This window comes from Ostrinia furnacalis, unplaced genomic scaffold (assembly GCF_004193835.3).
Source record: "Ostrinia furnacalis isolate ACB-3 unplaced genomic scaffold, ASM419383v2 OfSCF6274, whole genome shotgun sequence".
NCBI lineage: Eukaryota > Metazoa > Arthropoda > Insecta > Lepidoptera > Crambidae > Ostrinia > Ostrinia furnacalis.
The window spans coordinates 50,983-113,363 of record NW_021136513.1 but is presented as its reverse complement, the minus strand read 5'-3'; the positions used below and the strand labels follow the sequence as shown (position 1 = coordinate 113,363).

Below are 62,381 nucleotides of genomic sequence, written 5' to 3'. Positions count from 1 at the left end.
TGAATATTTTTGATGCAAGAGTAAAAACGAACCTTTATTTTCCGTGTCTAAACAGCGCATTTACGAAAAAGTTATTGTGAATGTGAACCTCCTCCTTTTTGAAGTCGGTTAAAATGATACTAAATAAAAAATACTAAACACAAACACGGCAAAAAAAGACACTGGACGCCTGTCGTATTAACAACTTAATACACAAAAAGTTTGATTCACCAGTGAATTAATTTGGCATTATTGAAGAAAATGGCAATAAATCAGTAATATCAGTAACGTTTTTCAATTATCTATAGTTGTTTAGCGAAAATATATTTATGCAACACTTATCTACATATAAATTAATTACAGCTGCCATTAATGAAAACCATTACAAACTAAAATTTCCAACGAAAGTTAGTCAGATAATGGATCCATAATTAAATTAATCTGAAGAACATCAGGAATCCGAAGCCAAGCTAAGACTTCCCTCCACTCCATTGTAAAGGGAACCATAGGTGATAATAAAAAATGTAATAAACATATTTATACAGACAGTAAACATAACTGTGAGCCCTATCAAGCTGTTTGCCGATGATATTTTTTGCCAAATCTTCATAAATTTTTCCTTGTCGTGACAAGGTCGGTACAATAAATTGCATAAACAGAACAGACAGACGTTTGTATCGTATTATGTAATCATCAAATCACGTTTGCGTTTCCAGAGATTATAGGTACTCCCACAAGAAATGTCAGGTAAACTGTTAGGCTTCAGTAGTAGGGTAGTAGTGTATTAAGTAAATCAATATGAATACGTATTTTCCGGGTTATTGTGACTAACCACCTGTGGATAATGCCCTCGAACAAAACGGTCTGTAGTCTACAAATCACGTAATGAAGGCCTACACCATGCGTAATGTAGTACACCCCGTACTTAAGTGCAGGTTGCGTTGTTGCTTGGTTGAGTCCCCACTACCAGCGAGCGTAGTGACCTAAGGTAATTAAAATAAATCAAGATATGAAATAGAACATCAGTTCTCTTGTGCTTGGCGACTACGAGGAACCTATACAAGTCTTATGAACCATACTTACTCGTATAAGCTAAACTGTGATCACGGCGGGTATCGTTTCATCCACGAAGACGCGCCCCACCAATTTTTGCTCGAGGGAAGCGAGGGGTGCGGGGAGTTTGATCCGAGCAATCCGAGCTTCATTGTGCGTGTGCACTCATGGATAATTTAGCGTGTACCGATAGCATTCAAACATTAGCGGAAGAATGATGGGGCGCGTCTTCGTGGATGAAACGATCTACACTGTTATAGTGTCACTAATTTAAGTAATTCTTTGAACTTATCGATGGAAATACTGATCTTATGTTAGGCCTGATTTAGTTTCGTTTTAGACTTTCTGTAGGAGAAAAAACGCGCAGTTGGTTAACTCACTAGGTTTGTGTCTCCCGCTCAAAGTCAGCACACGCCAGTATGCACTCCTTATCGGCTAACGTGCACTTATAATTATTTCTCACGCCCTCATACTATAGTCCAAGGGAATAGAGCGCATAATTAAATCTGTAGCTTCATAGCTTCACATTACACCCAACATGGATAATGCTTGCGTCAATACTTTTACACTTTAGTGTGATTAGATACGATATTGAAATTGCGCGCGCAGTTCTCGAAAATGTTTAGCAAGCTATCGATTGTCAATTGTTTATAATGTCCAAAGAAACTACAAAAACTCATAATATGATTGAACTGTTTCCATCTGCTCCGCATGTTATCGTGATTCGTTCTGCGCCCTATAATGTTCGTGAGAAGCATTACTCAAACATTTTCTGTGTTTCGATATTGAATCTTCGGGGTATTGAAAGAGAGTTGTTTTCAGCGAACAGCACCGGTAGCAGCCGGCTGTCGCGGCCGATGCAGCGCAAGCTGGTGACGCTGCTGCAATGCGCGATGACGGACGACGAGGGCCGGGGCCGGGCGGCGCGCGCTGCGCGGTCGTTGGGCGAGAGGACCGTCACCGAGCTCATACTACAGCACCAGGTTAGTTCAACCTTCTGTCTTCTCCCCGAGCTCATACTACAGCACCAGGTTAGTTCTACCTTCTGTCTTCTTCCCGAGCTCATACTACAGCACCAGGTTAGTTCAACCTTCTGTCTTCTCCCCGAGCTCATACTACAGCACCAGGTTAGTTCTACCTTCTGTCTTCTTCCCGAGCTCATACTACAGCACCAGGTTAGTTCTACCTTCTGTCTTCTCCCCGAGCTCATACTACAGCACCAGGTTAGTTCTACCTTCTGTCTTCTTCCCGAGCTCATACTACAGCACCAGGTTAGTTCTACCTTCTGTCTTCTTCCCGAGCTCATACTACAGCACCAGGTTAGTTCTACCTTCTGTCTTCTTCCCGAGCTCATACTACAGCACCAGGTTAGTTCTACCTTCTGTCTTCTTCCCGAGCTCATACTACAGCACCAGGTTAGTTCTACCTTCTGTCTTCTTCCCGAGCTCATACTACAGCACCAGGTTAGTTCTACCTTCTGTCTTCTTCCCGAGCTCATACTACAGCACCAGGTTAGTTCTACCTTCTGTCTTCTTCCCGAGCTCATACTACAGCACCAGGTTAGTTCTACCTTCTGTCTTCTTCCCGAGCTCATACTACAGCACCAGGTTAGTTCTACCTTCTGTCTTCTTCCCGAGCTCATACTACAGCACCAGGTTAGTTCTACCTTCTGTCTTCTTCCCGAGCTCATACTACAGCACCAGGTTAGTTCTACCTTCTGTCTTCTTCCCGAGCTCATACTACAGCACCAGGTTAGTTCTACCTTCTGTCTTCTTCCCGAGCTCATACTACAGCACCAGGTTAGTTCTACCTTCTGTCTTCTTCCCGAGCTCATACTACAGCACCAGGTTAGTTCTACCTTCTGTCTTCTTCCCGAGCTCATACTACAGCACCAGGTTAGTTCTACCTTCTGTCTTCTTCCCGAGCTCATACTACAGCACCAGGTTAGTTCTACCTTCTGTCTTCTTCCCGAGCTCATACTACAGCACCAGGTTAGTTCTACCTTCTGTCTTCTTCCCGAGCTCATACTACAGCACCAGGTTAGTTTTACCTTCTGTTTTCTTGCCGAGTTCATACTACAGCACCAGGTTAGTTCTACCTTCTGTCTTCTTCTTACTCATTCGCAAAAGCTTAAGATTGCTTACACATTTAGGCGATTTAGCAGCGCGACAGACGTACTGTCGAAAATTTCATACTATGTGACAGCGGATGCATGCCTTCACATTATGGTGCGTCCACACTGGGCGAACGTGCTCGCGCGGCACGCTGGTCATCCTGCACACTCGACTGCTCTTGAATGAGCAGGATGTTGAGTTTGCCGCGCGAGCCCATTCACCCAGTCTGGACGCACCATTATAAAAACGCCGCTGCCGCGCTGCAGTCGCGCTACTAACGCCCTAACGTGAAAGCACTCTAAGGCCTAAGGCCTCAGCCTCGAGTTTAGCGGGCAGCGGGGTGGGAGCGGCGGCGGCGCGGAAGCGGGGCGGGCAACGCAGACCCGTTCTCGTAACAAGCGGGCAGCTCGCGCGGCTCTTTAGCGGCGATGTGTTGTATTCGGGGTTGTGTTGTCGAGATATTTGTTTTTATTCGCAAACGAAATGTCTGAACAACGGCGACAATTTTATTTCGATACAAATTTATTCCTAACGCCCGATTTATTGTGGGCAAAAGAAGTAATGCGCTGCCCGCTCGTTGCCCGCTCCCGCGCCGCTGTTTTCGAGAACCGGTCTATTTGATTTTACGCATAAGATCCTGCCGCTCCCGCGCCGCTACCGCCGCCGCTCCGCTGCCCGCTAAATTCGAGGCTGAGGCCTAAGACAGCTTGCACATTAGGGCGTTAGAAGCGGAATAGCAGCGCGGCTGCGGCGTTTATACAGGGTGTGGTTTTGTTAAACAACGCCCATCTCAGGGATTGTAGTACATGAAAGTAATTAGATACAAAAAAATATAAATAAAATTTTAACTATTATTTTATTACTAAAAACCTTGTTCAAATGTCTTCTAAAACTTCTGAGACAGCGCTTGTTACCACCGGCACCACCCCCGCGTACCCCGCTACACCACCGAGCACATGCGGCCGCCGCCCCGGGAGAGCAGGGGGACTGTCCGATAGCTCGCCCGCGTAATAATAGCCATTTTCCTGATTTCATGGATTTTTCCATGAGGGTAATTTTTTTTTGGCATCGCGTCGTGTATACTACCACCCCTGAGATGGGCATTGTTTAAAAAACCACACCCTGTATGTGAAGCCGGTCATAATAATGCTGTCATCGAAGTATTCGGTAGCAAATAAATAAATAGACACAGTAGGCATTAGGCATAATTTACTGTTGGTGAACCAAATAAATAATATAAAAATAAGAAATTTAATGATAACAGTCATCAAAAGCAAAGAAAAAACCCTAGTTCGGTTATGCGTTGAGGTAGGGACTATGATGGAAAATCCAACTAAGTATGATACAATAATGTTAAGATGATAAATATTCTGAAAAATCTGCCGTGATGACGCAAGAGTGGGCATCGTATATCTCCGTACGGCCAGTAAATAGCCGAATCCTTATAAATTCACTTACGTGTCTTTCTGTCCGATATGATGTCTCGAATGTATTATATTAAATTATAGGCTTTAAGTTATTCTGAGTTATAAACAATAATACTGTAGTGTAAAGTTTCATCAAAATACGTTCAGTAGTTTTTGCGTGAAAGAAAAAAGAAAGTATCCAGACATCTCCAGAACTCAATTTTAATAATCCAAAATGACATCTTTAAGAGAGCTGTACGAGTAAATAAACCATTTTGTTAAGTCAAACATGTCCAGGATTTTTAGCTTCGCGCGATCACGAGCTAGCTCAGTAGCTAGCCTTCCACCTAATGAACTGGTGACCTAGTTGGGGTGGCCACTGGATACACACGGCCCACGGCCACACCCGTGTTGCTAGTTCGTTCGTCGTTCATACGTTCTATAGGGGATGCCTATGTCAAGCAGTTCTTTATTCCAGAAGTTGAAATAAACAGTGAGGATCTTCTTTACTATTGTTTTTCATTTTGTAGGCAGTAACTGTGAATGCAAAAGTTGGTTTGACGTTGACCGTCTCATTCGCAAAATGGTCACGGATAAAGCCTACCATTTTTGAAACAATAGTTTAACTTATAGGTTGAAAATGTTAAACTTAAACAACTTTTATCTGAATGTGATTATTTTGCGAATGAAACAAAATGAATGACCATTTTTGAATTCGTGACGAAATGCGAATGGCCGTCCCAAGCCGTCCCCTGCATCAAACCCTGCGAAGCGTAGTAGTGACTAGGTATGTCTCGTTAATTTGTGATATTTTCAAGTCTGAACCACACAATATTGGCATGGAATTAGATTACGATGTTACTTTCTATCATCAACATAGAGGGGCCTATACCCATAAAGCATTTTCAAACTCATCATTTTTCAACATAGGGTAGATAAAAGAGTGCTTTAACGTGTTTTGGGAAGCCATCCCTCAATCAGCAACAATGCTAATTACGAACAACCTTGACATGATAGATCGATGTTATCTACGCTATAGCAAGGCAGTTAGATATTACCGTGCTCTGTGGTCTCAGTACCTTTGCAGAATAATCTGGTAGAATGACTTTTTACCTCTATAAGTTTTTGGAGTATTGTAATAAATAAGCATAGAAAACTGCGACGTACAGTCAGCGGCGAATAGTTCGTGACACCCAAAGTAGCCAAAAAGTTGACAACACATATTCCACTAGTAACAAAGACGTGTTGCGAACTTTTTGTCTACTTTGCGTAATAATTTGATGCTGACTGTACTTGTAGCGATGCAGTTGAGTTGCAATCGTGCGCCGCTCTAGTTCGCTTGGACCTTAACCTGTCTAGTACCAGTAAGGCCGGCAATACATGCGACTGCACAGTGAATTGCAGAGTTCTGTGGACGCACATACACGAACCGCTCGAGCAGTTGCAACTGATTCGGGCGGTCGACAGCACGGTGAATTTTCATCGTGCGGTCAAGCAGTCGCCAGCCATACACTGACTGCTCGAGCTGTCGACAGCTCTCGCGCAGTTACCTCCGCCCACTTTCTTCATTCCACGGCGCGCGCGCTTGTGATTTGTTGAGCAGTTAATACCAACTGCTCGAGCAGTTATCGCTGGCAGCTTCAAGCTGTTGACTCTTGACTGCAAGAGCGGTCCGTGTATGTTGATCACTGACTAACTGCTCGAGCTGTCCGTGTATGGCGGGCCTTAACATCACAATAAGACAACAATCATTTGGTGACGCACCAATAACTAAAATAGGTCGCCGGGATCGGTTTCTCTATTGTACAACAGTGAAAAGGTAAATGGGCATTTTGTTCAGACCTGTGACCCACCAAAACCAGACAAGTTTCCCTTTGGATCAAATAAAAACATTTCGTAAAATATAAAAAATGCTTAATGACCTTTGGCTCTTATAGACTAAGAGCTGGTGAACGCCAGACCTACCTATTTCATTATATGTATAAAAGCTGAAAGTTTGTCAGCCTATGCTCACAATATAGGATAGAATGTTAGAATGCCAATATAGGATAGGATAGAATGTTAGTTGTGGTTGGGACTGTCAAAACTGTCTGGCTGATGTGGAAACAACTTCTAATCATTGCCCAAATATTATACATCAAAATCAGATTTTATGGTATAACGTAAGTAGAATTTTACATTCTATTGAATATACAGAAAAAGCCACCGTTAAAATTTCAAAAATTAGGCTACCGTTATACCATAAAAGCTGATTTTATATAAAATATTTGGGCAATAATTAGAAGTAGTTTTCTCATCAGCCAGACAGTTTTGACAGTTCCACCTCCTTGCCAGACAGTTTTTTTAGGATAGCTGCCAAAGCCACGATGACCCAAACTTCATGATTCATCAACATTCTATCCTATATTGGGAGCATACGCTGACAAAGTTTCAGCTTTTATAAAATGACGCAGGTCTGGAGTTCACTAGCTCTTCGTCTATTACCTTGATTTACGTATTTTAATTCACTTACCTCTCATAGTAAAATAGTCGATTGACATTCTGACTGTTGTTATACACTAAACATATCTATGGTAGGTACATCGTATTTAATTAAATGGACATCGTTTATATAATTAAATACAGTTCAAAATCAAAATCAAAATTATCTTTATTTGTATAGACTGATTAAATCAGTTAATTCCATGTCATCATTTTTATTTGTGCATCGTTTGTAAAGTTGCATTTTTAAGAAGACATTTCATTGGTCGAATTAGTCACGCTGCTGCGTTTGCGAATCTCACTGGATGCGATATTTGAGATGTTATCATTCCAAACAGATACCTAACTAAAATTAAACCGAAAACCTTGTGTTCAAATAATGATTTCTTTATAATACCACTAGCTGTGCCCGCGACTTCATTCGCGTGAAAATATTTTCATAATATTTCCTGTTTTTGCAACATTTTTCTTTACTGCTCCGTCCCTATTGGCTGTAGGGTGAAGTTATACCCTAAAGCCTCACTCGATAAATGAGCTATTCAACACAAAAATATTTTTTCAAATCGGACCAGTATTTTCTGAGATTACCAAGTTCAAGCAAACAAACTAACAAACTCTTCAGCTTTATTATCTATATATATAAAAATGAAACCCGTTTCGCGTTGTCACGGCATCACGTGTGAACGGCTGAACCGATTTCGATAATTCTTTTTTTTTAATGTTTGTGGAAGTCCAAGGATGGTTCTTACGGAAAAAAATATTAAGAAAATCTCTACGCTAAGGCGGTACGAAGTTCGCCGGGTCAGCTAGTATTAGTATAAATTAAAGACAAGCACAACGTTTAAAGCAAAATAATATGTATACAGTATGCCGCAGTAAATTATTATGAAATAATACATTAGCTTAGAATTATAAGTGTTTCATGAAACGTTTTAAACATGTAGCATTACATTAATTACTATAATAGATTAATTAAGTACTTATAATATGATTATCATTATTGTTAAAAGTAATTTTACATCGTTTAACGCCAATTGCAATTACCGCAAAAACCTTTATAAACATAGATTTGTAATTTTGACTTAATAATAATATCTAACGTCCAATATCTAAAGTGATTGATACATTTATAATTCATATAGGTATATGATGCAAAATTAAAATATCGTCGCCTACATAGATTCACTCTGACGCCAATGAATCTATAATACGTGCTCCTTTTGTTTTCCGGAAATTTTAGGGGTATATTGAGCTATAAATAAAAACTAGTTAAAGGAGTCTTAGGAACATGTGTTTCTAAAAGCATATTTTGAAGATATTGTGGATTCTAGATTTAGAAGATACCTAGTTGATTTAGATTATAGTATCATCAATCTAGTTATTTTTTTCAAAATTGTCACCTATTCTTTTTGTGCAGACTTTTTATTGATAAGTGTATGTAAATTATGAATTATTTCAGTGAAAAATAAAGTTTTTAAATAATTTCGTATGAAAAAATAAGTCGAAAAAAATTGTTGAATTTAACAAAAAATTTAATGCCATTCCATTCTGTGAAGTGGTCTTATTAATACCCTAGAGTTCCAGGGAATCAAAAAGAGCACGTTGTATAAGATAAAACATTTATTCCGTGAATTTCTATGCTTATAAATAAGAATCTACCGTCGTTTTCAGAATCCGCAACAGCTGAGCGCCAACTTGTGGGCGGCGGTGCGAGCGCGCGGCTGCCAGTTCCTCGGGCCCGCCATGCAGGAGGAGGTCCTCAAACTGGTCCTCTTGGCCTTGGAAGACGGCTCCGCGTTGTCTAGAAAGGTGCGACTTCTTCTTCTTCTTATCGTGTCACAACAAATCTACACAGTGTCAGCCCAAACTCCGCTACAAGAGTGGCGTTGTCAGCAGCATTCATTAAATCCTCCTGAGTGCAGTTGCTCGGGCACTCAGGGCACGACATGTGCTTCATCGACTGCGAAGGAAAGTGCGACTTATTAGGCTAGTTAAAAAAAAGTCTGTCCATTATCAAAAAATATTGGACAAGGTATGACTAGTTACGATTTTGCCAATAATGAAAATTAACCTTTTGTATGCCTTAGGAGCACTGATCAGGACGAGACATAACTGTCTACAATCTCGGTATTTAATTGGTTAATAATCGACCTTTTTATTCACAAATTATATCGCCACCACAAAATATGCTATATAGAATACGTTACTTATAAAATTGTGCATTAAAACTTGATTTGTCTTTCCACAGGTTTTAGTGATGTTTGTAGTCCAAAGATTGGAGCCCCACTTCCCGCAGGCTTCCAAAACTAGTATAGGGCACGTTGTGCAGTTGTTGTACAGAGCGTCTTGTTTTAAGGTGAGCAGATCTTCAATATTGTTGTATTTATTAATATTGAACCCTATTTACCGATTCAGCAGATGTATTCACTAGTATGTAGTTACGTCTCTAGTTAATAGACAAATCGCTCTATGTCGCCATCTTGTTGTCTGTGGTAATCTCTCTGCAATAAAACTGCGTCTGCTAAATTTAAACTATTTTTATTCAAATAAATAGTAATATCATATAGGGCGCACAACGAGAGTTGAGGCAAACATTTGCATCTGTATACGCTGACAGCGCTGACGTTTGGCGTAGTAGACTAACAAGTGCTTTTAGTCTCGCTTGCACATATTTAGCAAGAGCGAGGTAGCTATAGTATTCTATATTTGAACTTGAATGTGTTGTGTGTGGTCTGTATTAAAATATTACATCAGTTTGAGTACTATAGTATGGACGCCTCAACTTTCGTTGTGTGACCTATACTAAGCTCGCGAACCAAATCAAAGATTTTGCCTAAAAATTTACAAGAACCATGTTACAGTGATAATGTATGTAGATACTGTGTCATTTAAGGTGGAAAAGAACTCGTATCTCATGTACTTAGGTAGCGCCCTTTCACATTCTGCGTTAGCAATGTGACCAGAAAGCGCTTGCGCTATATTAGACAAAGTAGAAACTGTTTTCGCACAACACTATTTTGCAAGCGTGTGGTAGGATACCGATTACTGATTTTAGCTACCCCACCATCGATACATTAGGGGAGACCGAGGTGAGTTGTAACAGAGGATAGTTGTGACATTGTCGTTTTTTGGAAACTGTCAGCGAGCTCTCAACAGCGCGCATTTGTTAGCTCGAGACTTGAACTAAAAACGGCCACTGTTATAGATCGTTTCATCCACGAAGACGCGCCCCACCACTTTTTGGTCGAGGGAAGCGCGGGGTGCGGGGAGTTTCGTAACGTAATCTCTTCGTCGGAGATTTCAGTCACTGTACTTACCATATTCTGTGTTCGTGTAAAGCTGCCCTTCAGGGCTGCTCTAATTCGTTTTAATTTATTTATTTCCATGTCCAACGATGCCAAGTATTAAATAATACAGCATTCCGCTAATCCATCATATTTATTAGTGAACAACGTGTTTTTATGGAGACGTCATCCATAGACATGATAGTTTCCATGACTGCACACGCACACTACAATATGACCAAAAAGTGGTGGGGCGCGTCTTCGTGGATAAAACGATCTATACGAGCTCGCTAGTAGTTAATAGGTTCTAAGAAATGTCACAATTCTCCTCTGTTACAACTCACCACGGTCTCCCCTATAGATACTAAAGCCTGGTCTGTGAGCACGTAGAATTTTGTCCAATGACCCCAAGCTACCCATATCCTTATCGCTCGCGCGTAATTATATTGCTGTCGCGACTGTGCAACAAACTGTGACTGTGAGACAAAATTCTACGTGCTCACGGACCAGGCTTTAGTTGTGCTGACGTTTTTCCCAGTTCGTTGACGCCTGAATAAGTTATAAATGAGCTACTCATATCAACTCCTTTTGAATGTAAAACATATACCGCTATTTATGAATTGAACATGTTAAGGAAATTCAAAGCTTAAATAAAACATGAGGCTAGTTCCTTGGCATTGTAAAGTTGAAAAATGAGGTCTTTATCATTAATCCATATGGATTAAGATGGTTAATTTATGATTTGGATTCGTTTCAAACATGCGTGCATTCAAACGTGGGTTATCGCAATTTTTTTTTTTTATTTTTTTTATTTAACAACTTAAAGAAAGTTACATTGAGACAATTACATTTAGATAGCTTTAAAAACCACTAGGGTTTGATGTAAAGCTAACGAGTTTGCAGTGGGTACATTCACAATTTCACATACAATTACATAAATACAGCATAAAAACATTTTAATATTGTTACAATAGCTTGCAATTGCGAGATGTGAATCATCACAGAAGCATTTTTGCATATTGAAAAATCTAAAAGTGTAAATACAATGCAATTTGCAATAGTTGTCCAACACGGTTCATTCATGGCCGCACACTTTACATCGAATAAAAAGTAATAAAAATTGATACTAGATAGCATTATAAAGGTAAATCAGGCTGTTATGCCTTTACATATGATGCTATACAAAAAACAATTTAAACTGCCTACATCCGAAACTATCCGAAACCTCTGAACCGGTGACGGTTACGGTTTCGATTTTTTTATTTCGGATATCCGAAAGTTTCGGTTACGGTTACGGATATCCATAAGATTCCTGGTGCACACGCACACTACAATAATGACGCTCGGATTGCTCGAATCAAACTCCCCGCACCCCGCGCTTCCCTCGACCAAAAATTGATGGGGCGCGTCTTCGTGGACGAAACGATCTATAGCACATTAAAAAAACACAATTTTCGGCAAATGCAAAGTGACCTAAAGCTAAAAAGGATTATATTTGCGATTATTCTCAAAACAAATTCTCTGCTCACGCTACGTCTTCCAGCTCGTGGTCGCCACTCAAGAACTTTCCTGCCCCAGCGGCCGTCAGCTCTTCGAGCTATGTGCCCCGCCCACTGCCACTTGATTTTAGCGATTCTGCGGGCTATGTCAGTCACTCTGGTTCTCCTACGGATCTCCTCATTTCTGATTCGATCACGCAGGGAAACTCCGAGCATAGCACGCTCCATCGCTCTTTGGGTGACCTTGAGCCTTCTTATGAGGCTCATAGTAAGCGACCACGATTATTCTCAAAACAAATTCTCTCTTCCAGGTATCAAAACGTGAATGCGATTCGTCGTTAATGCAATTAAAAGAGGAGTTCAGATCGTACGAGTCGTTGCGTAGAGAGCACGACGCGCAGATAGTCCAGATAGCGACGGAGGCCGGTCTGAGGATCGCGCCTGACCAGTGGAGTGCCTTGCTGTATGGCGACACAGCTCATAAGAGCCACATGCAAAGTATTATTGGTAAGTCTATCGTAGTTTTGGTGAAAAGGAGATTTTTTAAATATTATATGAGTGAGCTGCACCACCTAACTTTGGCTGTAACTTTAACGATAACCGGTGTTTTTGTATTAAAAAAAATTAAAAATAGTATTTCTATTTCAACAACTAAGATGATTCCGACTGATGGAGTTAAAAAAGGGCATTAAGAACCACAACAAATCATAACTAAATCCCAACCAATCGTCACATTCATAGCCCTCATCAACTCAATAGTCCATCAACTCAAGGGGATCAACAAAACATAGCTTTTAAGCTACGTATTGTTGGATCTCTCTGTTTTCACGTTTGGTAGCAGACTGTATCCATTAGCAGACTGCAAATAAACGCCCTTGGAGCTCAGAACTTTCGAAGTTCAATAAAAACTGTGAGCACATTATTAGGTACTTTAGCCAAAATCGCAAAAGTGCCAAAGATATAAAAAAGAGCGTTAAGTTAAATTTGCATTTAAAGGAATAAGAGTATTCATTAATTTTATGGACATTCAAAGGGCGTTTTGTCCAATGATTGGCAGCGCCCAATAACTGTCGGTTTACCCTATGACGTAACAGAGCATACAATGAGGGCTATCGTTTTTATACTTAACAGTTGGCACCCCTGGCGATTGACAGGACCCTACTCTACAGTGGCGCCATCTTGATGAGTGCAAATACGATAGTCCTCCTACCACTTTCGCGCTCATCAGTTGGCGCCACTGTCTTCGCTACTAGCAAGTGACAGGACCTTACTCTACAGTGGCGCCAACTGGTGAGCGCTAAAACGATAGCCCTCATTTTGAAGGAGATGTGAAGTCTCGCTGACGTTTGATCGTCACAAAAAAATCCTCCCGTGCCGCTTTGATACCTCAGGCACTGACTCAGTTAACCCTATAGTCACACCACAAGTCAATGAGGTTCCACGCGCAAAAGTTTTTTTTACAGATGGCGCTAGCGAAGGTCCGCACTTGTCAAAGAATTGAAACTTTTTTATTCGGGTTGCAATGGTTATTTCATGGGCTTTTTAGTCAACTGGAAGCTTATGGAAATCAGTAATATTTCCCACTTTTATTTCATCAAGGAATTGGGGATTGATGATGTACGATTAGAACTGCCTGGTATCAAACAGTGGCTTAATGGTGCTTAATGGAAGTCAGTACGAGAAACACCAATAACACTAGTTCTCGTCGCGTTATCCTACTACTTGCTTGTTGTACAGTGCTTAACTGTTTTCCACTTTGTTCTATAGACAAGCTGCAAACGCCGCAGTCCTTCGCGCAGTCAGTCCAGGAGCTGTTTATAGCGCTGCAGCGAACCGGGGACCCGGCGCAGCTGGTGCTCATGAGCGGACACCTCGACCGACTGGCCGGCATCGACGCTAGTCCAGGTAATGTGAGCCCTGCTCCCTTTCCCTTCCCTCTAATATGGTCGAGTGAAGCGATGGCTGGTTCACTCGTCATGTCTGTGAACAGGCGCTGCTTTCGGGGACTGGTCAATCCAAGTTATTCAAATTTATGTATGCGAGTCATTTCTACTAGTATCTTAATATGTAAGTCTAGATATTAGCACGACACTACCTTGTTTAATATACCACGCAATCTTGTATACCCATTCTTATAAGATACACCATACAAGAATGCATGGTAAATTCAGTGAACTGCTCCTGAATCGAATGTACCTACTACTACTATTTATATTTATTTATATTAACCGGCAGACAGTGGTGACTGAGTTTGTTGCGGCGCTTCTTCTCAGCACTTGCCAAATGTTGGTCTCGAAGCGCTGGTAGGGTAAAAAGATTATGAGACATGTAGAGGCTCCTTAACAGCAAAATGACGATTTGTAAGAACTATTTATTAGTCTAAACAAATAAAGAAATTTTGACTTTGACTTTGACTTGACAACCGAAAACAACAGAAAAAAGCAGACGTTAAGACCCGTGTCTTACTATTTTAATTGAAATGGAACGCGAAAGTTTAAAATCTTATATGAGGCAATAAAGTTCAAAATAATGTGGCAACTATAATACCATCTCCTGAGACAACTGAGTAACACTTCAGGAATTAACCAAGTATTAACTAATGTCTGTGCATCTTCTTGACTCGCCTCACCGGGCATCCCACATCACTAAGCGCAACCTGAAGCAGCCTACGTCACTACATCGCGCACCTCTGGTTACATTTTTTACTAACGACCAGTAATCTTAATAATATCTTGTGGGAGTGTGATCTTTGGAAACATGAACGTGACATAATACTTAACTCAATACAACATACATCTGTTTCTGCAATTTATTACACAGATTTTGTCGTGACAAGGATGAATTTCCGTGCTTTTAAGCGATCTTGTGAAAAATGTTATTGGCAGGTAGCTAATAGCTCATAAGATAGGCCCCTTTAATTGATGTTTATTGACCGTGGTGCATATCTTTTCATAAAGGTTACTCCGCTTTGCAACGGAGGGAAGTCGAACCTTAACTTTGAAATCCTCCTATGTTCTTCTGAAACTCAAACTCAAACTTGACCTTCACTGGCTGGGTTTTTATTGGCGGTCAAGCTGTAGATCCTGGCTACACAGGAGTTGCAGCTGTGGAAAAGAGAGGTGGGAATAGTCCCGTTTAGAGTAGGCGCACACCGTTGATTTTTCGTCGGCCGATAGTTTAGTCGGGCAGTTGATCAGTATGGGCATGTATGGGAGTGCGCACACTACGCCGATTCGATTTGGCCGATTCTTCATACAATTTAAAATCGGGCACAACTATCGGCCAACTAAAAATCAACGGTGTGCGCCTACTCTTAACGACCAGTAAACCACATAAACACAGTTTAATTAAACAAGCATTAACAAGCAATAACATTAACCTCATATTCCATTGTTGCAGACGCCAGAAGCCCCTCGTGGCAGCAGCTGGCCGACATAATGACGTCACTCAAAGAGGTCGTGTCGGGCCTCATCCACTACCTTCAGAATGCAACGAGCCGCGACGCCAATCACAACCCCCGGCCGGCCACTCAAGAGAGATTGCCTGAACCGACGTCAAGTGAGTATGTTTCGCAAAGTGATAAACTGATATTTACAGATACTTCACTATGCTGGAATTTTATATTCAAATCCTAATCAAAAACCGTCCGTCAACTGTCAAATTTCAATATGTTTTTGGTCAAAATATCTGCGGTTTTCGATGTTTTTACATTTTCATATTGTTTATTATCTATTCATATTGGATATTATTTGATCTAAAACTGAATTTGACAGATGAAATCTGGATTTGGACAAGGATTGAATATTGGAAACGGGCGTAAGAGCACATTTTTCAATCGTCAGATATCTTTTGACTGAAGAATAAACTTGTCATTTTGACATATTTCCCATACGGAAGCTGTCAATGTGCCAAACTTATTCTTCAGTTAAAAGTTATCCAACTATTGAAAATACCAGCTCTAAAAGGGATTGTCTCGGTTTTCGAACGACTCCAGAACATGGGGTTCATCTTAGTTCTGATCTTGAGGACGTGAGTTTAACCTTAGGTCTCCCACCCTAGAGAGATTGTCTGAACCCTTGTCAAGTGAGTATGATAATGTTTCGTACAGCGATAAAACTGATACTTCGCATAGAAACAAAATTTCTTCTAAAAGGGATCTTAGTTCTCATCAGGCTTCAGAACGTAAGTTTCAAATTTAATCTTAGGCCTGCCAAGTTAGAGAGATTGCCTGAACCTTCGCCAAGTATGTTTCGTATAGTGATAGAGCTGATACTTCTTACAGAAACAAAATTCCTTCTCCTAAAGTACGGCCAACGAGAAGCGATACCAAATAATAATAATAACACAAAATGGGAAGAGACAGAATATATTGTCAACTCGACAGTCGTATCGACCTTTTGTATCGCTGCTAGTTGGCCGTACTTTACGTCAATTCAGGCTTCAGATCCTGAGTTTCAATGTTAGGTCTGCCACGCTAGACTACAAACTTTAAGTCGGTACCAAATCGGTGTAATGTGCGCACGTCCATACATGTTCATATTGATAACAGCTCGACCAAACTATCGGCCGACAAAAAGTCCGTTGTCTGCGGGGTATCTAAACCGTCTACAAGTGAAAGGTGTTTTGCATAGGTATTGAACTTCTTCCAGAATCAACATTTTTCCTTCTATTTTACTAAAAGGCATCATTTCAGTTCTCAAAATGTTTCCGAGGGCTTAGTGTGAGTTTACTTAGTTTCCGCTAGGGGCGCTGAACAATCCGTCATACATTTAATGTCATTTTTTACGCGCTGACTAGTGAGCTCAGCCCTCTGAACGTGAATAGCTTCAATCTTAGGCCTACCACGCTAGATATTATGTGAACCGTGTGCGTTCGTTTCGCATACTGATATTTGTAACAGAATCAACATTTCTCTGACTTCTTCATTAACCCTTCAAGCCTCGCGAATCGAGACGCAATAGAAATCAGTTGTTTGTTACGCGGTCTTATGCGATTGCTTGGGTTTGATAGGTTAAGAGAAGTCATCCATTTTAATCTACCTAATGTGTTTAGAACAAGATAGTTTATAAGGCCGGCCACCAGACAAGTATGAACTCTGAAAACAACACTTTAGTATGTTTCGAATACTAACAAAGCAGATTTCTTGCAATTCTGCGTTAAGTTGCGTAAGTTCGACAGGATCTTTATTTTTCGGTCATTAATATACACAATTTAAATTGTTATTGCATTCTTTCACTTGGAGCATCATTTTGGCAGATGTTAAAAAGATAAAGCTTTATGAAGCTCGTGTCATTGTATTTCAGGAAAAAATACATAGACATACAAATTAGCTTTAAGGTAGGATGCGTTGAAAAAAAAACATTAAGTATTTCATGGAACAGCAATGGTGCCATAAAATAATAACACTTACGGTTTTAAAGAATGATTTAAAATGTTTACTGCTCAGTAAAATGGTAAAATTGGCGACCCGAGAACGCCGGACTGTTTTGCATAGCAATATTCATTATACGAGTAGGTAACTGAGAAAACACTTACAAAAAGGGAGGACGCTGCAACACATTTAAGTGTATAAAAGATTTTTAAGACTTTATAGCCTTCAAGGAACGGTAAGCGGTAACGGTGACCCTTATACTTACTGGTTTATTATTGATATAATATTCTTATTGTTTCATTTCGTCATGTCAATGAAATGAAATAAACGTAGACGTTTAACAAAACACAAGAATCTAAAAGTGACTACTAGAGTTTGTCATACAGGGTGAATTTGTAATCAGTATCCAATTTTTTTTAATAAGCTCTTTAGAACAACAATACAACTTTATCTTAAATAATTTTAATCGTGGAATAATTTTTTGGCGAAAAATATTTCGCCAAAAAATTATTGAAAGTCTATATCTTTAAAGGTTACTGCTTATTTTCGCTCACCATTATGTCTATTGCGCTTTGCTTAATTAATTAAACTTAATTAAAACGAAGCAAATTATCCACGTGAGCCAATTGTGAAACCGCGCGCAGTTGATAAAAATAATTAAAAATGAAAAAAAAATCAGTTTTTTTACGTAAAACAATTAATTTACTGATCCTGAGTCGCTCCTAAAAATTTGGACACTAATACAAAAATCACCCTGTATTTAAGACGTGTGTAAGCGCCCTGGGAAGGGCCTAAATAGGTACTGAATAAATGCTTTGACTTTTAAATTTATTTTAATTGTGTATGACTTAAGCACGTTTTCACCATCAATCCCTAATTTTTAAGTGACCCCTTTGTAAACAAAATTCCTGTTATTTGTTACCAATTACCATAGGGGTCACCTAAAAATTAGGGATTGATGGTAAAAACGGGCATTAAACACTTGACAATCAAGTCCGAGCAAATCAGTGACGTGGCAAGAGGTAGACAAGAGAGAAGCAAAAAGAATTTTTCAACTTTGCAGAACTACCTAGAGTGGTGGATTTTTTTTGGTAGTAGTGCTGAATTGATTTTGATGGAGTAAAAACTGTATGTATTATTATGTAAACTTTAAAACAAGTTTCAGTTAATAAATAATAAAAAGAAATAGTCCTATCCTATCCTCCTAATTCTATTTTACATGAAAGTTTTTAAGGATTCACGCAAATGTTACTAAATGAATTTTAATCAGTTTACATTAAAATTATTTTACCTCAGAATAAAATGTATTGAGTACCTTATAAATAGGAATATGAATATATGTAATAGGAATAGAATAATTCTCAACGATAAGTCTCAAGTAAGTCGGTCTTACTATTGACAAATAGAATTTCACGGGTGAAACCGCGGACAAAAGCTAGTTATTATAACTCAAAAACAAGACATAAAAATTAAACCAGAATGGCGATATACGAGTATTAGTGATTTTTTGTCATATCACTTGAAACGGAACGTCCCCATACAAATTCGCGTACTGCGAAACGGAACGCAAAATATCAATAAATGTCTAGCAACCGGGCCGGAACTGTGTTGCTTCGCGAATCAAACAAGCTTATATCGGGGACGTGTAGGCTGCGGGCAACACTCGGAATACAATGTTTCAACATACATCTTCAATGAGAAATTGTTTTGTGAGTTACGAACTTATACAGGGTGTTTTGGATTGTTGTTTATTTGTGTGCTGTGCTGGTGTCGTGACGACACAACATTTGCCCGGTGCTCCTGTCATTGTGTTCGAAGAGTGATTGCAATGCCGGCTGAAAGTCACCGCCGCGGCGAGTCTGGTCCTTCGAAAAAAATCGACAGATGCTGATGATATGGATATTTATTTGCATCATTTGCATAAATAGATAACATAAATGCAACAGAACAGAAGTCCAGAATAATGTCACACAGAAACAGAAAAAGAGGTAAATATTTAATTTATTTTCATGTATCCACTTACTTTATTGTTTACTTAAAGGCAATAAATAAGCCATCGCAATTTTTGCTTATTTGCTCACCGTTTAGACCTACCCTGGACCACGACAAACATTTTAAAACCAAAATCAGCTCAATTGGCCCAGCCGTTCTCGAGTTTTAATCAGACTAACGAACATCAATTCCTTTTTATTTATATAGATTACTTTACAAATTACCGCAGTGTACTTTAAGTATACATTTACTATTTATTTTATTTTATTTGTTTATTTAAGTTTAAAGTTTCGTATTTGTTTTACTAACTTCTTGATTGCGCGGGGTTTTTAAATGTTACAATATTTTTCCCTGTTCCATCTCACGTCACACTCATTACATTTTTGAAATTTCCTAACTGGAAGTTTTTGAACTTTTTCATCGCGCGTTGTGATTGCATAATGCTCATGGATAGGCTAATAAACAACGATTTATTTGCTTAAAAAATATTATTGCTTATTTTTGCCACGTCACCTCTGAATCTATGACCTGGTTTCAGTGTATGCTCTAGTTTTCGCTGCTACAAACTGCAATCGATATCCCCGGCCTATAATAATAGGATGGGAAAAGTCGATAAAAAGCATAATTTATGCGGTTTACTGTCTGCACAACTTCAAGCGACCTCCATTGTTGATGACGTCCACTTCGATTCTTGTATTTATTTTTCAAATAGATATAGGTAGTCTTCATCTAAATAAAGATTTCTTATTCAATATACCTAGTTAGTATAAAAAAAAACGGGAATGCTTACAAGATAATTATAGAGCTCATTTGAGCTCATATGAATTGATAGGCCATTAAGATTGGACTTTTTAAGAAATAATTTGCGGTATATTATCGTGATTTTATTACTTTACTTTATTTAATACTTTATTACTAATATTGAAAAAAAAAAAAAAAAATTGGACTATACAATAAGTATTGAAAAGTGAAAAGAAACGTCGCTAAAAAATCAGGTACGACGCGACGGTGGAACGAAACGCAGACATCAATAATATCTGCCATAGTGTCTGGCCGATCGCATCGCAGTCTGTGCGGCTTTCAGCCTCACTTCGGCGTTGGTTGCAACTAGCTTTGTCATCAAGATGAATATTTCTTTGCCAATCACTGAACCGAATGAAAATACACGCTACTACAGTTTCGTTCAGCAAGCTGTTGCAGTAATAGCTGTAATGATTATGTTTTCCCAGTTTATACGTCGTTTCATCTTTTTCGAATGAATTTTCGGTATTCTCGTGTGAGTCCGGCCTATTCTTAGGCCGCGTGAAGTGTTATCAAACGATTAAGTGATATCAGACGATTAAGTGATAGTTTTTTAAGAAATATATCCAGAAAAAATGTCTCACCGACGAAAAAAAACAGGTAATAATTTATTTTAATTCACTGTTTTTTTAATTGTTACATATTCCAAAATCTAATTCTAATTTGTTATTTAAACAAAATAACAATACTTACGTTCGTACCTATATTGATTTTTCGATTGTGCGCAGTTGACAAATTTCACAATATTTTTTTGTTTTTTTTGTTCTTCACGTTTTCATACCTTCGTTATTGTTTTCGCTGACGCAGAAAAGTTCTTGAAGTTTCGCAAAAAAATATAAAGGTTCTTTTATATGGCTGTGTTGAAACAATTGTTAATTTCTGTTTCATTATGATTGGCTTCTTTGACTTTTGGGGCCACGTAGGTACCTAATTACCAAAAAGAGTTTAAGCAACCTGGGGAAAATGAAACGTGAAGGGTGGCGTGGGCGTTAGAGGGCACAGTCTAATTTTAGTTTAGCTACGTCTTTTATAACGCGTGATTCCTCGCCATTTCATTGTTGCTGAAATCTTCCAAGCCCGAGGCCCTTTCAGAGAAAGCTCACTTCATTATTATTTTATTTTATTTATTTGGACAACCAACAAGACGAAACACGCATACAAAAATGAATTATTATAACTAAAAGTACTAAAAACTAAGTGATAAATGTATAGATCGCATTTGCACTCCTTAGATGTGTTTGCGATCAAGACTTAATAACCCATTAATAAAAAGACACTTAGGTGTAAAGCCACTAACATTGCTGAATATAATTATTTTGTAGGATATTATAATATTCTGCACACAGATTGAGTTTGATTCTGTCTTCCATTATATTATCTATATTAACCATGTTATCTTAATTAAACAAAACACATAAACTGTCTTTTCTCTAAACCACGTAGTGTAGGTATTCTGTATAAAAAATGTTTTTATTGATTCATCTATCTACGCGGTTTAGATTCTTTCATACAAATGTTTTTTCCCGCTAACTCCCGTTCCCATGGGAATTTTGCAATATCCTGTTGTAACTCAGCTTTAAGTTTACTAAGGTACCTGCATGCCAAATTTCAAGCGTCTTACTTAAGCGGTTTCGATTTTTCATACAAAAGGATTTTCCCGCAAATTCTCGTTCCCGTGGGAATTCCTAAGTATACTATAACCTGCCCAGGAGTATGAAGAATAATTGACCTCTCTACAGATTTATTATAAGTATAGATTTATCATCTAAATATATAAAAGGAGAAACTGACTGACTGACTGACAGATCAACGCACAGCCTAAACGGCTAAACGTAGGCACTTGAAATTTGGAAGGGACGTAGTTTAGGTACCGTAGAGGTGCACTAAGAAAGGAATTCCCGAAATTACCACGGGAACGGGAATTAGCGGAAAAATCCTTTTGTATGAAAAATCTAAACCGCTTAAGTTAGATGCTTGAAATTTGGTGTGCAGGTACCTTAGTAAACTTAAAGCTTAGGTACAACAGGATATCGTAAAATTCCCATGCAATATCCTGTTGTAACTAAGCTTTAAATTTACTAAGGTACCTGCATGCCAAATTTCAAGCGTCTATCTTACGCAGTTTAGATTTTTTCATACATATGTTTTTTCCCGCTAACTCCCGTTCCCGTGGGAATTTCACGATATTCTGTTGTACCTAAGCTTTAAGTTTACTAAGGTACCTGCACACCAAATTTCAAGCATCTAACTTAAGCGGTTTAGATTTTTCATACAAAAGGATTTTTCCGCTAATTCCCGTTCCCGTGGTAATTTCGGGAATTCCTTTCTTAGTGCACCTCTACGGTACCTAAACTACGTCCCTTCCAAATTTCAAGTGCCTACGTTTAGCCGTTTAGGCTGTGCGTTGATCTGTCAGTCAGTCAGTCAGTTTCTCCTTTTATATCTAATAAATATATAAAAGGAGAAACTGACTGACTGACTGATAAACTGCGTAAGATAGACGCTTGAAATGTGGCATGCAGGTACCTTAGTAAACTTAAAGCTTAGTTACAACAGGATATTGCAAAATTCCTACGGGAAGGGGAGTTAACCGCTGAAGATAGATGAAGGGGGTAAAACAGGATCCACGCGTACGAAGTCGCGGGCGGCCGCTAGCTATCATCTATCTAAATATATAAATAAAAATGAATTGATGTTCGTTAGTCTGTCTAAATATATAAAAGGAGAAACTGACTGACTGACTGACAGATCAACGCACAGCCTAAACGGCTAAACGTAGGCACTTGAAATTTGGAAGGGACGTAGTTTAGGTACCGTAGAGGTGCACTAAGAAAGGAATTCCCGAAATTACCACGGGAACGGGAATTAGCGGAAAAATCCTTTTGTATGAAAAATCTAAACCGCTTAAGTTAGATGCTTGAAATTTGGTGTGCAGGTACCTTAGTAAACTTAAAGCTTAGGTACAACAGGATATTGTAAAATTCCCACTGGAACGGGAGTTAGCGGGAAAAAACATATGTATGAAAAAATCTAAACTGCGTAAGATAGACGCTTGAAATGTGGCATGCAGGTACCTTAGTAAACTTAAAGCTTAGTTACAACAGGATATTGCAAAATTCCTACGGGAAGGGGAGTTAACCGCTGAAGATAGATGAAGGGGGTAAAACGGGATCCACGCGTACGAAGTCGCGGGCGGCCGCTAGCTATCATCTATCTATCTATATAAATAAAAATGAATTGATGTTCGTTAGTCTGATTATAACTCGAGAACGACTGGGCCGATTGAGCTGATTTTGGTTTTAAAATTTAATGTTTGTCGTAGTCCAGGTCTAAACGGTGAGTAAATACGCGCGCGATATTGTTTTTCTGTGACAGACAAAATTCCACGCGGGCGAAGCCGCGGGCGGAAAGCTAGTAAAACTATAATTTCCTATTAAGGCTCTTGACGTTTTATTTTCGCGACAAATAATGGCCTAAGTCATATTCCAAGCTCAAAAACCAATTGTCCAAAACTCATTAAATGATTAGGTGAAAAAGTGAATAACGTTTTTTGAATAATTAATCGCAAACAGTTTCGTTTCACTGTAGTTCAAATTTGAATGTACGCAGTAAATTATGTTCGGCTGTAAATCGCGACGTGAAACGAAACGTCATCGTGTGATAGCAGCGCCGCGGCGCAACCAAACGCCGGCATCAATACCGAGCGCGCGGCCCGGGCTGCAGCCGCCAGACCACCCAGCTATCGCGCCGCGCTCAGTTGCAAGCTCATTCAACATGTCGCATCTGTGTTTAAAAATGTCTGTGCACCAAAGACGTATGCAATTCTGCCTGAAAATCTCTTGTTTGGTAGTCCTTGCAACTGTAATGATCTGTGTTCAGATTGTGCGTATGGACAACTTGTAAAAAAATTTCGCGACTATATCGTGTGCGTACGGCCTATCACGGCCTACTTATTTCGTGTGATTAGTGGAAGCAGATTTTGAGACTATGAAGTAATAGTGTACTGAAAAAATGGCGCACTCACATCCGTTTTATAGCAGAAGATATAGAGGTACTTTTTTATTACAATTGTAAAAGTTTATTTCATTTTATTTGAGGCACAGTTTGTGTTTTCACTTTTAGTTATTATTTAAAAATTACTTAAGTATAATATAGGTAGGTATAATATTTTTTACATCGTTGTACATTTTATTATTTTTTTTTTAATTTATTATGCTCTGATCATGATTATTTTGTTTGCCTTAGGCCATCATTACACGTGTGATCCAATGTTTTGCAGAAAGAGTTATCGGGATTTCAGTAATAATTATAAATTTAAACCATTTCTTCGTAATAAGTGCTCTTTATATCCCAGCCGGGTCTTCTGATATCCGTTAAGATTGCGTATTATTTGGAGGCAGCGAAGTCCCTCTGAAAAGCAAGGGTTCCCCCTAATGTTTTTCGACTCACTCCGGCTCGTTGAGATAGTAAAATTTCTATAGTATTCAGACTCCACCTGTTGCCCGTTTGTTATTGAAGGCAACGCTTTTGTTCAGCATAAATTTTAGTTCGGTTCCCGGGCATTAGTGGCAGCGCAACATGGAGGGCATTTAAAAAAAAATGGAATGTCAAGGGTCGAACCTGCGCAGCCTAGATAAAGTGCATGCTCCGGTTCCCGCGTACTACGCATCAAACTGCAATCAATATGCCCGGGTCGCCATAGATTAATACAGGACGGGTAAATAGATGGGGTGAGAAACATCGCCGTGCGCAACTCGTGTTATATTAATAAAGCATGTACCTACACTATCCATCGTCCCACTTGCCACTTAGTATTGATTGGATTTGGAATTATTTGCCGATGGTTTTTGCGCAGGTGACGACGCTCTGTATACACATTTTTGTGTTTGGCTGGGTTATAAGTGCCCAGACGAAGGCTATTGATTTTTTATTAAGTCCTCTAAACATTTCAATGACAACGAAGGCACATTGTTGCGATTAATCGCTTTGTTCGTAATACGAGGAGTTAAAAGTTAAGAGTTCTGGTCGGATACACTTAAACATCGTTTCCCTTTAAATTACATCGTAACGGGTTCGCCGACATACATCCCCGTTTTGACCGTGACACGGTCGATTGGAGTTCAAGGTTTCTTTTATGGGGGTCTTCGTTTATCAACAAGTGGGTGTAAGCGCGAAGTAGTAGTAGAATTATTGAAAAAAAAAAAACTCAACTGCGTAAAAATGAAATGTAAAGATAGAAACAAGACAAAGTGTTCACAAATGCAGTCGGAGGCATTAATTTTGGAACATCGTTAAACAAATAAAATGGATTAAAATAAAGATTAGTCAACAATTACATAAGCTCAGTGTCAAATGTCTAGTTTACGAGAAATTGAGTCTGATGGCAGAAAATGATTTATTGTTCGCGTGACATCATCGTATAGTTAAAGTAAAATCCAAAAGGCTGAAGAGTCGAAAATCGCATAATTTAGTGGTTCAAACACAAAAACAATTGAGTAATTATAACTCTCAATTAGACCATTAGACAATATGGCGTCTGACGAAAAAAAAGGTTCTGGGCCTAGCCTCCATACAATTTGGGACATCAACTTAATAATTTTACTTTAATATTTGACTAAACACAAGTTTTAGAAACTAAATTAAAAATTATTATACAGGGTGGAATTTTGTAATGCCACATGGAGGGAAAGTACTCTTAATATTGTACTTAGACAGAATTTTTTTCTCAAAGAAAACATTCCTTTATTTTTGAAAATAAATAGAACTGTTTAAAAACAATACAGAAAAGGTATTTTAGTTACAAGCAATACTTATTTAAGTATGGCAATAATTGCAAGGCGATTACAAAAAATGCGTTTTGTTGTCACGCTTTTGTATTATTTATAAAAAAATAAAAAATAAAGAACAAAATGAATCGGTAACTAATTTATTTTGTTTTGGTTTCACTTATATTTTCATGACAAAAAATAATGTATATTTGCTTACAAACATGTTTTCATTGAATATTTTATGACGATCAAAACGTGGTTGATTTTATTGAGCTCCAAAGTCAAAATACTATGTCATCTGACAGCGAAAAAGTAAACATGGCTGACGTTTCCATATAATGTTCCACGGGCTTTCCGTTGTTTTGTCTTTTTGTTTACGCCTGAACTTTACCGCGATACCGAATTGACATCAGCTGGAATGAAAATGGAGCGTCAATGGAGTTTGCGTGCTTCGAAGACTGACAAATTGGCGCAAAAATACTTCCATATAAGGTTGCATGAACGTCCGTCCACCTACACCCGTAGAAAATCGTTGGCCAAATCTCTTTTGCTATTTTAAATCTTTTTTTATTTTCTGGTACAAGGGTTCACTTAAATATTAGGGATAAATGGTGAAAACGGGCACAAGATTCACAAAAACATGTTTTTTATTTGTTTTTTATTTTAATTCAACGATGTTTTCCTAATATTTTTTTTAACTCGGTATTTACCTACATGTTTTAAAAAGGTGTCCTTTTTGGCCAAATGGACAAAATTTCAAGCCAGGAGAGTTAAAATAAAAAATATTGCCAGCCTAACAGTCATCAAGTGCAAAATTATCCTTGTTGTCGCACTGTAATTAAATACATTTTAAATTCTACATCAATTAAGGTCATAGATCATAGAATTGTTCATTTATTTACGTATACCCGCGAACGAAACAAAAAGAAAAAACGTATTAGGTACCCGCGTTTTAATAATATGTCTATTATAGGAAAGTGATCTTGATGATCTTCCATTTGCTCGTTATTGACCGCGGTGCGCAGTACATTTTTGTAAAATGTTCTGCGCGCCCGAAGAATACGCGGCGATTTGTCGCGCTAGGGCGTTTTTATGGGCTGAGAGTATGTATTTTGTTTGAACTTTTTTTTAAACCAAGTGTTTTATAAAAAACTTTTTGAAAAGAAGCCCTAATATTTTTCCACGAGTGAAGGAATACTCCCTCGTGCCTCACGTGGGCACGTGGCTCACGAAACACAAAAGGCGTAGAAGTTCCGAAGTTTTCATTGGAAATCAAGTGATATGCGGAAAAGTATACTTCAGATTGTCTTGCGATGATCGTAAATTCGCTATCGTGAGTTTGGATTAACACGTCGTTGAATGGTTTTTTTAGTTTATTTGGTGCATAATTTAAGTAAAACTTTGCAGTCGAGTTGTTTTATTAATATAGTGATGTTTTTGCAGACGGGCTGCCGCCTCGTGAGCCCACGCCGTCATCCACTCCCACTCACTCATCCCGACACATGCCAACCATGTGTCGGGAGGCGGCACAGAGATCCTTCTGCCCCCGAGGAAACGCTTGCACGTTCGCACACTCTGAGGAAGAAATGATAAGGTAAGGGTCACTTTTGTTACTACAGAAACAATACGCTGCAGGGCAGCTGCGATTTCGAGGTCAATAGGGGAATTATACACGACGGTTCCCTTCTGTGTTAGCTTACGCAAATTTTTAAGTACTTGTCCAAAACGCGAAACTCTTTTAGCTACCAGAAATAATAAGCGAAACAAGTTTCGAAAGCAGTTGAAAAATGAGTTTTGAAGATTCTGCGGCTTCTGAATCCGCAAAAATTCGTTTTGAGTTTTGTTGTTTTGCGAAATAAGAATTTTTTTATGCGTAACAAGGCATTTGCCCGCAAAATTGTTAGAAATTAATATAAAAAAGATTGCTTGACCTTTTTACTGCTTGAAATATTCGATGACTGGAAACAATAGTTACGAGTAACAAAGAAAAGAAATGTATTATATTTATTCATTATTCAGAGCCGTATAAAAATCTTATCAATTTTGAAATGTTGCGGTAGCTGACAGATTATACTTCCTAATTTTATTAATTCAATGTTACTGTTGTCTTTTTCTTTTTATTTTATCATTTATTTATTATAATTTATTGTATTGCTTTGTATGTTCGAATTGTGCACGGGATTTATTTTCAATGTTTTTCCTTTGACCCTTTCACGTTTTCATTAGGTACTTAAATGCATTGCAGCCTTTTAGAAGCTGGGGCTGCACCCTAATGCACTTTCCTTTTTCGACAGTAAGCCCCTAAAATTCGGCACCGTTAGGGAGGAGCCCCTTTGTAATTACTGGTACTTATACATATGTAACCGTCTTTAGTAAACAGCTCTCCTTTTTAATACAAAAAAAAATCAGTATCATATCAGTCGTTTTAATGGTTATTTGTTATTACGACACACATTGACCGATCAGGCTACCTGCAGTATATGCATAGCGAACTAGTTGTGTTGCAAATTGTAAATTAATTTGTCTGCATACAGTGTAGTCGCGATTTTTAGAGCTGATTTTTCAATCGTCGTATAACTTTTAACTGAAGAATAAGTTTGGCACATTGACAGTTTCAGTATGGAAAATATGTCAAAATGACAAGTTTATTCTTCAGTTAAAAGTTAACTGATGATTGAAAAATCGGCCCTTAGTCGAAGGAAATTTTATAATAAAATAAATCTTTGTTTAAATATTATTTTAAGTAAAAAACAGCAAATGCAAGATATAACAAGGGTGTTTAATTACTTTGGGTTCGATTCCCACGGTTTAATTTTTGGTAATGCTATAATTGGTGTAAACACTCAGGTGCTGAGCTAAGATATTCAAGTAAATTCGGGTTACAATCAATAGCTTATGGTAGGACAGTGGCGCGGTTCGTTCGTTTCAGCCGAATGACGTCCACTGCTGGACAAAGGCCTCCTTCAAGCTTTTCCACAATGAACAGTCCTGCGCTGCCCGCACCCAGGCTCTTCCCGCGACCTTCACCAGATCTTCGGTCCACCTAGTAAGAGGCCTGCCCACGCTACGTCTTCCAGCCCGTGGTCGCCACTCGAGAACTTTTCTGCCCCAACGGCCATCGTCTCTACGAGCTATGTGCCCTGCCCACTGCCAGTGACGCGGTTAATGATCTTAAAAGTGAGGCGTGCTGGGTTCAATTCCTAGTCTAGTCAATATAATTAGATGATCATTGATATTTTGAAAGTACTTAGGCAGACCGCAATAAGTTAGGCTGTGCGTTGCTTGTGAATGCTAGCTAGTTTCAGTATTGTAGACTTGTACATGTGTCTGTTTGCTGCGCGAACCTTCTACTTTTTGTTTATTTCCCTCCTGTGTTGCTAATGCTCTTAATCTTATGTATTCTATATTTTATTTATTGGTAGTTCCTAACTTGCAACTTTTAGCATTAACTACAAATTGTTTTAAGAAAACAAAACAGTACAATTCTAGATGATGTCAGAGTAGAAGCTTGACACCTCTGAGGTGACTCAGTTAATACTGTCCTAAGACAAATATACAGGGTGGCCCAGAAGAAAATTCACTTTTGAAAATTCAAGGAAACGAAAACTGTATATTTTTATAGAACTCTAACTATTGCAATTAAAAGGATTTGCAATTCATTTTTAACACAGAAATAATAAAATAGGCTCAATGTATCTCAAAATATTGCCTGCACCTTCATTTTGCGTCGGCGCTTAAATTCGCGGAGCTCTCAAAATGGCGGACGACAGCTAATTAGCACACTCAAGGGTTTGATCCCCTCCGATTGTATGCAGAAGGGTTCGATCCCCACCCCGATCGGGAGATAAAAGGGTTGATTTCAGTTAGGTTGCTGTGATTTATTTTTGAAAGGCTTCTTTTCCACGTAGGTTATTGCATGTCTGTGTGTATTTATTCACAATCTCACACTACACGAATGAAGTTATTTTTGTGTGTAAGCAGCACGCTTAGCTTTTTTGTTTGTAATATTTTTTGTGATGTTGGCGATACAATATTTTGATCACAGCGAATATTATTTTCAGTTTTACTGTTTTAGCGAAAGTAATGCATGATATCAGCCCAGCACAGTAGAAGAAAATTTGTTAAGTAATTTATGTAATTCTTCTATTATGTGGTCATGCCGGTGTTCGTTGTTGTAATTTGCTATTCGTTCGTTATATTAGTTTTTTTTTTAACTTTATTATGTTAGTTCTTCTTTTGTTCGTTTATTTTTTATTTACATTTTTTATTTAATTCACAGTTACCAACAAAGGAAAAACAATTTAGGGAAAACAACATACAATCGCTGATCTTCTCGATAAATAAATAGGTGATAGGAACATTAGTTCTAGAATTAATTAGTTCTTCAACACTAATATTGTAAAGAGAAAAGATTTGATCGTTTGTTTGTTTTATTGCTTTGGCTTTAAAACTACTGGACCTATTTGGAAAATTCATTCGCCTTTAGAACCCTAACTTATTACTAATAAACACAAGCGATAGAATATTAAAAAAAAATTAGGGAACCGCATGAAAACTTCCATAATGTAATCTTTTATTTGAAAATAAATTATTATAATAATCTTGATAAGATGTAGGTTAGAAACAATTGCTGTGCGTTAGTCTCGCCAAAACTTGGTACTTTGGTTTGAAATGATTGTTGTAGTAGTCCAGGGAAGGTTTGAACGACGAGAAAACATGGGAAAGTGATTGATTTCCTCGCGTGCGAAGTCGCGGGCACAGCTAGTGTTTGAATAAATGAGTTATTTATCCCTTTTTCCGCATTCATCACCTCATGTCACATATTAATTGACTGGGCGGTACTAAATTCGCCGGACAGTTAGTGTTCTATATTAAATAGAAATAGCTTAAGACCCAAGGTTAGATTAATAAAGCTACTAAACTGGACCTAAGGAAAACAGGATAGTTTTTATCCCGGTTTATGGAACGAGATCCGTTGACCACAAAACTGAGGTGGAATTGTGTAAAGCAATCGTTATCACTTGACAGTTCATAACGCACGATTATTCTGTCAAACGCTTTGTTTATCTGACTTTATCGTACGTTATGAACTGTCAAATGATTACGATTGCTTTATCAATTCCACTTCTGGTATCGTCAACAGCACCTGAGGATCATAATCGTGAACTTCCACCGTCTCCATCTTCCAGATACAGAGGAATTCCTAGCAATCACGTCGCCGGCAACGGGAATATGCCCTTCATGCCCGGCCCGCCGATGCCCATGATTCCCGCCGGGATCCCCATCCCGCCGCCGCCGCTGTACTCGCGGTACCCGCCGCCTCACCCACACCATCGCGCCGATTACCAGATTCCGCGTAAGTACATAATTTGAATTTATAAATAAATAACTGTGTTCTACTCATTTATGTTACCCTTTCAACTTGAATTTGATATAAGATTTTAAACTTTCGCGTTCCATTTCAACTAAAATAGTATGACACGGGTCTTAAAGTGAGCCGCCAGTCTGCTTGTGGCCACGGCTGCAGTATCGCAGCCGAAACGTCAAGCCGTGAGTACATAATGTAACTCATTAATAAACGTCGCGTTAAGACCCGTGTCGTAGTCTCGTTTTCACCATAAATCCCAAATTTTTAAGTACCCTTAAGGTGACAAATAACAGTAATTTTGTGCTCATATGGGCCACTTAAAAATTAGGGATTGATGGTGAAAACGGGCATTAGGTAGTACCTAATTTTTAGTTCAATTTAATATTTTCGCATTATACCTCAATGGCGTGGTCACATTGACGTGCTATTTAGCTATTGCCACACACCTTTCAGTGATACTACTTGGTGTTAATGCTAACAGCATTATGTTACAAAATTATGCTGTCGTATAATGTTTACCTAGTCTAGAAGCTATAAAACAGTCTAAATAGCTGAGTTTAAATGAAATCTAGTATTATTTATCATGTCATATCACATACCTACCAGAACGAAGAACTGGTAGATTTAGTCTGAAAAATAGCAAACATATTTCGAGCCCTGTTTTTATCTCTAGTCACGAAGTAGATCATTCATTATCTTGATTAGAAGTAATAATGTGAAACAAACTATTATGCCTCTAATAGCAAATTAATTTAAATAGACTTACAGTTTCTCTCTTCTTAATTTTCTAAATTATTTGCTTCTAACTACTAATTAATAGCCGTTAATTTGACCGCGTCTTATATTATTAGCATTTAAGTATTATTATCAATAACGTTTTACATAGAAATAAGAACTTTACTTGTCTTTAAAAAATATGTAATAAGGGGCCGTTCAAGTATTACGTAAGCAGATTTCTTACCATTTTTGACCCCCCCGCCCCCCTTGTCATCAAAAGTAGGCAAAGCACCAACCCCCTCCCCCTATGCTTACGTAAACATTTTTAGTTAAAAATGTTTTTTATATTGTCATTTTTAAAATAGGAAAATTCATGAAAATATTAGGTTTAACTGATATACATAGAGTAAGGGACAAAAAATATAATCAGAAATAAAGAACATAACAAACATTAATTGCATCAATTATGCATCAACATAAACACAAATGATAACTTTCAATGCTGACAATACGTTAAGTATCCAAACAAAACACGCTCTCAAATTTCAATGGGCAGTGTCGGCACGAGAGTAAATTATTAGACAAGTGAATAGCGCACGGTAATTTCCCTAATGTGCGGTAATTCCCCTAATCAGTTCTCAAAGCGAGTGCCTACGCATATGTTTATTTGCGGGAATCCCCGAAAAAACGTAAATAACTAATGATGACGTAATCACCATCTAGACCCCCCTACCCCCCATGTCATCCAAAATAAGCAAAACAGAGACCCCCCCACCCCCCCTTGGTGCTTACGTAATACTTGAACGGCCCCTAATTAAGTTTATTAATTAATAATTAAAATTTTCACTTTACAATAAAATAAAGTAAAAGATAAATGTTATTTAAAATGTTATATTATTATGTGCACAATAGTGCACATAAACTATACTTACGAGCAAAAGTATGGAATCACACTCTTGTGCTTTGTTCGGAGACATCTCAAGAACTGGATGCCTATGGATTTATCTATGGTATCAATTGAAAATATATTTTAATATTGCCTGTAAAATGTTACCATTTTTGTTTATCTTCTATTAGTCATTTAGTTATTACGATCATTCGGAACAAATAGGGTGATTCCATACTTTTGCTCGCGAGTGTATTTTACGCAGGTAAGTAACGGATAATATTAGATTTAATAACAATTTCGTTAACCCACTATATCGTAAATAAAGCCATAGATCATTTCATGAACGCAGTCGCGGGAATGCAACGAATTAGGGTGGCCATATATCGTGTGTCGACCAGGAAACTCTCGTATGACTTAACTTTTAAAATAAATTATTTTGTAAATAAAGCGATGATAGATCATTTCATGAACGCAGTCGCGGGAATGCAATGAGTTAGGGTGGCCATATATCGTGTGTGGACCAGGACCTTCCCGTATGATTTAACATTTAAAATAAATTATTTTGTAAATAAAGCGATGATAGATCATTTCATGAACGCAGTCGCGGGAATGCAATGAGTTAGGGTGGCCATATATCGTGTGTGGACCAGGACCTTCCCGTATGATTTAACATTCAAAATAAATTATTTTGTAAATAAAGCGATGATAGATCATTTCATGAACGCAGTCGCGGGAATGCAATGAGTTAGGGTGGCCATATATCGTGTGTGGACCAGGACCTTCCCGTATGATTTAACATTCAAAATAAATTATTTTGTAAATAAAGCGATGATAGATCATTTCATGAACGCAGTCGCGGGAATGCAATGAGTTAGGGTGGCCATATATCGTGTGTGGACCAGGACCTTCCCGTATGATTTAACATTCAAAATAAATTATTTTGTAAATAAAGCGATGATAGATCATTTCATGAACGCAGTCGCGGGAATGCAATGAGTTAGGGTGGCCATATATCGTGTGTGGACCAGGACCTTCCCGTATGATTTAACATTCAAAATAAATTATTTTGTAAATAAAGCGATGATAGATCATTTCATGAACGCAGTCGCGGGAATGCAATGAGTTAGGGTGGCCATATATCGTGTGTGGACCAGGACCTTCCCGTATGATTTAACATTCAAAATAAATTATTTTGTAAATAAAGCGATGATAGATCATTTCATGAACGCAGTCGCGGGAATGCAATGAGTTAGGGTGGCCATATATCGTGTGTGGACCAGGACCTTCCCGTATGATTTAACATTCAAAATAAATTATTTTGTAAATAAAGCGATGATAGATCATTTCATGAACGCAGTCGCGGGAATGCAACGAGTTAGGGTGGCCATATTATATCGTGTTTCTACGAGGACCTTCCCGTATGACTTAACTTAACTTTTTAAATAAATTACTTTGATTAGTGAACACAGTTTAGATTTAGAACTCATAGTCATTTATAGTTTAACACTACATCATTTTGCTAGAATGGACGTTTGATAGTTTTGCTGTTAGATATTCGTTTTCATTTACATTAAGTTTTGCGATAAATTAAATCATCATAGTAAAGCTAGTCTTACTCGGCTTGCCGAATTCGATAAAAGTTTTAATTCTTTATATCATAATAAATAACTTAGTTGTCAGTAAAGTACACATTACAACAACGCCATAGTTTGTAAAATCACAAAAATACATCATAAACATCATCTGCTTAGGCCCTTTTCTCTAAAGCACATGTCGATACTAGCAGTATATTGCTTTGGCGTTTAGCAAGCCATTATTTTAACACGTTCGTATATGTATACAGGCCAATAGGGGACCTTGCCTCCAAATTTATTTCGCTAGACAGAATATCTTAGGTATACCATAAATAAATCTTGGTATCGTATTTAGACCCCAAGTATATTATAATCGTTCGTTTCAGCCGAAAGACATCCACTGCTGGACAAAGGCCTCCCCCAAGGTTTTCCACAAAGACCGGTCATGCGCCGCCCGCATCCAGGCATCTACCACGACCTTCACCAGATCGTCGGTCCACCTAGTAGGAGACCTGCCCACACTAATTCTTCCGGCCCGTGGTCGCCGTGAGACTTTTCTGTCTCAGCGGCCATCAGCTCTACGAGCTATGTGCCCCGCCCACTGCAACTTGATTTTAGCGATTCTTCGGGCTATGTCAGCCACTTTGGTTCTCCTGTGTATAATGCAAGACTACACTCCCTAGCTTAGGGCTTCGATCGAATGCTCTGATTTGCTTATAGTATCAACCTATCGCCTGAACGGGAAAAGAGATAAAATAAAAAAAGATTATCTTCTAACAATGATGTACCTCAATCACAGGGACATAGCTTCCATATGCAATGTAGACATACGAGTGAAAGCCTTAAGTAGGGTCCCCTAAAGGCGCCTATTTAAATTAATTAGCAATTAATATGGTGAAACAATTTATATTGTAGATACAGAAATACATCGCTAACTAGGAACACACTTGGAGAATTTCAGCGAACGTGTTAAATATAATTTTATACATGTTTAGAATATTAACATGTGATTTCTATTTGCTTGAAAGGGCCTTGAGAGTTCCTAAAGCGAAAATGCTTCCTTACAGCTACAACAACACAAGCGCAAATTTTCATGTGTCAGTTTTTTTAAAGCATTCTTGAAAATGTATTTATGACGTCATTGTGTTAGAATTCTATTATCGTGGTGTCTCGTCTAGATTATATTCGTACATGTAATGTAGCGATAACACGTTATTTTGTTAAGTGAAACCACAAATAATATAAGTCGTCTACAGCAATGTATGTGCAGGAACACTTTTTGTTAGCTTCCTTTATTAAAATATTTTCTTGGCTTATCAAGGATGCAATGAGCACACCACGTAATAAAATTGTGCACGATACAACACTATAAAAGGGGCAATAATTGACTGAATTTAATGTACAGTTGATCATAACTATATCCAATGTGCTAGCTTTCTCGCAATTGCACTGCTTTTAAAAATGGAAAAGTGAGACCAGATCCTACTAAAGTTTGACCTCTGACTTTGAGGTTGAGGCTTTGACTTTGAGGCCTGTTTATTGTGTTGGTTCATTGTTACTTATACAAAGTGGTGTATGTATCGAGCTACCTATTTAATTATTAATTTTGCATATAATCCATTTTCGCATTCCGGGATCTCAGGCTTTTTCGTATCTGTAGGTAAGTCCTTCAAAAACTTGTTATTACACTCATCGATCGTGAAAATCTCGTGTCTCGATCGTGAATACCTGTCATTTGTAAATGTGCGCTTGCTGCTTCATGACGTGCATATTGAAACATTGGGGAATCCAATGACTTGCGTCGTACCTTCCATCAAACCAGTGTGCTCTGTAATGTAGTGCCTTGACTGAAGACTAAACAATCTAACTTCAAATTATATTACTTGTAATTGTAGTTTCACATTTAGTACACACGCTACTGTTTTAAGTAGAATAATATCAGAGTACGCCAGGTTTGATGCTAGGTAGCTTTCTGAGCTTGAACTGTATTTATGTGCTTGCTTGAGCCTAAGGCTTGGCGCAAATGGGCCACTGGCCAGCGACGGCGACTTAACACACTTTTTAATATATTTTGTATAGACGCGCCGCACACGTGTATCCGACGGCGGCCACTCGCTACAGTAGTGTCCGCCACTCGCCACTAGTGGTCATTACACGTGCCCCACAAAACGCCGATACCTGCCACTGTCGCACTGCTTCACCCCCCGTTAGAGATGGGTTAGATTAGGTAAAATCAGTTCCTTCTTCTTGTCGTGTTGACAACAAACCTACACAGCGTCGGCCCAAAACCCCGCCACAAGATTGGCGTTAATGGCACAACACCTAATCCAAATATTTTAAAATACCTTATCCAAATACCTATCCAATCCCATACGTATGACGATACGATATTATTGTTATAAAATGTGACATTTCTGACACTCTTAGAAATGTGGCGGTAGCGCGTGACACCTACCGGTGGCTGTGGTCGGTGGCCCTTTTGCGCCGAGCTTTAGAGTTTAGATTGTGGTCGGGTCGTTGTTGCGTATCATTTTTTAGACCAAGCAAGTGATTTGGAACCTAATGAAAACTTGCTATACGATTAATAGGAAAACATTGCACAAATATAAGCACTGTCATGTTATCATCGAATGGTTCAGATTCGCTTACTTAGGTCGAACCAAACAGCGCTGCTACGTTGGTGGAATCACTACATATTATAAAAAAAAGTCGCTATCCTGTCTGTCTGCCCCTTTGTATGCTTAGATCTTTAAAACTACGCAACGGATTTTCATGCGGTTTTTTAAAAGATAGTGTTTTTAAGTATAATACATTGTACCTGTGCGAAGCAGGGGCGGATCGCTAGTCAAATAATAAAGCAATTTCTGTCCTCAATAGTCATTTTTGTGGACACCCTACTTCATGGATATAGTTCTTGGAACTGAAATACGAAAATCTGTTTCTACGTTTTACTTGTGTAGTCTACTAGCAGATAATCACGTATTCAGTTAAACTATAGTACATTTTATAACAAAATATTTACCTAGTTGAATATTTATTTCAATCAAACAGCGCTGCTTAGTTGGTGAATCAAATATAAATAATTGTTGTCTTCAATCGTAATTTTTGTGGACACCCTACTTCATGGATATCTTTAAACTGAAATACCAAAATCTTTTTCTAAGTTTTACTTGTGTAGTCTATTAGAGTAACAGTTAATCACATCGTATTCAGCTGAATTATAGTATTTTTAATATAATAAAACATTTAGTCGAATATTTAAAAATAAGTAAAACCTAAACATAATGGCAAACGATAGTAGTAATTTTTGATACACTATTATTTGTGTTGAGATTTTTGATTGGTTTTCTGAAAAATACGAGTACTGCATCTGACATTTTTACTGGATGGTTTTTATACATCCCTGTTTGCTAACTCCTGAAAACCTCATCAAACTTTACAAAGCTTCTGCTATTCTCGACATTCGCTTATTATCGTATAGATAAAAGTAAGAAAAAAAAACATAGAAAAATATACAATTTAAAAAATAACACATCTACAACTGTAAGTCGTATCAACTGTTTACCTCGCCTCGGTAAATGAAGCGATTCTATTGATTCTTTACAAACACATCCCTCGCTACGCATCCTCCCACATCTCTGGTGGAAACGCAGCCTAATACCACAGAATAAGTAATAGTACAGGTACAGAAGGATTACTCCGCAAGACGATTTAAATAAATGCGAGTCTTGCTACGACGCGATACAGTGGAATTCAGCTCGCACAGCACTACGTACCTACAATTTTATTCACCTACAAGTTTTGTCTCTTTCTATCGCGTGCCTCTGAACTCTTCTTACGCTGTTAGGGTTGCTGTCTAGTGAAAAAATAATTAATGTACTTATTTGTAATGAGGTACGTATGTAGGTAAGTATGCATTCATTATGGAAAACCTTCATAGTAGGTTAGGTTCCTATACTATCCTAAGAATTATTGATTACCTACATGGCCAACATTCCTTTCAGCATCATTGGGAAGCGAAAAAAAAAGATAAATCCGGTAGATTACTTTTCGAATTTAAACACCCGAACGCCGCACAATATTTCTTTCTCTTTATGTCCATTTTTAAATAATACTTCGATCATAGAATTATAATCATACTACAACGCACGCCAGCGTCCTGACGAGCGCGCGCGTGACACTCGACTGATATAATACCCGCCGGCGGGGCGCTTCGCTGTAGGTAATTATCGGATGTACCGCGCGGAGTGAGCCAGGCCTGCTAATACCTAGTACTTTTATTATTTGCATTGCAACGTCACTTCACCATCGTATCTACTTGGTGAAATTGAATAAGTACAGGTGTTTCTTATAAGGTGTCAAGCTGGAGCGAGGAGATATAATAGAAGTGCATCATACATTACATAATATAAACTGAACCCCTTTGTATGTTCAGCGAGATTGCGTAATAGACTATTTGACACCATGGTAGTCTATTTAGTTATACATATATATAGTTTGTTTAGTTTAAGACATAATTTCTGAAGAAAATATTGTCGTGAAGTAGATTTGAACTTTCGTTTACCTTTCGTTGAAGCTGGAGGTGCCTTCCACGTCATCATCATCATCATCATTTCAGCCATAGAACGTCCACTGCTGAACATAGGCCTCCCCCAATGCTTTCCATGTTGATCGATTGTTAGCGGCCTGCGTCCAGCACTTCCCTGCTACCTTTATGATGTCATCGGTGTACCTTATGGGTGGACGTCCCACGCTGCGTTTTCCGGTACGCGGCCAGATTTTTTTAAAAGTCTACATTTAGGCTGAGAACACCCGGCGAGGTTTTCACTACCGCCCGTCGTGGTTGCAGGGTAGCTTGATTATTCCAAAACTGCAAAAAAAAAAGAAGCCGCGCCGTGAGTTCTTAGCCTTAAATATCGTAACAACGCTCAATAGTACGCGAATATTTGTCTTTAAAATATAGTTAGGGACCGGTATTAACTTTTTTTAACAGTTTTTCGTTTCGTTATTATTTAATCTGCCAAAAAGCGTACAACAACCGTCAAAAACACTTCCGCATCCAACTGGCCAAACCTGTAGGTGATGATCATGATGCTTCCAAAAACTGAATGTTTTAATGTTATTAAAAGTGTTTGTCTAAATGTTCGTGCACCCTGTGTGCTACCCTGGCACGTTGCTCCTTTCACCTTGATATTTACACCCATATTCACAAACGATGCTTGCATAAGTGAAGCAGCAACGCTGTGCGAAGTCGAACGCAAAGCGTTGAATAGAGCTCTGTGATTGGTTCGTGTGTCACTCCGTCACTCTTAAGTATTGTCTATGAATAAGTTTTTGGGACCCTGTGCGTCCACGCGCTGTGTGACCTCACAGTATTGTTTGTGAATATGGGTGTTATGTACCTACATTGCTTATCGGACTACACACTGACACTTGCTAGTTTACATACAAGTCTTATAGAATTGGCATAAGTGTAGACAATCTGGTGGCAACTTGTTTATTGATTAACTAATATAGAGGTTCACATTTTTAAATTGCGTGGATTCGATTGTGTACCACTATTGGCTCTGTGCACGATTACAGCGCCAACTAGCGTCCACAACTTTGTGGGCTTTGTCACATTGACATTTAGGTCGTTTATTTGTAAAAAAATATCGAAATGAAAAAATAACATATATTTTCGACTAATAAATTGTTGTGATACCACGATCTGGGTGGAAAAAAGGTTTTGAAATCATTTTGGTCATTCAAATCAAATGAGGCAAGTCCGAAAAGTGTGTTTAATTTTGATTGTGTCAGGGTTTGTTTACTTCATTTAAAGTTGTAGTTTTACAGTAAAACAAAAAGAAAAAGCTACTTTAACGGTTTGATTATATAACAGTAAATATATTTAAATGTTCCTGTAAATATAGTAATAAATTAAATATCGTTTTCAGATCGAAATGAGTATTGTTTTGAAGACCGGGTTTGTGAGTGTTACAATATCAAATTCCAACCACAAACCGTATTTAAAGGAAAGTTGTTGATATTGGCTGGACAAGTCCGAGATGTAGAAGAATTAAGAACAAAACAAGGGCAGAGTTCAATAATTCACGCTCTCATCATAAGGCAAACATCTGTGCACAACAACTACTGTGACTCATTTTTGTACTACCACGTTGTATAGTCTAGTTATTTCCAAATTGTAAACGGCTATTAAACCAGCCCTATCGAAATACAGTCCACTATTTTATTTAAGTTCCCAGTAGGACCCTTTTCATGCGATTAGTTAATGATATTAAAATGTATTATGTAGAATCGCTTTGCCATTGACAGATACATCTGATGACAGAGCTTACATTATTTCTACTTTTGACCACCATGAGCGCTGCGATAGATTATGTTACCCCCACCTAGTACTTCGCACCCAGCGAATAGCCACTTACTTATATTTTGGTATATCTTTCATCTGTGTAGTAAAAAGAATGTAATTTTACTTCAAAAATTATAATTACCTGTAAAATATGATATTTTATATTATGATACATAGATATTTTGAGATTTCAGCACCCTAGACAAAGTAACGTTCGTGCGTGACAGATAGGAAATGAGGGAACAAAACGAATTATTTCAGAATTAAAACTTTCATGTCACGTAGTAAGTACTGTATACTTGGTCTACGGAGGCAGGAGTCTGTTTTGTATAATTAGTTGATTGGGACCATAATGTACTCTCCTTAACTTAGTTTAGAAAATGACGTAATTACCTCCTCTCCTTACTTACTTTATCTAGACTTTTGACCTGCGTGTTTTTCTTGTAAATAGTCCAGTCAAATTAGCAATTATCCTCGAAATGTGAGATAGTGAGCTGAATTTTCTTAATCTTCTTTAGTTCTAAAAGTTGTCTCAGACCAACCAAAATGGTACAAGAGTTGTATAGGTTGAGCAACGAGACTTGAGGCTATAAACAAAGCACGGTTTATTCCCGTAGTCCCCACCACAAGCAAAGATATGTATCTGTATAATTATATGCTGACATCTTGCGTAGTCGGTCTGACTTTTTTAAGCTAAAATGACTGGACTAAAAGGCATATCGATCGTAACGCTGTAGGTTGGTTAATTATAAGTAAACCAACAGTTGCATTGTAATGTTTTTTTTTATAAAAATCAATTACACTATTTTAAATGTTCGAAGAAGATATTTATGTAGAATTTGAGCTATAAAATATTTACTTATGCATCAGCGAAAATATCGGACTATTTTTAGCAAGATCGTAGGTAGTTTTGCATGTTGATATGAAGACATTGCCTACACTTCGAGCCAATTCTATGCGAATACTTCACACGAGCCTGTGATAGCTGAGTGGGTGTTTTAAGTCGCACTTTCTGTTTACAGCGATCGCCGCTCCGATGGGACCCCCGCGCATGATGCAAGGCGCCGAAGCCCGCGCGCCGGATAATCCGCACGAGCCACGCGTGCCTCCACCGTAAGTTGTATTGCTTACCATGGGCCTCATAAGAAGGCTCAAGGTCACCCAAAGGGCGATGGAGCGTGCTATGCTCGGAGTTTCCCTGCGTGATCGAATCAGAAATGAGGAGATCCATAGGAGAACCAGAGTGAATGACATAGCCCGCAGAATCGCTAAAATCAAGTGGCAGTGGGCGGGGCGAATAGCTCGTAGAGCTGATGACCGCTGGGGCAGGAAAGTTCTTGAGTGGCGACCACGAGCCAGAAGACGTAGCGTGGGCAGGCCTCCCACTAGCTAGGTGGACCGACTGTTTGATTGACTTACATTGTATTATTACAAGGTGTGCATTGTAATGCTCGGTTTTCCTCCCTCATTGATGTAATACTCGAATCTGTAACGTTATTATTGCACGCGAATGCTCCCGGCAAGGGAGCACCTAAAAAACGAAACGTTTTAACGTCTAATGCTTGTTTTCACCAACAATTCCTAATTTTTAAGTGACCGCTATGGTAACACAACAGGAATTTTGTTTTCATAGGGGTCACTTAAAAATGAGGAGTTGATGGTGAAAACGGGCGTAAATCACCTTCTTGCGCTGAATCCACTATAGTTTGCAGTAAATGCACGCCGCACAGGACCGGTCATCATAGTTTCGACATTTAGCTAAATAATTTCCAACACGGCACTATTCCCACCTCTCGTTCCCACCGCTGCAACTCCTTTGTAGCCAGGATCAACAGCTTGACCAGTGAATGTCGAGTTTGTCCCGGAGGAAAGTTAAATGTCATTGGACCCGCAACGAAATCAATCAGAAGAGTATAGGAGGAGTTCGAAGTTAATATTATTTTATGTTCTTTTCCAACAGGTACCACATGATGCCACATCAGCGGATGGCTGGCATGAAGCCTATGACCCGTTTTTACGGCCGGTACCCAAGCCCGCCACACGGCAGCAACCTTTCGCCCTACCCCGACTATCGACCGGTCAGTTCAATTCTCTATTATTTTTAGGCCGGCAATACACGGACCGCTTGAAGCAGTCAGGGTCGACAGCTTCAAGCTGCGACTGCACAGTGAACTGCAGAGTTCTATGGACGCACATACACGAACCGCTCGAGCAGTTGCAACTAATTCGGGCGGTCGACAGCACGGTGAATTTTCATCGTGCGGTCAAGCAGTCGCCAGCCATACACTGACTGCTCGAGCTGTCGACAGCTCTCGCGCAGTTACCTCCGCCCACTTTCTTCATTCCACGGCGCGCGCGCTTGTGATTTGTTGGGCAGTTAACACCAACTGCTCGAGCAGTTATCACTGGCAGCTTCAAGCTGTTGACTCTAGACTGCAAGAGCGGTCCGTGTATGTTAATCACTGACTAACTGCTCGAGCTGTCCGTGTCTTGCCGGCCGTAGAGTTCCTGCCTGAAAATATCCACCCATCTTCACAAACGTCTTTTGTGTTTTTAAAGAAATGTCTTTCAATAAATTTGATATTGCTGTAAACTACCCGATCCATCTCGATTCAAGTAAAATATGTTTAGATAACTCATGCGTGCTCAAACCTCTTCAATGTGACGTCAAACAGCGGACGCCATTAAATACGACGTAACTAGGTGCGTCAATGTGTGAGTTTGTGACGTCATGAGTCGCGTCAAGCAAACCGTTGCTAGTATTTAGGTTCTTAGTGTACAACGTAATTATAAAGTTGTTTCAAAAACAATAAAAATGAATGAGCCTGCAGACTGCGGGGTGTCTGACCCTTATCAGGCCTGTTCATCTCCGCGAGTTTGCATCGAAAACAAAACACGCGCGACTTCACCTCCTGAGGTACCTAATCGACAGGACAATCACGAGCGAGTATTGACGCACGCACGTGTATTCTTCACCCATTTGCATTGTAAAGACAATAAACCATATTATATGTAAAAACGGCGGTGTAATTAATACTGTGCAGTATTTTAACTGCCTGAATAATAATAGAAACCCAAAATATAATTCATGCTTATTCATGTATTTCCTCCGCCATTTTCCGCAGTTTGGCACCTCACGTCACACATCATTTCACCGAAGTCAGCCCTATGGCTTCGGCGCAGTACCGATCACTGACGTTTGTCAACAAAATGGTGCTCGACACTGGAGACAAACTAAATTACACCATATTGTTAACGACATAGAGCATACATTTTTTTAAATACCTTCCCGAAGAAAATATGTACGAAGTACTTATTATTATTCTGTGCCTTTATCTCAAATCAGGTACACCAGCCGTTCCCGCAGGCGGCGCCAGGCGGACTCTCGTACCAGTCAGAGGCGTGCGGGCCGCTGCCCAACATCTATATTCCTCCACCGAGCAACATCAGCCCTCAAAGGAATTTGAGCCCGCAATACAACTTTGACGACCGTGAGTATCACCACAAATACTATAGGCCGCGCAACGAGAATTGAGGCAAGGCAATCAACACAATCAAAGCTGTGTCCCTGTATACTGTATGTACGCTCGCTAAGTAACGTGTTCGCCTCAACTTTAGCTGCGTGACCCATCTAAAGCCCGGTCTCTGAGCACGTAGAATTTTGTCCAATGACCCCAAGCTACCCATCCTTATCGCTCGTGCGTAATTATGTTGCTGTTGCGCTCGCACACTCACTGCGGGCGCCCGTCGCACAGTCGCGACAGCAATATAATTACGCGCGAGCGCTAAGGATGGGTAGCTTGGGGTCATTGGACAAAATTCTATGTGCTCGGCGACCAGACTATACTAGTAACTAGTAGTAGTGCTATGAAGTAAAGATATAAGGTTTAAATGGATCTAGTATGTTTTTGGAATGTAACCCTGCAGATCGTTAATGATTTTTTGTGATTTATCACTCACACTTTATGTTCATAATTTCTAGTATTTTTTTATAGTTAAAACTTTACTCGATCCGTAGACTCCTCTGATGTATTTATTTATAAATGGTACCACGCGACTATTATGTGTTTTTAAAGCTTCGACCAAACCAACGCGTGCAGCTCGCCTGCGCGATGGCGATCAGATGTCTTGTATCAATTTGTAGCGATGAGTTCATCAAAGCGTCCTGTCATTGGTCGCGGCGATCTATGCAGCGTCTGATAGATAGTAGGATCCGTTAAAAAGGTTTTATAATACAAAAAAATAATAATAAATAATTCGTTTGTTTTGAATTTGTCATCCATCACTGCAGTGTCACTTTCGATCGGTTCTTATGTAAAAAAAAACAACTTTTCACGCGCTGTAGTCGCCATCGCGGACGCGATCTGGCGTTGGTTTGGCTGAAGCTTAAAATGAAAGTGGAATCAGCTGCTGATAGTTAAGTTCTTTGGGTGGGATTTATCCACATTTAGCATCCTGATTGGCCATTGTGGCAGGAATAAAGGGACGGCCAAACAACCGTCTTCTCGCGTGTAGTAGAGGAGTGGAGGGATCGATCTTACTCAAGCTCTGCCGCCTCCTGTGAAATGACGTCGTGGCGTGACGGGGCTTCCTCTTTCCTGATGATATTTCATCCGGGGCTTTAAGTTTCCTCTGACGCCTTCCACGTTAAGGCCTGATTGTCGCTAAAATTTCTAAGTAAAAATAGACGTTGTATTATGCCACAAGTCAACCAACTTGTATACTACCAGCTGATTCCCAATCATGTAACCGAAAGATACCGTTATAGTAACGTAGAATGGTACAGGTAAACCAAAATACTATCAAGTGTTGCTAATGAGTTCAATATTCGACAGTTTCGGTGGATCTGCTTCCGGACTACCGCCCGGTGCAGTACGTGCCGCCGACGCCCCGCGACATGCCCCGCGACATGGCCCGCGATTTGGGCCACGATATGGCCCGCGATTTTGGCCACGACATGGCCCGCGATTTTGGCCACGACATGGCTCGCGATTTTGGCCACGACATGGCTCGGGATTTGGGCCACGACTTAGCCCGTGATTTTGGCCACGATATGGCCCGGGATCTGGGCCACGACTTGGCCCGCGATTTCGGCCACGACATGGCCCGGGATTTGGGCCACGATATGGCCCGCGACATGGGCCGCGATATGGCCCGGGATTTGGGTCACGACATGGCTCGTGATTTAGGCCATGATATGGCTCGCGACATGGCCCGCGATTTGGGCCACGACATGGCCCGTGATTTAGGCCACGACATGGCCCGCGATTTGGGCCACGACATGGGCCGCGATTTGGGCCACGACATGGGCCGCGATCTGGGCCACGACATGGGCCGCGATTTGGGCCACGACATGGGCCACGACATGGCCCGCGATTTGGGCCACGACAGGGCCCGCGACATGGCCCGCGATTTGGGCCACGACATGGCCCGTGATTTAGGCCATGACATGGCCCGCGATTTGGGCCACGACAGGGCCCGCGACATGGGCCGTGATTTGGGCCATGGCATGGCCCGCGACATGCCTCGCGATTTACCCCGGGATCTAGCGCTCGAATTGCCTAATCGCGATCTGCCACGGGACCTGGCTCATGGCGATCTGCCACGGGAGCTGCGCGAGCTGCCACGGGAGCTGTGCGAGCTGCCACGGGACCTGACCCGCGAGTTGCCCTTGGACCTGACCCGGGAGATCCCTGCTCGTGACATGACGCTCGACTTGGCCCGGGACCTGCCCCGCGAGGTGGGCTGCGACATGACGCGCGCGCCGGAGTTGCCCCACGAGCTCGGAGCGCTCGCCGAGCCACAAGCGTGGGCTTCTGCTTCGGATGTGAGTATGAGAATACTGTATCTTCAGCTTTCTGTAAAATAAATATCTTTTTCTTCAATTGAACTACGGGCTACACGACCCAGTGCCCCAAAGGTCACCTGCTGAATCCAGCATCTAAAATAATGAGTGAATAAAGTTGAAGTCTTATGAGAAACGACACTGCATATTTTCAAAATGCCTTTCAAATGCTATTTAACTACAATATTTTTCACATCACGTAAAAAGTACTGCACCAAATTCAGTTGGTGCGTCACTTGATATACTCGTTCACAATGTACATTGCGCCGCAGTGTGTCCTGGTGTGTTGTGAATAGAAAAAAGTTTGACCGCGCATTTTTTCAGGTGTTCGGTTTCGATGGGATGCTAAACGCTCTGCCCGGCCCATCTAACGCCCCCGAGGAGGTGAGTGCGAAATGAATTACGCCTGCTCATATTCATCATCATCATCATTCAGCATCATATGCAGTTAGTTTTGAAGCTTACAAGGATAAACAAGGCGCTTTGTACATACATAGATACTAAATTTACATTAATTCATTTGTGGTGATTTGAGTCTTGGACCAAATAAAGATTTTTTTCTTTTCTTTCGCTTATTTCTTTCTTCCTTCTTTCTTCCTCGTTTGTTTCTTTAAATTTTTCTTTTTAATTGAACTTTTAAGATCCATCCACCCATACACACAAACTTTCACATTTCGACGGGGAAGTGACAATACCTCCTAACTAACGATTTAAAAAATTAGATTTTCTTAAAATTTAATTTCGAGTGGACTTTTTCCATTCGGAATTTTCCTCCTAACTGATATTTCTTTTTAGATAGCAATAAAACTTTGTGGAAATAGCTGCTATAGGCGCAAATAATATTTACGTATATTTTTCTATCTCCTGAAAACTAAAAAAATAAATGCAGTTAAGAGGTATTGTCACTTTACCGTCGATTTATAATATTTATTCGTATCATAATCATCTGCTTTCATGTCATATAGGTGCGCACTGCATGTCTTTTCTATTGTTATTCTTGCATAGATGTATAGGTACACCAGAATCTCATGGCAAATGGGGAAAATAAACTTTCGTTGAGTGCAATACTGGGAAAATTGGATTAAACGATCTTGATACTGTTCAATTTTTATTTATGACTTTAATATAATGAACATGAAGTACCAATCAATATACATTTTCGGTATGTGTATGAAGAATGTTGAATGTACCTATTGTGGTTTTTAACATAGGAAAATTTCTTGAAAACTAAGTAAATCGTATTTTACTTGTTTTTCAAGACATTTTCCTATAATATTATAAAACTTACCTCCTTTCGATGCAGCTTTCATAATTTGTTTTGACAAGTGACAATAAAGCCACAGACAATTACCATATTATAAAACACACAATTTTCTAATGTTATTTTTGTTTGCCATGAGATTCTGGTAGATCTCACTCCACTCACTCCATTGCTTGTAAGAGGCTTTGAATGAACTCACTGCTATCGCACTATTGCAATTATTATAAAAGATTAATGCGACAGAATTGCACTATTTTACTTTAACAACAAACGTTTGACGTACTATGTCTGACGTTTGTTGTTAAAGTAAAATAGTGTCTGTCAAACTCTATACAAAAACATCGGTGCGCACCTGTACAATTACAGACATAACGCCTTTGGCGCTGTAGCCGCGTATAGTACACCAATGTCTAACCTGTATGCGTATTTGTTTCAGGTTTTCAGTTTTGAAGCCCTGCGCAACCCTCCTCCTCCGCCTAACAACCCAGATGAGGTAAGTGAAGCCTCTCATTAAGGTAGATAGGAAGGCGCTGGGTGCAGGCTGATACCAACGGGTCAATATGGAAATCATTGGATTCCTATTTTCAGCAGTGGACGTCCTATGGCTGAAATGATGATGATGAAGTGTAGCCTCTAGAATTTTTATTGCATAAAAATATGGAATGGCATAATTCGCATGCGAATTCTTAGAGATATTTCCAGTCATTATGCGAATTCCTTATGGCATTATAGAAAATAAAACTATAAGGTGACAACAGCCTAACATTGTGAGTCTCTCGATTGTGCACAGTAGTGATAAACTCAGTCCAGACATGCTGATTAGGTTAGTAGATTAGTGAACGAGACTATTGGTAACTTCTACAAACGCCATCACGCCAAGCTAAACACTTCTTCTTCTTCGTCTTTTCGTGTCGACAACAAACCTACACAGTGTCAGTCCAAAACTCCGCCACAAGAGTGGCGTTGTCAGTAGCACTCATCAAATCCTCCTGAGTGCAGTTGCTTGGGCACTCAGGGCATGACATCAGGTGCTTCATCGACTGGGGAACAAAACCGCACCTACACTCCATGTTTAAGCCATCCAAGAATCCCCACCAGATTGTCCTTACTACGGCCAACCTGCGTCCGAAGTCTATTTAAAGACTTCCAGTAGGCCTAAGATGCGCGCCGCGATAAGCGGTTATCACGCCATTTTATCGATTTTCCCCATACATTTTGACGTCGATAAAAGTTATCACGGCGTGCATCTTAGGCCTACAGGTAACACTTATCTTATGCAGTTGGAATAGGGTTGAGGCAATAAAGTGTATAGTCCGATGTGATGTTGTCTAGTTGTTCCAATCCAATTCCAACCAATAACATTTTTACCGGGATCTTAAAGCGCCATCTATGGTACTTCTTGCTTTTACCGAACTAACATGAGTAACGACCCAATTCATATTAAGAACCATAGATGGCGCTACACATTACGTCTGTGCTGCTTGCATGGCCATTTTCACTTTCCTTTTCGAACCACTGTCTGTACAACTAAAGCCCGGTCTGTGAGCACGTAGAATTTTGTCTAATGACCCCAAGCAATGTATTGTCTTGTTGTATAAGACAATACAAACCTTTGCCAAAACCAAGCAACCTCCTGAGTTTCTCTCCAACACTACTATTATAAAGACCATTGAAAAAGAGGCTAAGTTTCTTGCGCTGCTTCCTCTCAGCACTGGTCCATTTATTGTCACTGCAGAAGCAGTGGTATGGTTCAAAAAATACTAGGACGTTTAAAAGCCCACTTATGAAATAAATGTATTTGAATTACAGGAGTTGGAGGAAGAGCTGCAGGCCCTCGAGCGCCGAATCGATACCGAGTTTAAGTCGGACTAGCATACGAGCTACCGGTACACGCTGCTGCAGTGGTCGCGCCCATACACTGACGTCACCACCTCGCCTGCGCTGGAGACGGTACAGCACTACATGTGCGCCCCGATGGTGGTCCACGGGGACCGCCTCTGCGTCTGTACCATGACCCCCGCCAACCCTCCCCTGCCAATCAGCTTCACCTATGTCTAGGTGACCTAGTGACAGAACAATACTTAAAACAGTTTTAATCCGAACAGTATTTATGTATGTTTCGCGTTTATATATTAACATTAATATTAGTATGATGGTTATATAAATTGTTTGGCATTTAATGTTGGCTACACTTGTTTATTTGATGATGCAAAAGCCACGTCAAAAGTTTGTTTGTTTTCTGGAAAGGAGGGAACGGCCAGGTGTAAAGAGGAGTACGAAGTTGAAAATGTCGATGCTTAAGATCTTGATACTTGGTACAGCTTTTTTCACCTGACTGTCAATTGACACAAACTTATCTAATTAGGCGATGAACTATAAAGACTGCTCGAGATGACTGCGTTTGTACGGTGATAAGTTTGTGTTCAATCAAGTGAAATGCTGTGATTCTTTCTCGTGTTATCTAGTAGTGATATAAGCAAAGCTAATTGTACACGTACATGAGATGTGCTCTGGTCGTATGACATAAGTTAGAAATATATCAAAGTGCAAAGTATACTCATAACTTGTGTATGGACATTTTAGAAAGCAACAGGCACGTCATCTTTCCTAAATTTTTGTAGATATAATTGATGTTTAAATTATTTGCTTGAAATAGTTAAGAATGAATGGTTAGCGGCCATTTTGTTTAATGGTTTTTAACCATGCCAGAATGTGATTGATACAGAATAAAAAAATAAAAATACAAAAATATATATATGTATCGTACTGTAGTTAGTCCAGTCAATGAATGCTTTAACGACGGTGTAGAGAGAAATTCCTGGAACACAATTTCTGACCTCGGGACTTTATTTAGACTAGTTAGGAGGTGAACATAGCAAAAGTCCCCGCCCTTAGCCCTTGCGCCAGCGGGAAGAGGGGGGTTTAAAGGTACCACTTTTCGGTTTTTCGCTTAATCCTCGGAAACTATGCGTCCTAGTGACATGGCTACTATGAACCAAAAAAAACTTATTCAATTTGCTACAGGTGAGACAGTCAAGTTTTTCTATATCTTGTATAGTTTTCGCGGTATCTGCTCTAGAAGGTCTGTAATATTGGAAATTTTAATTTTGTCTTACATGTTCCCATCAGGAGAAAATCGACTTAAGTAAATCAACATTAATGTTCACCTCCTGACAAGTCTAAATAAAGTCCCGAAGTCAAAAATTGTGTTCCACGGTTTTCCATCTATAATGCTTTATTGACTGGACTAAGTGGATTATGGGCATTTATAGTCACCCATAAATCCTTCATACTATAATAATCATTGCTTAACCCATATTATATTGCACTGTAAATAAGATAGGCTCTTAATGAGACTCCAATACTTTATTAATTAGCATACGCGCAGATGCAAAATCGTGTCACGTTTTTTATCTATTTGCATCGACTTAAAAATATGTTTTTGCAGCTGCATGTGTGTTTTCAGTGTGAAATATTGGCTCTTCAGTTATCCATGTAGGTATTATGTTAAATGCAGTGAAATATGATTCCCGGGTTTTATTCAATGGCCGTCGCAGGGAGCACCGAGATTCGCGATGACTGATCCAAAGGGGGGCATGGGTTCGGTTCCCGACGCGAATGTCCGATCCTATTCCATAACAATATTTAAGGGTGTGACGTCAATTGTCCAGTTGTAGTGCGGCGATTGTACCGTCGTTTTTCATATTTGTATAAAATCGCATAGGAGTGGGGGGCACTATATTACAGGGATAGGACCTCACTTGTATTCCGAGGTCGCTATTCACCGCCCTAGGTTTAGCGGGCGACGCTCTCCCTCTGTCTTACTCAAATAATATCTTATATCGTACAGTGTGTTATTTTTAAGTGCGTTGATGCGAATGTGTGCAATATTTGCTAAAGCGATTACGCTCAAATTTGAGATCGCCGTCTAAACTCGTCAAAAGGAATCGCCTAGTTTCGTTGACTGTTCAATTGTCCGAACATCTGAGTTTTAGATACATGTACCTTGTAAGGCACATTGCCTCCTTTAATGTTGCACACTACAATCAGCTACATTTATCACATTAGAAATAGTTTTAGTATTTTCCATCTGGACTGTAAAACATGTCATTTGGCCTAAATTGATACAATTTTTTAGATTTCCGAACAGAAATTTGAAGTTTTTAAATATTAAATCTAAAAAATAAGGCTGTTTTTTTTTATAATAGGGTTATATGTGTACTCTTTTACGCTCTAAGCGAGTGAAAGAGTTAGGTTATAAGAGTGGTGTGATCTGTATTACATAATAATCTAGTGGGTCTAAAGCGGGTTGATATAATGGACTTGCGGGAATAGTGTTTATCACATATTGTATGTTTGCTAGTAGTGGTAGCGTGTGCGGGTGCAACATTGGCATCCCTTTGTTCCATTTTCGGTGACAATGACGATGTTCAATGGGTGAGCAAGGCTGAGTTACAGTCTTGTTACACGCATGTTTTTTTGCTTGATGTACCCATTGTACCAATGTTGCATCTAAGCAACGATTTAAATACATTTTGTGTCTATGTACGAAGAAACTGTCAGTATGCCGCATAAGGCTTGATGTTAGTCCGATAAGGTCGTTTGCTAGTTGCGTCACTACAGAAAGAACGGGGCTTTCATAAACATCGTGTTACCATATTCACTGTGGGGATTTTTAACAAGGACTGCGATTGCTAATACTGCACTTAAATCCTTTCCGCCACTTTTATACCAGCATACTAAATATCATGGTGTGACAGTGACATTAAACACATAGTTTTTGAAACGCCCCAATAAACGATGTCGGCGGCATGATGGCACCATTAGTTAAATAACAAACTTTTTATGATGCGTCAAAAAACCGTTACTTCTTCATTTTCCATTTCCACGAAGTAAATTTTAATTATATTTGCAAATTGTCTATCGGAAATTACTACATTTACTTACAATTTGATAAGTTAATAACTTTATTTTGTTTGGTGTCATCATTCCAATTTGTAAGAACAAGCGTCACTCTATAAAAACTTTCGCCTCTTACAATTTGACCTATATAATAGACGTCTGCAGGACTGTCTAGGTACTGTGCTAACTTTGTCATTATAAACTGGTATATGTGCCAGGCTATAATGCACCTTATCACCATGTGAGACACCTGCAATTCCTTCGGGAGTTGCTCAGGAGTGGCGCTTTGGCACGAAAGTTCGGGCGACGTAATCTGCAAATGACCCTCATTTTAAGTAAATGTTGTTTGTACTCAGTGTGAAGTTATGATTTCGTCGCGTACTTATAATGATTTTTCCCAATCCCAATCAACTCAGCTTACTTGGTTTTTTTTAATACCTTTGCATCCTAACTTTGCTAGTTGGTTATGAGGTTCATATTGTTCAAAACAGACATAGATTTGAAAAATTCTTTTTCTGTACAAACAATTTCAACAATGACCTGATAACAAGGTTTTTACATTAAAATTTACTTTGCGTTTAACGTTTTGCCAAACTCTTATTTGAAAGACCGAAATAAAATGTAATAATATGATATTTGACATGTTTGTGTATCCAATAGATCTTTACTTATTAATTAATTTTGCCGAGAAATTCAATTTGCCTTTACAGCTCATACGTTCTAGTGACTAACTAGCAAAGCTTTTCTTACCCTTGTTTACCTGAACTGAACAAGGATTTTTTTTATAACGGGGGGTAATTTAACTTTGTGATACTAATAAGGCTGTAGTAAGCTGAGAGGTTCAACTCAACGCCTTCAATACTTTGTGAATATTTTTTATGATTTTTCTTTTATCGAGTTGTAGTGATTGAACGCAGAGATCCTAAATAAGATTCCTGAAGATGTATTTTTGACACGAGATTATCTGTCACTTTTATCTCGTGAGTGTATGGAATTCCGACTCTAAGAGTAGGCGCACACCGTTGATTTTTCGTCGGCCGATAGTTTAGTCGGGCTGTTGATCAGTATGGGCGTACACTACGCCGATTCGATTTGGCCGATTCTTCATACAATTTGAAATCGGGCACAACTATCGACCAACTAAAAATTAACGGTGTGCGCCTACTCTTATACCACACTGGTGTGATTGTTGTAGTAGGAATTTTGTATTGTCGCATAACCGCTCGCTCTGGTAGTAAGCACGGCATAAAAATGTATAGATTAATGTAAGAATCACGCATCGCTTCACACGGGGTCGAGCGGCGATCGTGACCTTATATGCGTGGAGACGACATTACCTACATCAGAAATAGTAGTGACAAGACACGTTATCACTTAAAAGTGTAGTTTATTGCAAGATATTTTCACTTAAGTCGTTTGAATCGATCATCTGACTGAGCGGAGTAAATTAACTTATTTTATCCTGACAATTATGTTATCTTTATCAGAAAATTAAGTTTTATTTCCTAAACAGTATACCAGTCCTTGACCGTTGTGCAAGTACTTATACTAATAATTGACTCCTATCGATTTCTAGTAGACTCAATATTAAATACTTTATTGCACAACGCTATGAACTGTTAAGTGTAACGACGAAAAATATAAAATTACAGACCTATATCAGATACTCTCACCTCGTCACAAGGATGTCGCCTCCTCATGTGAGCTCATGACCTCGCGTAGTCACTGATGACTGTCAAGTAATTTATTTAGTTAATACCAATTTTTTATTGGTACATTTTTCCATATGGAAAATCATTTATTTATGTGAACAGGTCTGTTTAAAGACCTTTAATATAATTTTGTTTCATTGTGATAACACCGTGCAATTATTGGGCTTGATTTCAATATATTTGTTTGTGAAATGTATTGAAATGTCCGTGTATTTGTGGTTTGCAGTATAATTTTGCGTACAAGGTAGACACCGAATAAAACAGATTTTTTTTTCTGGATTTTTATTTGTGCCTAATGCACCTCAACCAGTCAACGTTGCAAGTATCGCAGCAAACGATTATGTGCTGGAACGCTTACATTTGAAATAATTAATAATTTCACTTAATTACGGTGTCTACGTGAGTTTTTGTATCTTGACACATTTTGCGGACCCAAATCACAATATAAAGGCCCTTATTACGATGTCACGCTTAGAATACGATTCCATGTCAAATTAAGATTCTGTACTATAATTGGTTTGAATATTATGTTCAATAATGTTCATATCAAGCAAGGGTCTAAATCTGTGCAAGAGATCGAATAAAATTTTGAGTGTAGTTTCGTAACACGGACCCTAAACGATGATTTATGTAGAGAAATTATCACTTTTTAACGTCGCTGATTCGTTTGTGATTATGATTAGTTTTATTTGTTGTTTAGAATTAAGTTCGACTGTTGATACAGGCGGTTTGTTATGTTTATTAGGTATTTTTAAAGCGATACACAAGTACTTGGGTTGACTGAAATTCACCTACGTTGTTATTATTTATCCGTACTATGTGGAACTTGACGATTTGTCAAAAAAATTATAACAAACCTGCCGTTACATATACTTAGTTTTAATTAATTTATTTTATAACAAACTTAGTTTCTGTCTATTGGTTGAAGTCAATACAGGGTTATTTTTAGTTAATTTAATAGCTTCAGGGCTAATTTTTGTCCTAATCAACATAGACATAATAGACACAGACTCGAAAATCGAATTGACCTATAAAATCGAGAATCGAAAAATCCTTCCGCATACAAATCGTACCAGATAATTTGTTTAGTTCCTGATTAAGAATCGTCCTGTATACTCATAACAATAATTAATTTATATATTTTTAAATGCGATACCTTTTTGTAAAATAGTTATTTTATTTAAATCTTAATCGAATCAAACCTTTTTGCTCAGATGAGGATTCAGTTGTAAATGTCGGCTATACCAAAATTTTTACAGCCCTTTTTGTGAATTTTAATCGATCATTATACACGTTTGCAATGACCTATTTGTCTCTTTTCGTTTCAGCGTTGTGAAGTCGTGACAAAAAGTGACAAAACAGAATAGAGCAGTGTTATGTCGCTGGTTATTATTTAATTTTCATAAAAAGGGTAAAAAACTATTTTCTTTGATTTTTCTCTACATAGTCTATAACTTTATTGTATTATAGTGAAATTTATTTATATTTTGTCAGTTAAAATAAATCTCTTACTTAATGATGGTTTTGTAAACTATATTGTAATGCTAAAGTTCTCTTTTATGTATTAGCCTCATCGCATTTTTTTACTAATATCTTAATATCACATTAGAGTGAGCGGCTTGAAATGGAATTTTGGCATGATAAACTAAATATAGCTATTGCCATCGCCATCTTGTAATGAATATTATGGTATGTTTGTCAGTTGCAAGGAACTAATCACGTTTCAATGCGCCCCAATTTCGACTATTTTTAATGTTCAATAAAACTAAAATTTATTCATTTAAATATATGAACCTTCTCTCGTTAATATTTGGATGTATCTTGTTTTAATAATGTGAAATTCGTTAAGGAATTAAATTCCGTTTATTTGTAATATACTTGTTTCGTAGAAAATTTGGGGTTGCATAGAATCTATATAATAGACTTTTGGAAATGATTTAGATTTTACATCCATCAATTTTTTTTAATTTGAGTTACTCATGAGTATTTAATTTAAGATGAAGAGTTTCCTGCGACTGACCGTACCAATCGGGCGTAGGGTTGCATCTTTCAGTTATTTTTTATAATATATTAAAGGCTAGGCCTTTGATATCATTTTTGCATTTTAAAAATGCAATTTTTTCGTTCGGTATATAATGTACATGCGTCGAAAGATGCTAGATACTATAAATACTTGTAAACTTTTATTATAAACAAAAAATAACTAAAAGAACGTAACGTTATTATTATGTGATTATGTAAGCTGTACAATATTTTTTTTAAATAAATCATGTAACACTAGAGCTAAAAGTGGGATATATTTTATAGTAAACAAGACGTTTCCTGTAAATTATTTTTGTTGCTTAAATAATTTTGTTTATATCTTGATTGAAATTCTTTTAAGAAATAAAATGTTTTTGTGGTATTCTGTGCATTTTATTTTTAGAATAGAACCTAGAATGTACCTGCACCCTACCAACTGGCACTATCTACTGTACTGGCACAGCACTTTGGATCAGTAGTACGGTCAAGGCATCAAAGGCAGCCGTTCCAATGACTTCTAGAATGATATCTCACATCACAAACATCTCAGACACCTACGACTGTTACAATAATTTACCATATTACGGTAATAATGTAAAAATTGCTATCTTTTACCTTTTTGTACACGATTAATTTAGTGATTGCCTGAGGAACAAGTACTAAGATGCAGCTGGTACATACTTATAGTGTGAGGATACTCCATCGTGTTATAGCGCAAGTACAATATGCGGGAAATTGACCGAGACATATGGTGTGAACATACCGCCTTACCATCTTGGTTTCCCCTCAGCACTTTCCAAATGTTTGTCTCGAAGCGTTGGTAGGGCAAAAAAAGAATGAGACATGTATAGGCTCCTTAAGAGCATTTGACGATTTGCAAGTACTAATTTAATTAGTCTAAACAATATAATTTTGATTTGATTTGATTCGTAGGTCAGTTTGGAATATTCTAGGGCTGAATAAAGAAAGCCGTGAAAAGTGCGTGGGTTTCACTGGAACACCCACGCAAACTCTTTAACAAAGCTACACTAAAGGTGCTAAGACGTACGGCGCCAAGACTACCCGGCGACGGATCCATCAGGCTACCCGATACTGAGACCAAGATATTAAATTATTGCTAATGAAGATCTTTTTTCGGCGGAAAATTTTATATGACCGCTATTATTAGACGATGGTATTGAATACGGTGTTTGTTTACTAAATACTATCTTTTGCCTGCGGCTTCACCCGCTTGAAATTTAGTTCAGAGATCGTCATAAATTATAGCCTATATGTTATTCTGGGTTATAAACAATAATACTGCAAAGTTTCATCGAAATCCGTTCAGTAGTTTTTACGTGAAAGAATAACAAACATCCAGACATCCTGACGTCCAGACATCCAAACTTTCGCATTTAATATATTAGTAGAAAGGATAATATTAGTAGGACACCTACGTCATAACATCTACCTGCAAGACAAATTTCAGCCCGATCCAGTGGTTTGGGCTGTGCGTTGATAGATCATTATGTCAGTCAGTCAGTCAGTCAGTCACCTTTGAGTTATAACTACATATTTAGATTCTTATTCATGTTTCATAGTGATGAAATTTTGAAATTTTGCTGCGAAAAGGTGATAAATGAGGGTTGACAAGGCGAGAGTGAATAGGCACTTACAGGCCAGATATGTACCATTCTAGACTGCATCTCACTTAACACCAGGTGTGATTGCGGTCAAATACTTGCCTTGTCTTGCATAAAAAAATGTCATCAGTCAGTGTCCACTACATGGCTCTCGAATTGACAGGAAGGCCATTCTGTGCTTTGTCAATTATTATCTTCAAGTAAGTAGTTAGTAGTTTTCCTTTCATGGAATCGCTTGCCAAGTGGCAATCTCCACTAACGAGCTTTTGGAACTTATCCACAAACATTTCTAGCTAATTCTGAGCTTTTTATCGAGAACATTGGAGCAATAAAGAATTTGAATTTGAATTTGAATTTGACTACTTTATTTACAGCTAGGGACTGGAATTCGCTGCCTGCTGCTGTATTTCCTGAACACTATAATGCGGGCGTTTTCAAGGCGAGAGTGAATAGGCACTTACCATCCTAGACTGCATCTCACTTAACACCAGGTGCGATTGTGGCCAAATACCTAAGTACCTGCCTTTTCTAGCATAAAAAACATATTTTTTGCTATTTAAAAATCTATTAAATTATGACCTAGTCATACCAACGTTATGGACAAAAATCGTGCTTTATTTGGTAGGTGGTACCTACGGCTTGTTCTCAGTCCGCCTCGCCACTACTTACAACATTGTTAACATCTTAAAAAAGTTAAAATGGAAGTAAGATAAGGAGTTCCTTTCGTGGTTCCAGATTCCAGACGGGCAAGGATGCGCGCCGTGATATACTTTATCGACGTCAAAATGTATGGGCGAAATCGATAAAATGGCATGATAGCCGCTTATCGCGGCGCGCATCCTAGGCCTACAATTGAAGCTCGTTTCCATCATGTGAAATACACGCCAATATCGCGTTTTTTTAAACACTATAAGTATTGATAAAATTGACTGTCGCTAATTGGTCCCATCTACATCCTCATTTAACTAACCACACGCGCGTGGATGGAGCCAATAACTGGAAGTAATGAAAAACCCGTAAAGTTTTTGATAGAGAAATGCCATCGAGGTAGAGAATGCTACGATAAATCGGTAAATTAATGATTATTACTGAATAGCAAATGGATTCGTGCATCAAAAATAAATTTTATAACTCAGAGTTATGTATTATAAAAATTAAACTTTTAGAACTTTTAACATTTTATTACATTTATTTTCTCTCTATGTGTTTTTCGTCTGTAGGTACTTTTTGTCGAATAAAATAATACATAATTCTATTCTATTCTACATAATTCCTACCATCACCTATTAAAATGATGTCTCATAGCACCGCTTCCAAATAATGTGAGGGAGAGGAGGTAATTATGATTAAGTTCTGTAATAATATTGCTCACTGTAGACCTACAGAGTTTATCGATTTCGATATCGGGAAAATTTATAACGGTGCAGCACTAAATGTCCTATAGAATTGAACAGTCGCCAGTCTGTACTTGATGCTGCCATAAAATGTCAAATTGTCTTTATGATTTTTTACCTTTTTGCTAGTGGCATAATGCAAAAAATCCTTAGAGAAAAACATTTTTTGATGGATAGATCTGCTGGCGACTGGTAAAAAACATGTACACTTTGGTATGCGTTCTTGACAACAACAAAAAACTTACGAGTATTTTTGACGGAATTTCATGTAAGCGAAGACAAGCGAAAAAATAAGTAGACAGCGCATCGCTTGTTTTGTACGCTATGACGGTAGCTTTGAAAAATGACGGGCTTTGTTTTTGTGAATGGACAATAATATTCCTATTTGGGAGGTTCTAGATCAGGAAGGATGTGAATAAGGAAAGGATTCCAACATTTTTGGCGCAAATATGCTTTAGTACTTTTAGGTGCTCGCTTTGTTTTTGTTTGCGCAACTTTTGTATATATTGTATAAGGCTGAGTTGCACCACCTAACTTTAACGGTAACTATGACGATAACCAGTGCTTTTTGTATGGAGTTTGACATATTTTTTACGTTTCTCAAAGTTAAAGTAAGATGGTGCAATAAGAATTGAATATTTCATATTCTTATAAGAATAAAGTCTTTAAACCTAAACATAAGTAAGATACTTAAGTGCCTATGTCTAAACTAAAGCTCCAATGCAACGCATCCTTTGCGCACTTAACTCTAAGACTTAACTAAGTATAACTTTGTCAAAGGACGGACGAGTCGTAAACTTATATAATTTTTGTAAACAAACTTTATTCTTGTATTTCAAGTAGGTCAATCTAATTGAAACTGAAAAACATGCTGACTTAAAAATAATCATTAAACCCGTTACATGAAAAACGTGGAAAAACGGAGTACAGGCTTATCCAAAAATGTTTGCGACAGCTGGGTAATAGTTTTAAAAATGCCGGGTCCCCAAAATGGATTCCGTAACGGATCCGATTACGGATCCGGACGGGGCACATAGCTCGTAGAGACGATGGCCGTTGGGGCAGGAAAGTTCTCGAGTGGCGACCACGGGCTGGAAGACGTAGCGTGGGCAGGCCTCCTACTAGGTGGACCGACGATCTGGTAAAGGTCGCGGGAAGAGCCTGGATGCGGGCAGCGCAGGACCGTTCATTGTGGAAAACCTTGGGGGAGGCCTTTGTCCAGCAGTGGACGTCATTTAGCTGAAAAGAAAGAAAGAAAGAACGGATCCGATACTAATTAAGTAAGTCTCTGAAAAACCGTGTCCATCTGAGAGCATTTCTCTGTCCAATTAGGTTTTTCACATCGGCTAAATGCAGCTTTCGTAAACTGATCCTGACATTTTTCTTAGAATTACGCAATACGGTGGCGGCGGCGCGAACACTGATTTGAATAGGTCTTGGTACGGAAGAGTAAACAGTATTTCAATAACGTTTAGGTAGATATTTCAAATTTATATCAAGTAGTTTTATGTTTAGTCAGGGTAATGCGTATCTTTCATGATGACTAAGGCTGGGTTTCACCTTCTTACTTTAACTTATAACAAACGTTAAAATCTGTCAAACTCCTTACAAAAATCACCGGGGTTCGTTATAGTTAAGGTTAAAGTTAGGTGGTGCAACTCAGCCTTAATCGTTCGTTAAGATCTATCATGTTAAAACTTAACTTAAAATCTAGAAAATAACCTCAATGAAAGATTTCTTAAGTTTGCACTGTTGTAAAAATAACGAAGAAGTCTGGAAGGAATGCTGAAGCCGATTTTGATAGTAAGTAGGTAACTGAAAGTGTGTCGTTTGAGGTACGGATGTTTTAATAAATCTAAATATCCCCCTGTAGATGTGCAAAAAATAACACAATCTTAGCTCCTAAGCTACAAATCCTGTGATAACTTACCCGTTCCTCAATCAACATTGTAATGTTCGTGATGACATCGAATTATATTATGAAACTAAGATTTTATCTTGTTAGGGGCAGTTTAGGGGTACATTGTTATTTAAGTAATAACCTCGGTCTACCCTTTGAATCTCTCCCCTCGAACTGTTTGGTAACGTGGAATTGACATAACTTAATAAGTTCAGTACCTCTAGTACGAAAAACTTTCGAGTTCGTTTCGTTTGCGTATTCAAAGTGTCATCGAAAAATTTTGTATGAAAAATTAAACAGCGCCCCCTAGGGCGGCTATAATATAGGGGGCGCTGTTTAATTTTTCATACAAAATTTTTCGATGACACTTTGAATACGCAAACGAAACGAACTCGAAAGTTTTTCGTACTAGAGGTACTGACGGCGCGGTGAGTTGCACTAAACGCATTCGGAACTCATGTATGACGCATTTTAATTGTAGGTGCGCAAAAGCTGTTATACTGGGTGATTTGTAATCAGTATCCAATGTTTTTAATAAGATACAGGCCTGCGAGCCTAGTGCAGGAGCATAAAGTTTATATATTTATTATTATGTTTGTACGCTTTGGAGCTCACGGGTCAAAAGTGACCCGGTCCTTTATAAGGCTTGCGTTGGGATACAGATCCAACACGTAGAGGCCGTTTTAAGCGCAGAATAATAATATTATTAAGCTCTTTAGAACAATTTAACAACACACTTTATCTTAATTATTTTTAATCGTGTTATTTTTGGCGAAAATGATATTGAAAATATTGATAAGGCTTAATTTTCGCGTACCATTATGTCTACGAGTATTATATTAAGCTTTGCAGTTAACTGTGTGTACGTACGTATTTTTCTATGAACGAAGCAAATTATCCACATGTGCCAATTTTGAAACCGGATAAAAGTAATTACCTACCTAAATGTGGAAAAAATAATATTGTTTTCTTTACGCAAATTCATTATGTTACTGAGTCTAAGTCGCTCCTAAAAATTTGTATACTTACTGATTACAAAGTCACTCTGTAATGCTCTTACAAAAAGTTACTTCGT

General features: G+C 38.7%; 1 protein-coding gene across 1 annotated transcript; it reads left to right on the top strand.

The window, feature by feature from the left end:
* Positions 1-1,854: 1,854 nt before the first annotated feature.
* LOC114362187 (roquin-1-like) lies at positions 1,855-50,551 on the top strand (the record flags this gene model as incomplete). Its single annotated transcript, XM_028317482.1, has 15 exons — positions 1,855-2,015; positions 8,705-8,842; positions 9,282-9,389; positions 12,128-12,323; positions 13,584-13,721; positions 15,216-15,374; positions 27,192-27,342; positions 30,938-31,104; positions 41,671-41,761; positions 42,609-42,726; positions 43,995-44,139; positions 45,484-46,475; positions 46,818-46,877; positions 48,191-48,247; positions 49,564-50,551. Coding segments are annotated over 15 exons (2,744 nt in total), but the record flags the coding sequence as incomplete, so codon positions are not given.
* Positions 50,552-62,381: the final 11,830 nt, after the last annotated feature.